This window comes from Taurulus bubalis, assembly GCF_910589615.1.
Source record: "Taurulus bubalis genome assembly, chromosome: 13".
NCBI lineage: Eukaryota > Metazoa > Chordata > Actinopteri > Perciformes > Cottidae > Taurulus > Taurulus bubalis.
This window is the reverse complement of record NC_136601.1, coordinates 17,892,133-17,953,617: the sequence shown is the minus strand read 5'-3', so window position 1 is coordinate 17,953,617 and position 61,485 is coordinate 17,892,133. Positions and strand designations below refer to the sequence as shown.

The following is a 61,485-nucleotide window of genomic DNA, read 5'->3' as shown; positions in this document are numbered from 1 at the left end:
TTGCAAAGAAGGAGCAGAGCCAGGGATACAAAGTGTTACTTTACTAATTGCATTGCGTATCCGAATGAGCGGAGAGCTACCTCTTAAATACATAAACACAATCACAGAAGCTCTCATGACGTCTTGCACTGATCATGAACCTTCTCCCGTCATTAACATATGTTGTTAAGCCTTAAGAACAACAATTATGTGTTTTGCCTTCAGTCCGGAGCATACAGATATAGCAGATAGCTTGACTCCGAAACTGAGCTTTGTGTAAGGGAGAGTTCACACCGGAGTCATAGTTGAGATAAAGGAAATATGTTTTTTTCCCAACAATTAAGCGCCAGGCATGCTCAGGTGCGCGCACACACACACACACACACACACACACACACACACACACACACACACACACACACACACACTAACTTTACAGATTGTCTTAATTGTGGAAAGTGAGTTTTAAATAGCTCCTCACCACGTGAATGCTGTGATAGCAGAAGTAAGCTTATTACAGTCTGTCTAAAGGTCCAACTGTTGATAAGCAATACGTTATATATATTATCTGCCTGTATATATAATATTTCAGATACTGTGGATTATTACTGTTTTTTTATTGCTTAATTGCTTACTTCAGTGGTGGGCCGTCAGGGCCTGCTAAGCCTTCTCTGCTGGTCTAAACAGAATCACAAAGTTCAAATTTAAAGAAAAGATATATATATATATATATATATATATATATATATATATATATATATATATATATATATATGTATATATATATATATACGTATATATATATATATATATATATATATGTATATGTATATATGTTTTTTATAATTAAAAGTTATAGCTATTTTATAGTTTAATTGTTTTTCACAAATACACTACATGTATTATAATAATTTTTCCCTATTAGCTTATTTTCTCATTGCACAGCTCCTGTGTTCCTCTGTTGCCTTCAGCCTGCTGCATGGAGCGGCGCGGCCGCCGCTTAATGATCTGGTTAACAGCGCTCATCCAATCACATTTCACTTCTGTTTCTCTATGGACTCGAGAGCTGATTAAATTATATGAGAAGTCCTTCTAGCATCTGTTTTGCCACAGGGCCCGTGTGACCATTAACGTGCGCTGTGATTGGTCAGTGTGTCAGTATGCTGGGATTACATGGCCACCTGTTGCTGGAACTGAAGCGCACCACTAAACTGTACAACCGCGTCGCTGAACTTTTTTTTAAGGAGAGCAGCTGGACTTTGTCTTTAATGAACAGCATCTGGTAAGTTTTCTGCTTTTTGTGTTTTTTCATCTGCGGTGGCGTTGAAGTGTCTATGGTGCTGTTTTTACAGGGTTGGGCTGGTCAGTTGGGTCAGTCAGGACGCACAACATCACCTAGGCGAGGTTGGAGGCGTCCGACCGAGCGGCGCTGCGTAACTGTGCGTTGCTCGGCGGGGTGTCCGCTGGTGGTTGAAGCTTCGTGGGTCGGTCCACGCGCCCCATGTGAGCTCTCCCCGAGCCCAGAATGGCGCTACGTAAAAGCGCATTGCTGAACGGAGCGTCGGCTGTCTCTTTTTTCTCTCTCAAAGTGGTGAAGTGGCTCCGCGGGTCGGTCCCCAGGCCCCGTGTGCACCCTTTTCCCCCAGACCGCCCCTGATGTGGACGATATGACACTGAAGGCCTAGCTCGAAAACGCACGACCCGCCACTGGCTTACTTATATAACTTGTTTTGATCTTGTTTCTTTTACTACGCCTCTTGTTTTCACTTGACCCTCTGCTGCTGTAATCCTGTCAATTCGCCCACTGCGGCACTAATAACTGATTATCTTATCTTATCTCATATTAGGCCTTCATTATTTCAAAGGCCGATCGCCGTGTGTTACGTCGTTACGTCAGCAGAGGGCGTCATCTCAGACAGCTATGCGGCCCTCCGCCCCCGGCCAGAGGAGTCAAATACCCCTGAGGGAGAAGCGGCCAGACACACACAGCGAGTCGTCACGGTGTCGGGGAAGGACGACATGATGCGGTCCTTCGTATCACTGCTGCTGCTCGGTCTGCTGCGGCCCGGCGCTGCCGAAACCCCACTCACACAGGTAGGCCACCTGTTGATGCACACACACACACACACACACACACACACACACACACACACACACACACACACACACACACACACACACACACACACACACACACACACACACACACACACATCCATATCCATAATGTGCATCCAGATAGATAGATAAACAGACAGACGTGACACCGACAGCCTAATACCAGAGGACATCACTGTATATGTTCACACCTGTGCTGTGGCAATCTTAATTAAACTGTATAGCGAGATAACTGATTTGTAGATGTATGATGTAAACTAAAAGGTGAGTAGATGTGCCCTGTATGTACGTTGTCACAAGTGGAATTTTGTGAAAACAGGCGGTGCGCAATAATGTAACAACACTAAATATAAAGGCATTATTCCGCAGTGGGTAAGAATAAATTGAGATCTATGAGTGTTTATTAAACCAATTACCCAAATGCCTCTGTTTCTATGAGAGCAATGTCCTGCTGCTCTGTTGACACTGGGTTTGTGTTTTCAGTTGGCCAGTTGGCAGTAGTCTCGTCAACAAAACAGCTGTAATCTACGAGGTGTGAGAAAGGTGGGAGTGCTACAGTTGTTTCATATGCCTTATTTTGTTAAGGCGTTGGGAACTGTTGGCTAAACAAGCGCCTGTTTTTTTGCATTGGAAACAGCTGGTTGGGTCAGACAGAGGTAGACATGGTTGGTTAATGTTCAAGGCTTTTTCCACACTTCTCAGTGCATTCAAAATAGGATATATATATTTGGGACTCATGAAGGGCTGCAACTAACATGTTGTTGTTCTAAATGTGTTCAGAGAAAATGACTCATTAAACTAATCGATAAAGTATAGTGGGTGACTAACATGTTACAAAACACACCACCCATAATCAAATATTTGTTGAACGTGAGAGGTCAAATCCATGTCGAGGTCTACCACTGGCTAGAAAATGGGTGAAAAGGAAATAACGGCCATACTACATCCTGCATAAGTCCATATAGACATATGCTTTGTAATGTATATATTATATCCAACCAAAATCATCTATTATTAGCAAAAAATGCTATGTCAAAGAAATGCTGATTGTGTGTGGCATTTGGCCAGTTACATCAAACATAACCTGCTTTGACCTGTCGTTCTAATCCCCAGCGGTGTGAATCCACAGATGGCACTATTTACAAATACCAGTCAAAGACTCTCAACGGGAGTCACATTGTAAACCTCAGTGACTACAAGGGCAAGAGTGTCCTCTTCATCAACGTGGCCACTTACTGAGGGTTCGCCTTCCAGTATGTGGGTAAGAAATGGCTCAACAGGCAGCAGTATTTGGTGTTGCAGTATTTATTAAAAAAATAAAATAAAATGAGTAAAAGCTTCTCTATCTGAATGCATTTTGCTTTTCCTTTCTCAGAACTGAATGCACTACACGATCAGATGAAACCACTCGGCCTAACCATTCTGGGCTATCCCTGCAACCAATTTGGGAAACAGGAACCAGGGCAAGGACATGAAATTCTGCCAGGCATAAAGTGAGCAATGCTTCTCGTTAAATGCAAATCAATATCAGGTCAGCCTGAAAACGCTATGAACCCAACCGATTAAACAAGGAGGTTTAATTTCAGTTTAATATAAGTATGATCTTCAGCTTATAGAAGATGTGGAAACATGAAAATCACCTCATTTGGATTAGCAAGCTTCTCACAAGACTGTATACATTGTAATGTTCTGTAACATAAGAGCCTTCAAAGCTGATGTAGAGAGGAATTTGCAATATTCTTAAATCCTCTGTCAATCAGCAAAGCTTCATTAATGAAGGAAAACATCCTCTGGCAATAAGATCCGTTTCTGTCCAAGGCCTCTCGAACACGCATAGAATGTATGTCTGCATATCGGCTTGTGTTTTTGTCCTCGGCTCGTCGTGAATCTAGGGCAGCTGCAAGGTCACAAAGTGCTCAGAGGGGCTTCCACTGATAAGATGTCCTCTTTTTGATTCCAGGTATGTTAGACCAGGCAATGGATATGTCCCAAACTTCATGATGTTTGAGAAAGGTGATGTGAATGGAAAAGGCGAGCAAGAGGTTTTCACTTTCCTTAAGGTACGTTGTGATCTGTGTATGAGATTTAAAAGTGTACATTTATACTGTACGTATTTATACTTACTGTAAAGGTCACCTGTTTATAGTCTATATGCCAACGTGTATCACTACTGCTGTACTTCAGACTGTGCACAAACTCTTTAAATTACTCATTATCTGTATACGGCAATGCAAAGCTCTTTCATCTTGATTTATGATCCACTGGAAAACATTCTCAAGGTTTCCTATAATGGATGAAGTCCGAGGAATGTATGTATTCAATCTCATTGATTACAGTTATCAGTTGGTTAATTATTTTAATAAGTCAAAACAAGTACATATTTGTGAATGCATAACTTAATGTTCTTGTACTTTGTATCATGACAAAGGAATTATATTCTTCTTGTGAACATGCAGCTGTCAGGTGGAGGTTGCTCAGACTTTGCTCTCTCATTATGACACTGTGCTTTCTGCCACGCAGAACTCCTGCCCTCCAGTCGGAGACCTCCTCGGTGACCCTGCCAGAATGTTCTGGACGCCCATGAAACTGAACGACATCAAGTGGAACTTTGAAAAGTTTCTGGTGGGTCCGGACGGGAAGCCGGTGATGAGGTGGCACCCAAGTGTCAGAGTGTCCACGGTCCTGGCTGACATTCAAAGACACCTGCTCCAGCTGTACTCACAGCAGAGATTAAGCTAGGTGATTCATCCCTGTGTTCTCTATCACAGGATAGGTAGAGCAATGTAAAACAGTTAGACTAATGGTAACAGATTCTGATACATGGAGATAGCATGTTGAATGAAGAGGAGGCTTGAAAACAGGAACTCTGTGGGGCCTCTTCGGAGTCTGGGGTTCGGGACAGCTCTTCAGTGCATTCGAGCTGACCTGCAATCCCTCAGTGTCATGTCATCTTCTCATCCCAGGACTTGTTAACATTGCATACTGAATGTGTATTACTTGTAATAAATCATGGAGAACACAAATGTGAGGACCATTTCCTTGTTTTTTTTACGCGAAACAACCAATATGAGGGTGTCATGGAAAAGGCAACATGATTTCGTAAATTTGTGGCCCCCGACATTTTTATCGTGCAATAAAATTGGACATGAATAAGCAAAGTAAGATGCTAAAAGACATTTAGAATAGATTTATTAAGCCAGTCAAATACAAAAAGTCTCACATGTGCTTTTGCCTACAGCAAAAAAGAAAAGGCTACAAACCAAGAAAATACAACTGCCAGTAATTACAGCATACCTTTCAAAGTGCAATTCGGCAAATTTTTCATTTTAGCTCCCACCCATCAGGACTTTGTTCCCTGTAAATTAACTTGTTTGATAAGATGGAGCTTCTTCCAATTAATTTGCACACATCGTAAAGCCCTTCTATGTTAATTTTGAGTATTCAGTGAAAACAGTGGCTTGATTTGAGGTTGGATCTTCCTGTTTAAAAAGGTGTCACACATTCTGTTGAGGTGTTGCTGCTGTGTCTGTTATCAGGGCTCTTTGCGTCACAACAGTTCACAGGACAGTCAGCACGCTGTTGAAGTGGACCGAGAGCAAAGCCAGACCTCCTGGCAGGTTTTCCTCCTCCGAGCAGCAGTATTACTGTACAATAGGATCTGGGGCCCCTACTGATGAAACTCTTTCTCTTTCTGTTTGAGCAACATTTCAATGTTTCAGTACTAGCTGCACTGATTACAACTCCGTAAGTTTAAAAGGAATGACGTCGCTATCGCTGCTGCCTAAAGGTTTTGGTGGTGTAACGTCTAGATACTGTATGTCGGGGCTGAACTGTGGGCAATAGTACAGGATGCAGTAAGATGAGTATGAGAATCGGAATGAGTGGTCAAATCAATTGTGGTCAAGTAGAAGTGTTGTGTTTAATGAGATTAGGTCCATCATCATGGGAAAAAAAGGTTGTGTATGTACTGTGCATTGTGTATTGTGTCTGATACAAACATACAATGTCAATAGCTACAATATATTGGGATTACACTAACAACATAGAAAGAACAGCATTACTAAAGACAATGATTTACACTTAGTCAATGCAACTATCAAAACAGCAGGTTATAAATAAATTATCAATAATCACAATCATGTTTTTGGTATGATACCATGAAAATTCATTTCCCAAAATTTTTGTATTTCAACAACCACTTTTGAACAGTTACACGTATGGGACATTTCTATAACATCGATGGGACTGAAGAAATCTTCATAAATCAATCAACATTCACATTGTAAATTCTATGATTCAATGTACATATATAATCATTCATTGTTGGAATGAGTATATGTTGCCTTATTAATATTGGGGAATGGCATCCTGTAACCCTACAAGTAACAAGCCAAGTGTCAGGCTGTTACAGATTTGCAGAGATACAAGCACATAGGTATATTTTCTGGAAAAAAAGTACAATGTTAATTATTCCAACCTATTTAATAAATGACTTCAGTTCCTGATAAAAAAACAAAACAAACTAAATAATATTTAATGTATATATTCAGAAGAGCGAAGTGTTTCACAAATAGCCTTATAAAACGCAAGTATAAACAACATTACAATAGGATATCTACACTTCAGTAGGAAAATTAAAGATCAAATCACACCTTGTCAACTCAAAAACAAACTGATTTCATGCTACTACCCAGACTCCATTTGGTGGGTACGGTGATGCTTTAGTGCTTTCCAGGGTCAATGTTCTGTCGCTCCCTTTTTCCAAATCCAGCTGCTGCGGCTGCTGCTGCAGCTGCTGCGGCTGCTGCTGTTGTTGCTGCTGTTGCTGCTGCGGACTGATCTACACACACAGAAAAGAAACAAGAATGTTATTTCACAGTCACACACTTTTCATTTGAAATTAACACAGTGGTGTGATCTAATGAGTCGATTTGCATCAGCGGTAAAGGATGGAAATATTCTGTATTTCTTGAGTCAACAAATCATGTAATGACCAAAACAAAAATGTGTTGATCATACTAACGAGTATAATCTGGTTAACCACAGAATGTATTGGGAGACGGACTACTGCATCAAACACAATGGTGGTTTTGGTAATTTCATGACATTTTTTTTGGCAATAAGGAAATATACAGAGTAACACCAGCTGTATCCTTTTAGCAACATGCGTGTACTTGGCTGGCTGAACCTTACCTGCATTTTCTGGTGGTGGTCTTGAGCTCTCTCCTACTGCTCTGGCCCCTCTCGGCTGCGGGAATGATGACTGCCAAGGAAAACCCTGACCAAAGAGAAAGCAACCCCTTAGCTGAAACCACTAAATAGACCCATTCATCAGAACCAGCAGCCCTCAAGTCTTTGCCGTACCCAACAATGGTTATTGAATGCAAGCGTGGCTAGGTTGAGCTACAGTTAAGACCTAATTACAACTGCTTGTTTCCCCCAAAAGATAGGGGGATCAGAGGTGAGAAAGAAAAAGGGCCTCGATTCCTCAGTGAACCAGAGTCACTCCAGAGACAGAGGGGCCTTAGAGGACCCTTACCGGGGTGACAGGCTGGAAGTCTCGTACAGGGGGCGGTGCTGCGGCGACTGCGGCGGCGCCTGCTGCATTGGGCATCCGGGGTGGGAAGTGTATGGGCCAGCCCTCGGGGCCCTGCGGTCCCACCTGCACAAAGGGACCACAGTAGGGAGGGCTCAGCGGGCCGTTCACTGAGCCTGACGTGGGGTCTGAGGTACGCCTTTCCTGCTGCTGCCCCTACGAGGGATCACAAGTACACACGTGATCCCCAATCAGTGCCCGGCTGCTACTCTCAGCGAGCGCAGTGGCCCTGACATGGCATGGGCCACCGCTGACCTTCCACCCTACTGCAGCTGAGTCCCACTGAGGAGTGTGAATGCTCCACCTGCTGATCCCAAATGCACTGACTAACAATCTAGCTGGAGTGAGGCTCTTGTCCTGGAGTATTAATCTGGCCAGTATGAACTCCGTATAGTCAAAATCTATGTGACAGCATTCTGTCACAAGGGGGCGCTAGTCAGCCAGGTCTACCACAAGACATATCCTACTGCCTGATGTGTCCCAAAGGCTTGTAGAGCCACTTTCAGTGAAGCCCTCGGCCTTAAGTAAATGCACTTGAGAGCATGGCCAAATAAAACATATCACCTCTCCAGGCTGACGGCACCATTTCATTTTAAAATGTCATCTCGTCTGCAACACTACCAGGCTCAGTCCTGAGCTGCAGCCAGTACCTGTTTGTGATGCTGCATCTGCAGTCTCTCCAGTTTACATCTCTCCGTACGTTCTCGCTGACACTCGTTCTGTGCCTGATGAAGCTGAACCACAAAAACAAAAGGATTTTTTTTAAATAAAAAAACAAAAATCCCACATTTGAGAGCTGTTCAGTTATAATTGTGATTAAATGCAAGAAACATTACAAACAAAAGCTGAAAACATTCCTCATCATGCCACATATACACAGGAGAGAACACACAGTTTACCTGATTGGTCAAATTAGTAATCTGACCCTGAAGTCTCTCAACCTGCCGCCTCAAGTCCTCCTTTTCCTCATTCATTCGCTCCCGGTCACTCCTTTCTTTTCTGAAGTCTTCTTCAAAGATCTTCACCTGAAGTACAAAACAACAATTAAAAGCAGCTGAGGAAATGCATGTGAAATTGCAATAGAACTGTGTGAATATTGGAGATGAAAATGTTTCCCCTTCTGATATCGACACTTGAACTTGCTTATCCGATACCAGTGCGTCATAATTCCTTTTCACGAATATATATTGTAGTGAAAAATGTCCTTCAAACTATTTTATTTATTCCAGTTTCTTACCAAAAACTAACCTTCGTTACCAGCGGTTAGCTCCGTTATTTAGCCTAGCATGACTTGTTCACCATGCAGCATTATCAGGGTACATGTAGGTGCATGAGAGTGTTTAACCTCAGGTGCGTCGTACTAGTTTGCACATTTACAAAGTAAAGGTCCGGTAGCACGGGACACGCGTTGTTATGGTTGGTCTTGTGTGGCGTAAATCAGCTGATAAACGAGTGCAACGATTTTTAGGTTGTATCAGAGCTATTTCCCATACTGGTATTGTTATTCGATCACCTCTAGAATGTGTGTCTGTATGTTTTGCTGCATGTCTGACCTGTTCCTTTAGTACAGCAATTTGAGTGAGCAGTTCCTGTTTCTTCAGGTTATTGGCTGCATCGGCAAAGTTAGCCTGACCAGGTGGTTGTTGTGAGGATGAAGGGGTGTGCAGGTTTAAGGCCTCCTCTAGAGCCTGAAGGAAGACAAAACAAGTATTACACACAAGGAAAAGTCTCCGTGGAAGAGCTGCAGAACGAGAGGAGAGACCAAGTACACTCACCCTGTTGAGGCGTTGGATCTCCTTCTCCTGGTACTCCCTCTGTTTGCTGAGGGGCAGCAGCTGATCCTGCAGGTAGCGAACCTTCTGCTTCAGCTCGGTGGTTTCCGAGTTGAGGCACTCCTTCTCCCCCTGAAATACACACACCCACAACACCTTGTGTAATGCATCCCCTGGTTTTGAAATGTTAAAACCATTTTCACCTGGGCTTCGTGTCCTTGTGTTCTCACCTGTACATTTTCAATTTTGGACTTAGCCAGCAGCAGCTTCTTGTCGTAGTCGCGCTGCCTCTGCTCTCTCTCGGCCTCCAGCTCAAGCACAGTTTTCTGGGACTCAGCCAGCCGTTGTCTGAGGTCTGTGATCTGAGGGACAACGTACACCATTTAGTTGAGGACAGCATTCATCGAGTCCACAAACTAAAGCTATGAGATACAATTCTCAAACCCACAAAAAATAGTCGGGGATTACATCTCCTTGGTAAAGAGAAACATCCCTTGTTGCACCTGTTAGGATACGTCCGTAGAAATGTAGGACATGAAATTATAAACTAAACCACAGCGACAAGGACACATTTGCAAACACATGCAGTTCTGTTTTTGAATCAAATATGAACAAACCTAATGACGCAAATGGATATATCTAGGGTTCTGCGGTCTAAACCAAAGGCTCATGGTGTTGCAGTCTGAACAAAGTGCGCATGTAGGTTTGTTCATGATTGTGGGCGAGCACACTCGTAGGTGTGTGAGTACGAGTGCGAGAGTGTGTACATGTGTGTCTCTGCTGCCCTCTAACTGCACCACGAGAGGAAGTCAGCGGGTACCAGAGAGGTGAGGGGAATTCTGACTGAGGTGTGACAGACCGTGTGGTAAGTATGCTCAGATAGCGAGCTATTGCAAGATTGCACCTTTCCACTGGACAAGCATATAGAAAACACACACAGCTGCTTCACTGCCAACTGATGCACACAAACGTCAGAGTCTCCTGTTCCTTTAAGATATTTCCGAATTACAAAATCCCTGTCATCTTGTCATTTCAAAATCATGTCAACGTTAATGTTCATGGAAAGGTTGTTATTATCTATTATTCCACTGGCGTAAAGCAAAATGTGTTGAGTAGAGTTCTCTTTTAAATAATATTTAAAAAAATAAAAATGCGTTTTACTTTTTTATTGTGAGATTTGAAATGACAAAAATGTTTGTCATGAGAATTCGGAGAGAATTAGGTATTAATTCTCCTTCCTCAGCTCTTTATCAGACGAGGACACAGCGATGTCTTCCCACACCAATCACAACAGCTGTAAAGTCATTACTGTACCTTCTGTTCAAACTGTGACTTCATGGAGTTCCACTGAATGTCCCACTGCTTGTTCACCTCCAGTACCTGTAAGCAGCACCAGAAAGTGAAACAAATGACACCGAACATATAGGAAACATATTACAGAAACTTTCCCCTATGGCAAAAGAGGATGAGAAGTAAGAGCGCAAAAAAAAAAAAAAAAAAAGACTTACATCCTTTCTCTGCTTCTCCAAAAGCTTGATCTTCTTTTCATACACCTCTACATCACAAGGTTTACTCTGGGTTTTCTCTGCAGCTTTTCCACTCTGGGGCACACAAAAACATTTCTTAATCCACAACATTTCTCCTTAATTCGGACCCTACATCGTAAGAGTTTATATAAAAGTGCAGACGTTTGAAGCCACTTGTTGATTCAGAAAACCTTTAATTTAAAATAAAAAATATTTGGCATGTAGACATGTATTAATATTCAAAAATAAATTAAAAAAAGAGAAACAAATTCTCTATTATTTAATTTAAGATACCTTCTGTGGTGTGGTGGCCTCCATCTTGGCTCTCACAGCAGCCGATTCCTCCTTCACGGGCTCCTCTTTGGCCTCTGGAGCTTCGGTGTCAGATATCGCTGCTGCTGCTGCTGCTGCTGCTGCTGCTGTTGTTGTTGCTGCTGCTGCTGCTGCTGCTCCCGTGACCAGATCCTTGAGTTTTAGATTCTCCTGCCTGAATCGGCAAGAAAATGAAAATGAAAATCTGTGAGCAAGGTCCCTTCCCAGAGTTTGTCGCAAAGATTCAGGATGTCCTTTGGGAAGAACCTACGATACTCTCCGAGTGCAATGACGGCAACAGAAAGCGGTGGAATAATTCCCCCATCAAAAGTGAAAGTATGGGTCAAAAATCAACATCCACGACGAAGTAAAAACTGTGCAGGGTTTTATCTGTCAGACAATATCGGGGAGCTTATTCCCACTACATTCAAAAGTTCATGAGAAACTAAATTGTCCCACAGTAAAAAGTAAGAAAGATCAAAAGGAATGAGATGTGAAAGTGTTTTAATTATTTTTCGGGAATATACTGTAGATCTCACAATGTGTTCTCTTTGACCTTACTAACAATAAAGTTTCTGCTCCAGCAGAAGCAACACAAAGACCAGTGAAATGTAAACAAGTAAGAAAAACATTACTTCAGCTGTTCCAAGTCATGATTCCTGATGTGATGATCCTCTTCCATTTTCTTTCGAAGCTCATTGTTCTCCTGTCTGAGCTGCTCACAGAGAGTCTATAAAACCAAAAATCACAATAGCAAGCATCCGTCTATATAATGTTATCAACATTTGTTTTTAACGTCTGAATGGCTACACAGAGCCAGAAGCAGCTACCTTTAATAGGTACATTAATAAAAGGTACTTTAAATACTGTAAATGTGTCCTACCTATATAGCACAAAGTTACTCTTCAGGGACATGGTGCTATATTTAAAATGTTCAGTCCACAAACTGACAACAATTTTTGAAGTTTAGAAACAAAATTATAATAAAGAAAATGTCAACAAATAGAGACCAAGTCACTGCAAATACTGCTTACATTTTTTACTTTTGTAAATTAAAATTAAGCAGTAATGTGTTTCACAAGTTTAAAGTAGTGCTGCTCTCCCACTGGAGAATCTGGCATGAATCTGGCATGTCATTAAAGTGAACTACACGGTCATTGAATCAGGCAGTCGTCCTGTCGTATACCTGTAGGAGGGAAGTCCTCTGTTCATTTTTTTGGACCTTCGAGGAAAGATGGTGAAACTCCACAGCCATGCGACCAAGGTGAGCCAACAGCTGGTTTGGGTTGGACTCCTCTGCGAATATGCTGAAGGAGCTCTCTAGTCTCTTCAGCTGGCTCGTTAGCTCGATGGTCTCCTGAGGCAGGACAGGGATTACTGCTGCCGCTGACCCGGCCTGGAGACATCCAGATGGTCAGTTAATAGTCAGTCAGTTCTCCCTCTCAGGCTAACTCAGTGTGCAATGTATTTCAACCAACATAATAATGAAAGATCAAACAACTGTAAAAGTCATTGTGCTACCAGTTTTATGAAAAGCAGCAGGAAATCTAGCTGAAAAGGCAAACCAGTTTTTCCCTGTTGGATCTAAATTTAATCCTCAAACAATATAGTTGCATGTGGTAATAATTTTCCCAAACATAGTTTTCAGGCGTTAAACTGTGACAAAGCAAGCTATAGAGTTGTATTATACTGTATAACAGGTTAGCCAAAAACATCAGTTTTGTTAAAATGCATGCCAGAAATATTCTGGCATAGTGTCCTATTAACACATCCTCGAGGATGTAATGTGTGAATGAATCAGCGGTGTAATTCTAGTCAGTAATAATCCTGGACTTTCCCCTGGCTGACTCAGGCTGGAGCTACCAGTATTGAGTTTGTTGGTTAGTCACCGCACTAAAGATATGTTCCTAATATTGAGGCAATGGCTACAAAAGAGGAAAGGTTGGCCTATTTATATTACACAAAATAATAATTTTTGGGAATGAGAATCTGGAGAATTGTGATATTCTAAACCCATTAGATAGCTTGATCAAATTTAAGTTTTTTTTCTTTCATTCTTTTGAGCTCCTGTGGCAGTTAATAATTCATCATAACTTGTGTCACAAAAAGTCTGGTACGTACAGTCAAGGCGTCTGAAGTCTTCCCATCTACATTTACGACCTCAAACTCTGAGGCCTCCTGTAAAAAAACAAAAAGAAAGTAGCACATTAGTACACGCAGTGACTGTAATTGCATTACACTTTTCAGAATAAAATAAACATCTTCCAGTTGAGAGCTGCCAGATGTCCAAGTCTTTGTCCTTAAAATATCTGCATCTAATGTAATTTACATTTTTACAATCGTCACAAAGTTGTTTCTGTCTGCACCAAAAGCTCTCACTCACAGTACAAATTACTTACATTGGGCTTCTCAGGCTGAAGGGTCTTCCCTAAACAGCTTGTTTGCTCCTCCTTCTGCTCTGCAGTGGGGTGTAAACAGTGTTTACCTGAAGCAATACCAAAACCAAAGTTAGGTTTCAGTTAAATAGAACAGTGTGCCCTCTGATTAAAACACTGTTCAGAGTGATGTGACAAATGTGAAACTATATCTAGTTAATAAGTTAAATTAACAATTACCATCAAATCCATGAAGCCTACTTTGTGTCTCAGCATGAATGGGCCCTCCCATACACAGACTGGCGGCAAAGCTGGAGGACTTGAGGGCCTCGTTGTCTCTCACAAGTTCCTCCACTCGCTGACGAAGCTTTGATGCCTCCGATTGAGACTCTTCCAGCAAATCACCTGCAAGTTTCAGAAAGATCTTGTCTCTGTCCAGCAGCAGTGTACGTGATCTGACTTCTTTTCAAACACTGCTAAGACTAGATCCATCAGCATGAACAGTCATCAGATATGATAGAAGTTCAGTGACAAACTATGTGTGAGTAGCACTCCTTTGGTGAGTCACAAAAGCAGCAAGCAAGCCATTCATATTGCATGCAAGCTTTTCAACAAACTACCAATGAAGATCGTCCAGCTTTACTACATTCCACTTCAATTGCAGCACAATAGTCTCCTTTTGGCATTCATATATTTTGACTTCAGTTTGATATTCAGTCATGTATGAAAGACATCATATGATGACTTTGTGGCTGCATTAAGTTAGAATTAAATAATAGATAGATAGAGAGATAGATAGATAGATAGATAGATAGATATCCTCAAATGTTCAGACAGATGTGTTATTCCATTAAACAGCTGACATTAGACCTCGGTCCTCAGCTTTGAGGTAACCATGCTGTCTTTGGGAACCTACCTAAGCTCTTAAGTCCCTTCATCCGCGCCCTCAGTATGCCATTCTCCTCCAGTAGCTGTCTATAGCTGCTTCCCCCTCCGGCCTCCTCCCTGGCCTTGACCTCACTCCCACCTGGATCATAGATGCGGTACGGGCCTTTCCCTTCCATCGCCGTCGCTCACTTCCTAGACATGCTTCTCTGAACTGTAAAAAGAAGAGACAAACTGTTATTTAAAGTATAATTCAAAACATAAAGTACCAGATACAACTCAGTAGAAGATAAAACCACACCTATTTAAAACACATGTTGTGGTAGCTGAGCTTTACAGCAAACAAAAACTGCTGGACTGAGTACTTGTCTTCCCTTCACCCATTGCAATGAGAGAAGCAACTTTAACAATGACAAACAGACACATCTGAATCCCAGGGTAAAAGGTGTACTGCTCATAGGCAATTGGAAAATATGGTAGCTATAGCATGAGAGCAACCAACCAAAAATGTCGACACCCAACTGTTTAAGCAGAGGAAGTAAATAGTTGAACATAAATATTGGCAAAAACGAGTATGAGGGAAAATAACTGACTTACTTCTTGGTTTTCATTGTCCTACACTACCAATATTATTGAACCACAACTTATACTGTCGCAATACTACAAACACTAAGAAATAAAACAAATGTGTATTTCTGTTACTTCTTGATGGCAGATTAAATAGAGACCACCCACTCAGATAAGACATTGTCTGTACTTTGAGCTAGCTTAACCAGCTAGAAACTCATTTTTCTCACTTTACAATTTACAGCAGAACAAGTGATAACTATCCGCGAAGCAGAGCAAAGAAAATACTGATTATCCGACAGTTTTGAGAGGAAAAAAGCAGCAACATTATCTCCATAGTGCTACATAGTGAAACATATGGCAAGAGTGTGCTAACGTTTGTGATGGTTGACTACTACATCGCTCATATCCAAGAGGGAAAAAAAGACAAAAGCACAGAGAAAAAATGGTAAATGTTCGGTGAATCCTGCAAACAAACATCTACCTAATAGTCGAGAGTCAAATCCAGCACAATCCAGCAAATGATAGCTACCTTGATTGGCTGAAGAAGGCTAATATTAGTTTCGCTGTTGTCATGCAAATTGCTAGCAACATCCTCGTTAGCTGTCGGCTAGCTAACACTAGATGACAGTGCGGGACAGGAAGCCGCTAGCTCGTCTTTTTTACACACTATAAATACTTTTATTGACGCAGTAAGTCTGTTGGAAAGCGCAGTTAAGCGACAAACAAAAGAACAAAGAGGTGTCTTTTGTCTGGATACCTTTCAGTTCGCAGTGGCCTCTCGTCTCCCTAGCCCAGACATCTATTGCGGAAGTGGTCTACTGGTCTATGCTGTAACCCGGGAATTTCCACCTCGTTTGATGTAAACAACGATTGATTGACAGCCCGGCGGACCAATCAGGACACGGCGCTCTGTCAGCGGGACACCAGCAGGAGCCACTGGCCGTAATGTAAACAGTGGAGCAAAATGTGAGTTTGGTAGAAGTTTTACCAGAATGACACAAGGTGGACTTTTAAATATGTTCATGAATAATAATATATTATAATAATGGCTCATATGACGCAATGGCACGGGTGTACGGAATAAAACAGATCACCAAAAACAGCCAGATGTTTCTCTTTAATCGTGATGACATTTTCTTATTATTTTTTTCTTATTTTTTTTTACCTCTTGTAACTTACGCTTTATAGTCCAGGGACAAACCCAACCATTTTCATAGAAACACTTTTTTCTTCATTGATAAATTTAGAGAAGGGGCTGTTGGGGGTTTCTGTTATTGCATCACACATTTCCTCTGAACTAGCAGGGCAATAAGGCTATCAGGTTACACTGAACTTTTTACGTCTACACTATAGGTTCACAAGAACTATCATGTATGAAAGCTGCTGTGAAATATATATTATCAATATTGTGATTAGGACAGCACACAATTATTTTCATTATTGATTAATCTGATGAATATTTGTCTTTATTAATTAGTTATTCAGTTGTAAAGAAAGAAAAAAAGAAAGCAAAAAAAGAAAAGAAATGCCCATATAGCTCAATTTGACTATTTAAACTAGTTGCTTTGTACAACAAACAAAGTATAAAATACCTAAACACACAACACAAAGCAATACACTAAGTATTCACTTTTGAGGAATAGAAAAATAGTTAAACAGTAAGTCCATTATCAAAATAGTTGTTGTTGACTAGTTGTCTGTCAATTGACTAATTGATTAATGAAGGATTCCTTTTTACTGTGATATGTTACAGAAAGTCTCGACATTTTCTGTCGCAAACTAAAAACACATCTTTTTCGACTACACCTTGAATAAGGAAGGTAGCGCTGTAGTAGTACTTTAGTAGCACTTAAATGGCATTTACTGATTGCACTTTGTGGTTTAACTTTATTGAAGGAATTGTACTTTCTTGATTCTTGTTGTTCTGAGTTTGTACTCATGGTTGAATTGCACTTATTGTAAGTCGCTTTGGATAAAAGCGTCAGCTAAATGAAATGTAATGTAATGTAATGTTAAATGTGGTTGCTTTTAAATAATACCACGATATAGTTTAAATGTAATGTTTTTCTGGTCTTTAAGTCAAATGCAATATATATTTTAAACGTTGTGTCAGTCAGGGTTTGTTGATGATCACTGTGCCACAGTTCTTTGAACTTAAGTTATTCACCAAATATTAATTATTTAGAGCAATAGTGACATCTTGTGGGAATAAACAAACAGGTAAACTGTGATCATATTTATTCCTGAGCGAGGTACAAAGATCATTCTTCAGTTAACTGAAAGCACAAACTACTTCTGATGCATTTCATCTTGTGACCATTTACACTGACTTATAAAGGGGTGCTTGGTAATCCAAACTAAGTATTGCTTGTTTCTACTCCTCTGTATTGGGTCAAAATTATTAATTTAACTCCCAAAAAGTCTATGAATCACAAGTAAAACATGCCGCTGCTTGACCACACAGACAATTAAGACAAAGACCCTCCATATGATTTTAATTTTAGATTTCAGAGCATTAGCCTTGGAGTTCTTATCGGGAAGCGTGTTGTGTTAACATGGGAAACACCTAGTTTCCAAATTGTGTTGCACTATAGATGACATGATTCATGATGACTTAATCTAAGCAAATCAGAATGTTTCTATTTTTGTGGCAACTATTATTGCTTCCTGTAAGAAGAAAAAATATGCACCAGTAACACTGAGGAAAAGCTAATGTTAGAACTGGTTTTTGATAATAGCATACGTGAAATAGTACCTTGTAATGCAGTTTAAACTGTTTTAGATTCAATTGCAGAGTCACTTGCTTCAATCAAAACCTCATGCATTAACAAAATTACAGACAATATGATTTTAAACTATATGGTACGTGGACCAGCAGCGTCCCATTGGCCAGAAAACACTGTTATTATGCAACACTGTGTTCCCAAGAGCTGTCAGCTGGCTACAAGGAAAAACAACATACAGTTTACACAGCGTGCCACCAAACACCTCGTCCTTGGTAATAGGTTCCTACTCTGTCTGATGAAATAATAAACAGGCTGGTGCACAAAAACAAAACCACAGTGTAATAAGTACAGAGCCGGCCCCCCACCCTGCCCTCTAGTTTCCCATCTCCAACAGCAGAAAGCAGCAGCTGATAGTCATTATCTCTGTGCTGCTTAATACAAAATGTCCGTTTGTTAGCCGACTAGTGACTGCGGCTGTCCTCTCAAGGCCTTAGACCAGGGCCATCTTAGCTGAAGAGTCTCTATCGCTATGCAAAAAATGTGGACGACGTGCACTGGTACCAGAGAGGCTTCAATGGTAACTCCAACAGGCTCTTCATATCAAGTTATTTTTAAAATCGAAACTACGACCAAGAAACCAGAGTGAGAGGTTGATTAGTAAATTCCTCTCAAGCTTATGTATAAATAATAATAATGTTAAAGAATATCTTTTTATTTTGAGTAAAACAAATTGTGTGGTTTAGTTCATAAAATGGATTTGACATCAATTGCATAATCATATCTACCAGCAAAGTAATTTCTTAAGCAAGCAAGTATCTCCTATGACATACAATTATAGAGCTCACAGCATTCTTGTCTGGTAAATAGTGCAGATATTCTCTTCATTCTGTTATGTTTGCCTCTCATGTAATGTAGCACAGAACAACAACGCCTTGTTTCACGGACAACGTGAAAGTTATTCAACTTGCCCTGAATAAAATAACAAAACAAGACAAGATGATGCCACAACATACTGATAATAAATATAATATGATCTGTTACTGTACACCTCAACTGTTAAAACAAATAAATAAAAACTCACCCACACATTCAGCTTGTGTCGGAGAGAGGCACTTTTTAAGGAAACTGGTGAACAAGGGGGGTGAGGGGGAGCAATCAATGTGAGAGTTGGGGAATTCCCATAAAATGGCCTGATACTGTACGCTGAGCCTGAACACAACTTGGTGTTTGTCCAACTGTGCGGCCTGCCTTAACCGAGTAACACTACACATGAAAAAGACTGAATGCATTTAGTTAATCTTACAGTAGCTTGCAGCATGAACACCACGCTGTGCACATTAATGCATTTCAGCACAACTCAATGAATAGAGGCAACCACAAAAATATGACCCAACGACATGAAGAGAGCGGCATTCAAGAAAAATGTACAGATAAAACACCCTAACGTGTATATACAGTACAATATATGCAGCTCAGTAAGTTGCTTGTTTGTATGGTCACATCATGGTGCCCATATATTCATGGAGACTGGAGATAAAACAGTCAAAGGCTGAAGCCTCACCCATAACTCTCTCTGAGGAGACAACCGCTTTGAAATATGTAAACGTCAATCTATTTCATGCAAGCTGCTCTGAACAGCACCACAGCGCAAACTTCCCCCAGCTGTCAAAAGGGTATTTCAAAAGTGTATATTTTGACATAAGCTCCATTTTAACAATGTGCTCCTGAAGTTATCTCTTAATCTCTCACAATTATCATCAAATGGAGCAATTTTAGGTTGGGTGTGCAATTAAAACCAGAGTGTGACTGACTGCTACAGACTCTATTTGTTGCCTTGGATTTTGGCGTACTGCAGGGGATTTCCTCGCCACGTACGTCTTTTTTTCTCCTTTCCTCTTTTAACTCAAAGATGGCCTGACAACAGCTGCGCTCACACATATGCATGAACTGAGACATTGACAAGAACAGAGACAGCTGTCTTGTACTTTTCTTCTGCATGAACAAATATACAAAACAAAATGAAGAATTAAGTGACAGTTGAGCGTAAACATATTCTCTCCTTGCTCATTTGAACGTGTCGGGGTATAGATAACTGTTCAGTAGCCAAGGAAGTCATGCCATATCTCTATAGTGTGTTTCAATGTAAATATTCAGGGGGGTTGAACGGCCTAACAATAACCTAATTATTTAGATTTAGGCCTACAATATAGCTGCCATCAAATAATCAAAATATCAGTTTGATGCAATTGTTAGTATTCTGTAAATACCACCCTTTATTTACACATTGTTAACCTTTATAAACAATAGCTTGTGGGTATGTTTGCTTTTATTAAGCAGAAGAGACATTGCATTGGAGCGGTGGTTTCCTGATAACTAATATTCTATACTCTCTCTGCTGAGCAGAACAAAGGTAATCATTGAACTGCCCTGCCAAACACAAACAAGGACACCACAACCCAAAAAAAGAATATGCACAGGGAGGGGAAATGTGAGCTAGCATGATTTACATTTCACATTAACTTAATTTATTATAATGTTTTCCAAGAAGAAAAAGAAGTGAGTACATTTTTTGTATTTTTAATCCTTTTTATTCTATACGATACCTCAAAATCACAGTAATCTTTGGACGGCCGGCAATCTGAAGGCACTATTCCACTTGCTAATTTCCAATATGATGTACATATGAAGCACCTTTCTACAGCGACGTGAACATCTTCATGTTACATATAATCTGTAAAAAGAAAAAAAAAAAGATATAATCCCGACAGACAGGACGAACAGACACGAGAGCAAGAAACTGGCTTGGAGGTCTGGAAGGTCATAGGTCACTTGGTTTGGCTTCGGGGGGGCGTGCAGCAGTTTTGGGACACTGGCAACAGATACTGACGTTAACCACCACAATTTCACTTGGTGACCAGGCTTGTCTCGTGGGTTTTCATTGAAGTCTGTGGACGGAGCTGCAGAGACTTGACGAGTTTAATCTTCCCCTCCACAGAGCATTAGCAGGGTTTTACGGTAGTCTCCTGAGGTATCACCCTGAATAACGATAGAGAACACACACAGAGGGAGCTGGATCTAATGGGAAATACTGTCTTTGTCTGCTGACATTTGGTCATGCAGAGCTGAAACTGGGAAGCAGGGTTTATTCTTTTCACTCACATAATAGCAAAACACTGTTAATCTCTCACTAAAGTTAAAATAAATGTGAGTCATGGGGACAAGCAGAACTCACAAGTCACAAGTCCCAAAATCAGCTAAAATCAAGTGGAATTACCCACTTGTCATTATTATCAGCTGACACTCATAGATACAGATTTCCATCTTTATAATCATCAACCCAATTGTCAAGTCTAAATCTTTTTTTAAGGAATAGTTCCTCAGTCAGCCATTTGATTTCTTTCCAAGAGTTAGATGAGGAGATTGACATCACTCTTACGTCTGTACGGTAAATGTGAAGATACATGCAGCAGCCGGTTAGCTTAGCTTAGCACAAAGACTGGAAACAAGGGGAAACAGTTAGCCTGACTCTGTACAAAAGAAACAATATCCAACTACCAGAACTTCTAAAGCTGAAGCTGGCAACTTTAGATTGTAATTTCTTCTCTACTTACACACTTCAGAATAAACAATATATATTTGATTTGATAATATTTCTGGCAAAGTTGAAGGCCTTCATACTTGTTTATTTGTATTGGTGTCGTGGTGATTTCATCTGTAAGTTATTATAGAACCGGTTCTGGGTACTTCCTGCCTCTGCGGCTGTCAGCCAATCACACAGCGGATATAGAGAGGAAGTTAATAAGCATGCAAGGGAAATTCCTTAACCACCCCCACCCCTAAACACCCCCCCCCCCCCCCCCCCCCCACAGCAGCAGAAGAAGAACATGCAACACACACTGACACAGCGCGGGACAGAGGCCAGGAGACAAAACCTCCATAGAGACACACACAGATGAGATGAGAACACGACAAACCAAGCAAGAGTATTAGTTGACAAAGACTCCGACTTACGATCATAGTTTCTACCTGGATGAATTCATGGAGGGACACATCGTGTGTTTCCTTGAACTCTTTACGAATGTTGAAAAGGTCGACCTCGCTTCGGGACACCATGATGCGGATCAGCGCTCTATCATCCGTACCCAGGCCCTGCAGCCGAGATCAATAGATACTTTGTTTGTTCTCATTAGGTTACAGTGACTGCTCCTGTCTGAGAGCACCAAGACCCAATCTAAATACATTGCATGCATCTACAAATATGACCTAATGACCGGATGACGTGCTGCAGACAGAATTATACAAACTGCACAAACTTTCCAAATTTAAAACAATATGAAAAAAATACCTTCATGGCTTTGTAAAGACGATCTGCAAAATAAGAGGGCTGGTTCTTTACACTGCGAACTGCAAAGCAAAGAGAGAGAAAGAAAATGCTGAGGAGGATTCACAGAAAATATATTGTGTCAGCAGCACACACTGTCACACGCTCAAAAACAAGGTCAAAGACAGTTATTACCTATTGCAAAAAATGCATTCTTCACATCTCCGGACATCTCCTTCTTGATAATCTGTTCAATGTCCTTGTTGGAGTATCTGACAAACTCCTGGAATACTGCGAATAGAATACACTATGATCAGTTATCATGAGCTGGATCGATTACATTAGTTAAGGACATTTCCTTTAAATTGGTCATTTCTAAGTGATCACTGAGATCTCGTGACCTTTTACCTTTCCTAAGATGGGGGAAGCTTCTGGTGCACAGAATACTCATGAACTTCATCTCCCGGTCATCAGAGTCGGCATTGCATGCATCAGCAAGTTCCTGATAGGTTGAGGAGGAACAAATATGTAAACCCATTCTTCAATTACATACACAGTCAAATGTTCCAGTAAAGCATCATACACTGAGTCACCTGAGCATCTGCAATAGCTCTTTCCTCATCTGCAGGGCCCTCTTCTCTTGCACCCTGAACAGAGTAAACAGGTTACATGCTACTTAACTATCAATGGTTCACCAAGAACATTTTGTTTTCCCTTGAATATTTAACAATGGCGTTGTAAACGAAAACTGTGCATGTGATTAAATTGACCTTTTTTGCTCTCTGCTAGTCAGCAGACAAACTGCAACCAGTGAGTGGGTGTGGAAACAAAACAGAGTTTAAGTTCTCAAGATGACGAGGGTGATTACCTGCACGAGAGAAACAAGGATGCGGCAGAAGTGGCCTGATGTGTCTGAATGAATGGCTTCCTCCAACGACTTCTTATAGCCTGTGATGTAAAAGGTTTGCATGTAAAAGTTTTCCAGAACAAGTGAGTGCTTTTAACACCTTTTTTTGGCATCAAACTCACCATCTTTATAAGCAGCGTTCATGGCAAGTATTTCCTCATTGCTCCTGGTGGCCAGGATCTCAATCAGAGCGTGTTCATCTGTCCCAGCCCCCTGTTAAAAAATAAATTAGAGTTTAAAGCACAAAAAGGCAGGGGGGGTTTCACAAATGCAACAACAAGAAAACAAAACAAACCACATGAACCACACCACACAGCTAGGAAGAGAACTGTGTGAACCGTGCCTCCTCATATCTACTGCAAAATCCAGGTTTTGTAATCCCTGTTAGTTTTTTCCTATTTTCACATCACAGACCCTCCTGGTAATGATCTGTTTAATCTCATGCCTATGAGTAAGACAGGAAGTGTCTCGTGAAATATCAGAGCTAAAATAGGTTGAACTCTTTTAAGCCTAAATAGCACATTGGATAAGTGCTTGTGATGCAGAAAACTGTCTATTGTGACCATATGGCTTAAAATAAGCTAAATATGAAATGACACTGCATCAAAATGTACATAATAGGAACATATATTTTAAAACACTTTTCTGCAGGATGAGTCAGGTTTCTACACAAGGTAATTCAATGTTTAATTCTAAATATCTAAAATCCAAAGATATTTGACTTTCAAATACATTCTGTGTAATTGTCATGACATTCAAGCACTAGCGATAGACTTGGAAAATAGTGCATTTATGAAGGAGTCATTTCCACCAATGAGCTTCTGTCTTTACTACACATGTGCTGTACAATCAAAGAAACTGATCATGAGGTGATTTAGATCTGCTGTACCTCTATTGCCTTCCTCATCATTTTGGCATCAAACTCTGCAGGGTTCAACATGAGCCCAATGACCAGCCTCTCTAAGTTCTTAGACAGCTCAGACTTCAGGTCCTTCATCAGATCCTGAGGACAGATCAAACACACTGAGTTACAGGAAACAGCTTGAAGTGAATGCTATGTTGAGTTGTTGTACATGTGCATCAAAACACGAAGAGGTAAGTATGTTACTTGAGACACAACTTGTGTTGGTTAAAGTTTTGATTCGCAACAATTGATTTCACTCACCCGTCCCAGGAGGGATTTGAAGGCCTGTCTGATCTCTTGCCTCTGAGCATTGCTTCTCTGTGCAACAATGTTAATGATTGCATCTTCGTCGGTTCCTTTAGGCAGCAACAGGCAGTTACATTAGTAACTTGTTTTGTAAAATTGTAGCGGTGTAAATGTGCTTTTCCGGGTTGCATACCAAATCCCTTCATAGCCTTCCTCAGCGCTTGTGCATCAGCAGCAGGGTCAATGCTGGGTGCAGGGCGGATTGTTGGCCTCAGCTAAGGTCATGGGATGACACGATTACAAGTGTAAGATTCAATAACTACACACACACACACACACACACATAATGTGGACTGACAAAGTGAGACAGTTTCACTTTATAAATATATAATACATTAAATTAAATGCACCAAATGTGTAAGATTAAAGCACTAAACATGCAGAACTATACAACAGAAAAGAGTTTGTTGAGGGGGAGTGTGCCTTCTTGAGGTTAGAAGCCATGACACCACCAACAATGGGAAAGGTGGGTAGGCTGAAGAACAATTGAGTTTTATAGAGCGTTAGTCAGACGAGCTTTTGTTGACCAAAACGCTGAGATATTTTTGGCATTCACTCCAAGTACAAAGCAAGGCAAACAGCGGTTTTGAGAGCGCATTATAACAAAAACGATTTGTTTATGAGTGCTCAGCATTCTGATCCTATCCGCAGTCACACAAAGCTCTCGCTGTGTAGACATGGCAGCGTTATCGGCACCAAATTCGTGTCGCTGCAAGAAGCAGGGTCATTGCAGGGCCAGCAGGTAATTAGGATGCATGCCACTGCCAAGCCAAACATGCAATGACACATCTAATGGGGGAGCAGATGGGGCCCAAACCTGGACTTTGGTCATGGCACTTATTTCCCACATCTTGTAGGCTATCTGAGCAGCTTCAGGGAAGAACTCTCCAGCTAAGCTGTAATGATCAGTTTGACACAAGACAGCACAGTCAGCAAAGCCAAAACTTCAGGTGGTACAAAGTGAGTACTTCAATGGAGACAGGGATCTGTTATTTAATACACTGCTGCTTTTCTTTCAGACAATCTTTGGATATCAATCTTCACCAAGTAGTTATCTTCACTGTTGCATTGATCATTTGTCTCCCATAATTCAATAGACCATGGTTGAACTCCCCTCAGAAAGCAATAACTCCTGAAAAGTGGTGCTCTATCACCCCCCTCTGGTCGCTGCTGTTGCTTTCAGCCACACTGTAACTTACTCATCGTCTCCTCCACACAGATTGAGCAGTGTCCTCTTGTAATCCCCTGACGTGTCATCCTGGCAGGTTTGAACATACAAAGAATCAGGTTATAGGCGTACAATCTTTTGATGCTTCTTAATTCTAAGTACATTTAATAAATCATAACCAACCTTAATCATGTTATAAAGTGACTTCTCATACAATAGGCGGAAACACTCTCGAATGTCCAACATGTCTATTTCGGAGCGTGAAATCATGATCCTGATCAGGGTGTTGTCGGCTGTACCGAGACCCTGGAAAATGAATCAGTACTCCTAATCAGTTTCTAATATCATATTGAAATGTTAGACTGCAATGAATGTGTTGTCTAGTATGTTTACCTTCATTGACTTGTAAAGGCGCTTGGCAAAGAACATGGGAATACTCCTTATGCACTGGACTGTGAGGAAAAGCCAAGAAGAGTGTCTTGTGTTAGACTGACAACTTGACATTCCCATGTTGCTTTAAATGGCTCAGTTTGTTTCTTACCAACAGCCAGCATCAGCCTCTCAAAGTCCCCAGACAACTCGTGCTTAATGCTGTCCTCTATGCACATCTCAGCAATCTTCTCGAATGCATCGAAAACTGAAAAAACAGAAGACAGCATAATTAAATGTAATCTATCTTGTGCTAATTAAGGTATTTTAATGATGTTGAGCCACATTAAAATGGTGAACCTTGTAAATATAACTTTCTAAACATCATCATGTTAGCATTATTACTGTGAGCATCTTAGCATGATGATGTTACCTGGAAGCACCACTGTGCCTCCAGGCCAGTGTAGAGTACTGTAACGCAAGGCCTCTTTGCTTTGAACTGACGTTACACGATGCACGTGTTTAAAATGAAGTTCTGACCAGCAGGCCGAAGACAGTTTTCTTGGCATTAGACGGAGAAGGCACAGTGGTATAGGAGTGTTAACTCTGACAACAACTTTCCAGGTGCCATTAACACCTGAGGATCGAGGTCACAGTGGGAATGTCTGGATGCCTCACTGCTGTGTTAATTATCCTGAGAGCCGTGCTCACCCATGCAGAGGTGGGTCACACTGCGGTTTCCTAGGATCATGATGAATTTGGCCTCGTCGGTCCCCCACTGCTCTTCTCCGGCTGCATATAGATCCTACGCAGAGGTACGGACACACAGGATGAGATGATGTACGCAACAAAACTAAAACGTCTATCAATGCGTGGAGAGTTTATCCACCTTAATAAGTAACCTCATCAAACATTGACAATTAATATCACATGTGGGTTATGTACATTTGGAAGATCCATTGATTTTGGCATGGGATAGTGTCAGTTGGTCGGACCAAATATCTCACCCACTGTTGGATGGAATATTATGAAAAAAATGTGCAGACATTCGTGGTCTACCCAATTCTACTGTGTTACGTGCAGCCTTACTGAGCATGTCTGTAAGGCCCCACAGAAAAAGACTGTCGACTCTTGGTATTGTTGATATGCAGTATGCTTCAACAATGCCTTTAATAAGCGGCAGAATCATTTTGTTCAAAGTGATAACATGTTATAATGAGGCAATTAAAATAATTTGTACTTTGTTACTTTTAAATGTTTTTTTAAGTAATACTCAAGTAAAGAAAAATTAATTATACACACAACATAAGAAATGTAATTACTTGTTGACCATATAGAGACAATAAGCCCAAGCATGCTGCATTTCTCTGTTTCTCACTTGTGCATCCTGCTGCACCAGGTCTGCGTCCACCACTCCTGACTCATCTCGGGTCCCCTGGAACCATCAAACCAAAACAACCAGTCAGCGGTTAAAAGTAATGTCACTTTACGGTTGACTGGATACTTCTCTGGTGATTTCATCCACTCCTCAGGGAACTGACCTGAAGTAAAACAATCAGCATCTTCTTAAAGTGTCCTGACGTATCCGTGATTATGTCCTCCTCTATGTCTCGGCCATAGGCTGGAGACACAGACATCAATGTCAAATGTGTACAGATGCTAAACGAATATTACGTTGATACCAAATCTTATTGATCATGCCTTACCGTCCTTGTATGCCGCCACCATCTCAATCATCTGTCTGTTGTTTCTGGAGGCCATGATTTCAATGAGGCATCTCTCATTTGTTCCAACTCCCTTGAAAAAGAGCATTAAGTTAAATATGAAGTTGCTTCTGCTTCATTCAATGTAACTGGAGTATGATGAAAAATCTCACTGTGAGGTAAATGTCTTACTTTGACTGCATCGTGGACTTCTTTGGCGTCATGGTAGGCTGAAGTTCTCATCAGACTGACGATGAGGCGCTCAAATTTGCCCGTCAGCTCATACTTCAGATCCTCAATCAGGTCCTATTGTAACGACAAATAATAATGGAGTCCGAATCACTGACTGAACGTGTTGAAAAATGTGTTTATTTCAGCAAACAAAGATCTGAGATGAGATGATGATATGTATTCTTGTACCTGTCCAAAGCTGCATTTGTACGCTGCAATGACTTCCTGCCTCTGTGCATTGCTCCTTGAGGTGACCAGGTCCAAGATGGCCTCTTTATCACTACCTGTGGAACACAAAGTAACATCTTCAACACACTCCATCCCACACACAGAAACTGATCTGACTGCCATCCTTACTGTGTGTAATTCTTTGTGAGATCATTCAGCCTACAACTGGAGAAGATGAAAGATGACTTTTTCTCCTCCGCGGTCAAAAATCACGGAGGAGTGAAGAACTCACCGATGCCTTTCATGGCATTGTAAAGGGTCTCGGCATCAGCGGTGGGATCGAAATCCGGAGCAACCGTGACTGTGCCTCTGAACACCTAAGAGAAAAAGAGTTCAACTCAATTTTAAATTGTTGTCATCTTGTGCCATCGAAGTGTGAAACTGTGACACAATACGGAGAAGAATAAAGTCGAGAAAGAGGTTGGATGTGAACCTTCCCGACTAAAGGTCAGGACTCACAATACACTTTGCTTTTCCAGGGTCAATTGTTTGCACTCGATGTAACAGTTTTAACAGTGCACTGGTTTGACCCACACTTCCTTGCAGGGTGTGAGTAGTAGACTGTATTGAAGTGGCAGTGACGGGACACTGTCTGCCAATACTGCTTGCACCTGTCTGTGTCTGTGTGTGTGTGTGTGTGTGTGTGTGTGTGTGTGTGTGTGTACGTGTGTGTGTGTGTGTGTGTGTGTGTGTGTGTGTGTGTCCGCGCGTGTGTGTGTTGCCAATGCATGTAGGATTGGGACAGTGGGTGTATACGAGCAGCCGGGAGTCAGGTTGCACACAAAGTAGCTTCCTTTGCAGGGGCTCACACAACGGCTCAAAATGCTTAAAATGCTTAAAATGTTCCGGCTCTGTGAAGTTGTGAGGCTTTATGATCGTTCACTGTGGGAAATAAGAAAATTTGGCCTCCATATTGAAAGCTTTAAACTTGCAGCTGCTGCCGTATAGAGATTACTGCTGCATCGAGGCAGCCGGCCAAAGTATGCTCTCCACCCTGGTGAGGGGCCACTGCACATGCTCCGTTCGTCTGCTTCACTCTGACCATCACTCTTCACGACAGCTGGAGAGCTTCACCCACATAGCAACCGGGCCACAAATACAAGCCCTCAGCAACAGCATTAAGGCCTTAAACTACATTCATCACATGTATGACTCTTATGTGGAAAAAGTCCTAATGTGGATTTTATGTTAGGAGCTAAATAGCGACCCCCTTCCTTTCTCCCTGGGTGCTGCTTGTTTCCTCTGTTGCCAAGGCCATAGCTGTGCAGAGCATAAGTAAGAGCAAGTTTGTGTTTCACCTCAAGTAAGACCAGAGCGAAAGGACACTGGCGATAAAGTTGGACGACAAAGCTATCGGTCGGATGCTGTCAGGGTCAGATGTGCAGGCGCCGCAGGTTACAATGACACCCTACACTGCTGCCTTTATGATGGGGAAGAATCACGTGGTGGCAGATGGCAGAAAAATGACCTCACTCTGTCTACACCTCATTCAGTGGCACGCAAAACCATCCATGCTCCACAGATACAAGGTGTGCTCAGATACAATACGAATATTGTTTACATAATGTCAGATAAGAAAGGTCCTGTCCACTTACCATTTCTATATTTGGTCTTCTGTGTCAACACTGAGCTGGAATCAATAGTTTCAGGCCTAGAGAGAGAGAGAGAGAGAAAGAGAGAGAATGCTGATGTAGGGCAGGGAACAGCATTGCAAAACATCTTTGTCCTAACGCAGGTGTCATTTTCCTCCAAAGACTTAATATGCATGTTGATGATCCCTCCTTTTCCCTGAGTAATTCTAATGAGGCGGTCTGTTCAGTGTGCTGGTTAAAACGGATCACCATCTACAGCACAAGAAACAAAACAGGGAGAGAAGTTTCTATCAGATCTGACCTGCACATTCACTTAAAATGACACGCTGGACGATGGAATTTGCATTAAGCCAATTGGCAGGAAAACTATTCCGTCACATTTTCCATACTCTTACATATAATGCAGCCATTCAGTAAAGCACATGGAGGCAGCTGCTACAGAGAAAGTATTTCTGCTAACATTCCCTGACTGACCACATTTCTCAATTTAGGACCACAGTGCAAACAATACTTTTCTACAGATTAAACTGAATAAATGATAAATACAGACTTATTACCATTCAGCTTTGCTAAAGAGAATAACAGAGAAAACTCGATCCAGGTTGGAAATGCTGCGCTTTTGGTCTGAAAGTGAAGCTATTCCAAAAATAGCATGCTCAGTTTAATGTCAGAATGAAGGTCTGGGGAGTGGGCCATGTATACAGAACCACACCCTTCTCTGTACCCCACATAGCATTACATTAACTAAAGGATATATGTTTGCTCTAACTTTTCTCTATAACATTTTAAGACGTTATAGTTGTAAATTATATCACTTTTATATCAAATAATCGCATAATAAAGTAGGTATTCGTCTTCCTGGGGTATCTTGCGGTCTACTGCAGTTCATTGGCACGTACAAAAAAAAATTACGCATCAGCAAACTTCTCCAGGAGCAGTTTGGCTTCGTAGTAAAAAGGTTTACAAGTACTAGTACACATGTCTTACCTTCTGTGTGCAGAATAATTCAGTGAGAGTCGTTGTCTGCTGTCCCCGGTCTGTCTGTCTCCTCCGGTCAGACTCAGCAGTCCCGTTACTTGTCCTCCTTGACGCAACGACTGCGGCGCTCCCTCGCGCAGCTTCTTGTGGAACGTGTGTGTGAGCGTGCGCACGCGCGCGTGTGTGCGGGCCTGGGTATAGCAGGGCAATGTCTCACGGTAAAGATAATACTATTTCAAATGTGACAGGCCACATCCAGTCCTAACTGAAACACAAATGCACGGAGGCTGCGCAGTTGTTGCGCATATATTTCACCTGCATTCTAGCATTTGTTTTGCTGCCTGCCAATCTTTAAAAATTACATTGAAAAGCAATTATAATGGGCCACGTAAAGTAGCACGCACAGCTTCATGTTGAGACACTTTTCACTCCGGAATCCTTGCACTTTGTCAAATGACCGGGAGTTCAGGTGTGATTTTAACAGAGGGGAGCTGGTGTTACGTCGATATCTGTTCCCGTCGTGTTTCCTTCCAGTTAAAATGATAGCGGCACTGATGTGAGAGCTTCCCTGCTCTATTTCTGTCCTGTCATGCGTCTGTTCCAGTAAGAGGGGGAGAGAGAGAGGAATGTCAGCATTGTGGACTACAGAAGAAACAAATAAAGTGTGATATGAGGCAAACTCATTGATACAAACTTGTTTCAAGAATCATGGCATCAGAAATGATTTCCAATTAGATTGTATTCCCAACCCCCGCATTTCTGTAATATACGAGTTATGTAACATGTGCCTTCTTGGTGATATTGTATGAAGTTTGGGACCAGAAGAAAGACGATGAGAGAGGAGAGGTGACTCCAAGAGAGTCCAGGACCAACACACATAACAAAATTATGACAGCTTACTGTATAAACACAGAGGACCTTTTTTTTGTTCATGCTTCTATTTGAACAGGACATGTTGTACTGTGCATGTTATCCTGGAGCTCCTTCCATTTTCTTTCTGCCAGTGTTCAGAGAGAGGGGACCATATGAGGTCAACGCAGATGAAGGTGGGAGGCACCAGTGATTAAATGGAATTGTTATATACTGACCTCTTCTGCTTATTAAATGCATTGCATGAGAACCTGACTATCTCAGACCGTGCCAGCAAAACTGTGATCTACTACAGACAAACAACAATTGGACTCAGTAACATCCCCAGGGGCACCAAATAAATGTGTGTATTATGTATTTAAAATCATATGTTTGTGTCCCTAAACTCACCAGGGACTTGACATTTTCCCAATAACAGAGACATATCTGAAAAAGCTATTTATCTATCACCACAAATGCATGGATTTAAACAAAAAATTAAATGAAAAACAAGCGAAAACCAAACAACAAATGAAGTGAGCACAAAAGCATTTTTGACATTCTGAATGGGATTTGCTGTTCACAATTCTCACCCCGTGCCTTCCATGCAATAATGAGCACATTATGAACCAAACGGGTCGGGAGTGAGAAAGGCTACTTTGTAAGTAATTCCATCGAGTGGGAGGGTCACACAGGGCAGTCTTGTATATATCACAGTAAAAATCATGTTTCCTTCATCCAAGCCAACAGCACGGATATCTTTGCTTCATTTCACGGTTTCCACCACACAGTCACCAGTCACTCCTCGTGGGACTGAAGACAAGGTAAACAACTTGTGTATCTACTGAATAAAATGACCAGACGCCAGTCAGAGCTAAATACCTGGACCTCTGCTTTAACTTCTGTCATTCTGAATGCTGGACTGCAATATTTCTCTGGACCACTGATGTTTCTTTAACTGCATAGTAGACGGTGTGTCTACATAGTAGACGGGCATAAATAACACGTTAATGATCATTAACTGAGCTTCACCGGGATGCAGATCAACCCTCTGATCATAAAGCTGCACATCACCTGTGAATGTTGTTTAGATAAGCATTATTCCATCGTCCCTTTGGAAATGTTATCTCATCCAGTGAGATCTGCAGATAGGAACCCTGAGCTTTAAGTCTGGTTCAAAGGCCGTCTGCTGCAGTAGATGCCAGGAGGGATTAGGTGAGCTGAAATCCCCCGATGGGAGATGAGAAGGCGAAAGCTACCTTTCAGAGAGCAAGTGTGCAGCCTGCTGCATGCATACGCCATGAAAGCCTCTTTGTCCCCCTCTGTTTCATGCCCTCTCAGGACCGTTAGTCTGGCATGCTCATGCCTCCAGGTAGATATATGGGGACGCAGGAAAACTCCAACATGACCTCAGTGATAAGGTCACATACTTGTTTCTAAGCAACACACGCATGTAAACACACTTTGAGAACATAGTGTAGTTTTGTTTGGTATGACGTATACTGAAAAGCAATAACTCTGCATACTTCTAAAGTACAAGCACCTTGTAAACACTGTGTGGATATCAGCTATAAAGATAAAGTGTATTATGGTTATTACATGTTATAATAAAGAGCCATGTTTTATTGATGGTTTTTTCTCAGTTTTGACTGTTGCCACATTCAGACGTTTCGGTTTTATTGGATCCTGTTTGTAAAGGCCAAAATCCAAAGTCATAGATGAACGTGTACAGTGTGAAGGCATAATCACGAGAAGACACAGTCCCTGTTTGATTTACTTAGAGGTTTGTTAATTTCCTTCTCTTCATTTCGTTTTTCCCTGCCATGTCAGGTATGATAAATGTGGGTTAAAAAGCCAAATTACTTCTGGTTCAGAAGTTAAAAAACAATAAAAACAAACTTTACAAATTCCAGACTGTGCCGCAGGTGTAGTCCTTCAATTAGGAAAAGAAAAGCAAACAAAGCCTTTCATGAAAAGCAATTATGTCATCACAGGTAATGTGTAACTGCATCAGCGTGAGAGGAGGGATCATTTCCGATATGCTACTGCTCGCGTGATGTGAAGGCACACTTTTCGAATTTTAAAAATCATTTATTTTTATTGCCATGCAGGGAAAACTAATTATAAATAGATATTCTGTATTATCAGGAATGCTCACGGAAGTAATTGTGTAAGTAATTGAAGGTTGAGTAAAGTGCAGTTCACGAGCAGGGCGTTGCTTTTGAGCTGGGGGCGGCAACGAAAACTCCAAGCATCAGCACTATTATATCATGAGGGTGATAAAGAAGGGCATGTATAAAAGAATAATGTGATATAAGGGAATGACGGATCCTATTAATTGTGTCTTCTAAGCGCCTCTGTGGAGCAAGAGATTATACAGAAGAGGTGAGTGAATTTGATTTTGTCCTTCATGTAAATCCAGCGACATATTGGAGAAATTGAATTACATGTGATCATCTAATCATGATTAAGCGTTATCAAAATGGAATTTGGTTGATTGATCTTGACCATGACGCCTTACTAAATAGCTAATTCTTTCACTGTTACATAAACAACAGATTTCTAGAAGTGTTCTTTGAAGAGTAAATGTTCTACAGTGGAGCTGACCTGACAATTATTCACTGACAGGTTCACTGTTCTGCCTTTTCTTCCCCATTCTTCTCCTCTTCCCTCACTCTTTCTCCACAACATTAAACTACACTCCCACCCTGATCCAAACGCATAGAAGCATGCCGTGCGGCTTTGTGAAGTCCTTGCTGGTGAGCGTTTCTCAAAGGAAGCCTGTGGAGCCAGAGGGGGAGCAGTCCACGTTTAACCGATGCCTGACCACTCTGGACCTGGTGGCCCTCGGTGTGGGGAGCACCCTGGGGGCCGGGGTCTACGTCCTGTCTGGAGAGGTGGCCAGAGACACTGCTGGGCCCAGCATCATCGTCTCCTTCTTCATCGCCGCTATGGCCTCCATATTCGCCGGGCTGTGCTATGCAGAGTTTGGGTCCCGGGTTCCCAAAACAGGCTCCGCATACCTTTACAGCTATGTGACAGTCGGCGAGCTGCTGGCTTTTATCACTGGGTGGAATCTGTTACTCTCCTACATCATAGGTAAGTGTGCTACACAGGATTTGTTTTATACATTATCAATTACAATCTATTATCTTCTACTTTTCAGCGAGGTAGGTTTTGTCCCCTTTAAAAAGTTGCCTTCAGCTAAAAATGTAAAGGAAAAAAAAATTAATTTCGATATAATCTTAATATTAATTTCTGGCAATTTTTTTTTATTTCCGTCGTATGAAAAACATACTTCCCTCTCATGTAGCATGTTTGGCTCAGTGAGAACACTAAAACCTATAAATGATCAACCATCAACATGAGACTCTTAATCACTGGAACCTTTCGCCTGCTCTCCAAGCAGATTCTTAATGGCTCTTTTCACCGTAAAACCTTTTATATGAAGTGTTTCCCGCAAAAACAGCCACTTGTTAAAGTCATTGCTTGCATGTCATTAACTCTCAAGGTTTGAAATAACAGCGCCATAAAGTGTGACAGACGCAGGAAGAAGGACCAATCACCAGGAGTATTTTCTGTTTATGACTCAGGCTGATTCATTTATTGCATCTTTTTCTCAGGGACATCCAGTGTTGCACTGGCATGGAGTGGGACGTTTGATGACCTCATAGGGGGCGCCATATCGGAATACTTTGAAAATAATGCGGCCATGAACCTTAGTGGCCTTGCACCTTACCCAGACGTCTTTGCTGCGGTTCTCGTCCTGCTACTGTCAGGTGAAATTATGAAACCGGTGTTGTTATGGTGGCAGCAGCAATAAATAGCCTACAAAAAATAAATAAACATCCACCATGTTTCCTGTTAAGGTGTGCTGGCATTTGGAGTGAAAGAGTCAACAACAATCAACAAGATCTTCACAGCAGTCAACATCCTGGTGCTGGTGTTTGTGGCCATTGCTGGATTTATCAAAGGGGACCTTTCCAACTGGGAAATCAGTGAGGAGGCCCTGATAAACGCCACCGCAGAATTCAAGTAATGTCAAAGAGCAATAGAAGCATTTCTCTGTGCGTTTGTGTGCAAGATAATTTCTTACATAAATACCATAGTATTGCTCCCTCACTAAATAACACTAAATAAACACTAAATAATGCTCCCTGTCCGCTGCAGAAATTTGAGCTCGACTGCCAATGTGACAAGTATATACGGATCGGGTGGATTTTTCCCCTATGGCATTAGTGGAACGGTGGCTGGCGCCGCGACATGCTTCTACGCTTTTGTTGGATTTGACTGCATCGCTACAACAGGTCAGATGACAACATCTTTATCAGTGTGATTAAATATGGTTGTTTTTTTACCAGTAGATGAGATCCTTTGCTAAATAAACAAGATCAAATACACACAATACTGTATGTACGACGACAAAGCAGATATTTGTGCCAGCAGATTTCCATGTTTGATGTGTTAATACTGAAATTTGAAGGATTTTTTCTGGTATAATTCCTGAAAAAGTTAAACTGAAAGCATTCCAGAGCTTTCTATTTGATCTGCTTCTTGTGACCTTCATCAGTGGAAGGTATTTTCTAACTTGTCTCAAAGATGATTCATTTGTTACAACTGAACTGTTTCTATGACAACTGAGAAAACTCCCTCTGCTAAAAGCTCTTAGAATTATGTTGATCAAACTGCCAAGTAAATGATAGTCCCTTGGGTATGAAATTATAACAATTGTTATTTTGTCATATTTGTGGGATGTATTTCATTTCATGTCACCCCCAAACAGCTGAACATTGTCACTGACTTTGCTTTTCTTCATAGGTGAGGAGGTGAAGGACCCCCAGAAGTCTGTCCCTATAGGCATTGTGGCCTCACTACTCATCTGCTTCGTGGCCTACTTTGCTGTGTCTGCTGCTCTCACGCTGATGATGCCCTACTACTTGCTCAATGAAAAAAGCCCCCTACCAGTAGCTTTTGACTACATCAACTGGGGCCCTGCCAAATACGTTGTGGCTGTGGGATCGCTGTGTGCCCTATCCACCAGGTAAGAAACCACTGGAAGTGTAGTTGGGGTCATGTGATGTGACTGTCATTGGAGAAAACCATGTATGGGCTTAAAATGTTTCACTTTTCTGAGCCATGCTTGCACCAAGGTCATTGCATGGTCTGTACTTATCTGTATGTATAAGTTGATTTTAAAGATGTTTTAACACTAAACCAAGATGGTGAGCTTGGTAAACACTGCACCTGCTTATCATCAGCATGTTTAGGATTACCATTGTGCACAGATGTCCTTCTCCACAACACTTTCCAGCTCTTCCTGGGGGAACCCCAGAGTCATCATCATCACAAAGCTCAGTTTGGCCTCAAGGTCATTGTCTTTAGTCGAACAAGCTGGACCTTTTTTTAAATACAAAGTCAGTTAGTATGACTTTAATTAATAAGGAAAGGGCATTAGATAACACATCATGACAAACACTTTTCTATATTGATTTGAGACAGAATGCCGGCAAAGACACTTTGGGGTAGGAACACACACATATGTGATGTTATAAGGAATGGCCAGTAGACCAAAGTCATGCTGGCCTGTTACTAAAAGTATTTCAATGTTTATTGACTGACACTGTTTGCGTTTGTCTCTCCAGCCTGCTGGGCTCGATGTTCCCAATGCCCCGGGTGCTATTCGCCATGGCAAGAGACGGCCTGCTTTTCCAACCCCTTACCAAAGTCACTTCCAAGGGCAGTCCTGCCATAGCTACCATATCGTCTGGAATTGTGGCAGGTACAGATGTTCCAGCTGTTCATCAGCTCCTATGTACATGTGGTGAGGTTTACAGACTTAAGTAACACTGTATGCCTCTTTGTCATCTTCAGCCATCATGGCTCTGCTGTTTGACCTGGAAGCCTTGGTGGAAATGATGTCCATCGGCACTTTGTTTGCTTACACACTCGTAGCCATATGCATCTTAATACTGAGGTATATTTATTCCATCAGTTTCTTCTCCCACAGTGCCTTACTGAGAAAATGTATGATATGGTATTTATGACGCCAATTGTTATTTTACTTTTTAAATCTAGGTACCAACAGAGTCCTTCTGAAGCCACAGACCTACAGATCATAGAATCAAACACCAAATTTGCCCTCCTGTGTCCTCCGTCAACTCCCAATTCATCCACCTCAAGAAGAGTCACAATCTTGACTATAATCTCTGGTAAGCAAGGCAAACATTACAGAAGCACATGTGGCTTTTGATCTACCTTAAGTACCTTTTATTGACCACCTATGTCTTTGCTTTGGTCTCTCTGGTCCACGGACTGATGTCTCTTTTTCTTTTTCGGCAGTTGCATGTTTGGTTGCACTGTGTGTCATCCTGACCCAAGCCTTAGATGCTCTGGCCCGTATGGAAGCCTGGAGTCTGGTGATTGTCTGCATCCTCGCCTTCATCGTGCTGCTAAACACTTTCCTCATCTGGAGGCACCCACAGAATGCCACCAAGGCATCTTTCATGGTGAGAGTAGTTGTGTATCTGAGCAATCTGAGCAAGTTGTAATAGACATCAACTCGAAAATCCTTACACATCTTCTATTCTCTGTTCACAGGTGCCCTTACTCCCTGCTCTGCCGTTAGTGAGCACATTCATCAACGTCTACCTGATGGTCCAGTTAAGCAAAGACACATGGATACGATATGCTATTTGGATGTTAGTGGGTAAGAACATATTTCTGCTTGAAAGGTTGAGATCTTTTATTGAGTTAGCTGCTGAACTGTAACGGTGCCCCTCTTTTCTCGCCAGGGTTAGTCATCTATTTTGGCTATGGTGTCCGCAACAGTGTTCAGAGGAAGCGCCTCAGGTCCAAACAGACGAGGATCGAAACCGTCAGCGGCAAAACAGACAAGGACATCATTAAAGAAGAAAGGTTCTGAGCTCAACTGGAGATACATAGATTGAGATGTTACAGTGTGTAACCACTTTAAGTTTGTAACTATTGTTTGACATGCAGCTCTGCTGATCTGTTCCTGCAGCGTTTAATTTCGGAGTGCAACAGGTGTTCAGTGTTGAGATGCAGGTCAACGGACAGATGGGTCAACTTGTTAACTTTTATTCCACTTTATGATGGAGTCTGAATTTAACTAAATATTCTCTGTGCCAACATTGAACCGATGCCTGACGTATTTTTTGACCTGTATATGTGTCCTGTATGAATGTCAGAGTATCCTTGAGCCTGTAGAATAGATCTACTATCAAAGTAGTTTACACCTTTGTTTAAAAAGAAAAAAAGGGCTAGAACTATTTTCTGTTGATTACTATTTTGTTAACAAGTTTATACTTTTCATATGAATTGTAAAATATAGAAATTTATTGTAATTTTTACGAATCTAATTATGATTATGTATAACAAAAGAATAGTTTTTTACATCTCAAAATGTAGAATTAAACTGTACAAAAGTACAATGTAGATACTGAAAATCTTGTGGAATGTTTTTTTTTGCTCTCAGTGTGTTTAAAGATCCACTTAATTGTTTGTTGTTTCAAAGTGTAAATATGCAAACTGTACATGTTTTCTAATTATATGTTGTAAATGTATTCCTTTATTAAAAAGAGGACTACAAAGTGGAGGTTATTTTCTGCAGGGCATGTTGATGTTCAGTTCCACTCGTAATCTTGGATAGAGCCAGTGGCGGCTGGCTACCCAGAGTTCACTAAGAACAAAGAGACCTTTCACAGCAGCTTACCTGTTTGATGTTCAAGACTGTGACTTAGCTAGTCACTCAAAGGGAAAGGTTTACATTGTTCTCCCTGGGTACAGCGTGCTATGGATTTAATCAAATATGAAAAAAACTTGATTTCTTAGAATCATGTGATTTCACCAAGAATAGTTGGTAATATTGTCAAGTGTATTTATATGCTGTGGCCTAAAGTCTCTTCTCAGAAGACCTTACAAACTCTACAGCAGGTTATTGTGGCTTAAGTTGATTGATTTTCACATAAACAAATAGTTTCACACAAGACTTTTGGGATCATGCGATCAAAAAATGCACCAAAAAAACAGCTAAAATGTGATCATTATTTTCCATTAATTATTTTTGCATGATGTTGATGATGATGTACCTTGTATCTAAAGCCTTTGATTTGCTTTAATCATTTGAAGACAATCAGTAAATGTTGGACGAAGGGTTTATTGGGCACCAAATGTTTTTAATAACCTTGCTACGGTATTCCTCCTTTGGGCTGTTTTGATGGGCCAGACTCCTGCCGCTAGCACACTTCCAGTCCAGCAGCTAAGCAAACAGGCTGTGCGATTCCACACGGAGGGGCCTCCGTCTCTGGACCCTCATTGGTCCGGACAGGCTTGAAAGCCTCCATTGAGCCAGTCAGGAGGAATTTGGGGTACTAATGCCACTCTCAGGAGGAGGACTTTCCGTGATTTTGGTAAACAGCTGACAGCTCACTTTGCGAGTTCTGCCCTCCTCCACTTCTCTCTGGTTTCTGCAGCCCGTTCTCTGTGTTGTACTGCACTAACTAACACTTTGATAGTATTCCACTGATCAATCATGCCTTTGGTGAACTCGTTTGGATCAAAGGGGAGGCGGGTGCTGAGTGCTCTCCTTATTTGTGCTGTAATCTTCGAGTTAGGTAAGTGACTTTATTCACTTGCTGAGCAATTCTGTGAACATGTGTTCCTAGAAACACTAAGGAGGGCCTAACGCATAGCATGAGTCAGCTTGTGATATAAATATATATATATGGACCACCATGATGCCATTATGCTAGCAATCAATTCAAATCATTCAACATTTACCTGCATCTATGTTTATGAACTATTGGTGCATCATGTGCTCTGCATACGTTGTAGCGTATTGTCAAAAAGACACCCAAGAGCAGAGGACCACTCCAGGAAGGAGGCCCAAGACCAGCAAACCCAAACTTGGGAAATCAACAAATAAAGGGCCCAGAACTGTAATAGCGAAACCCAAGATCAAAGCTACACAGGCTGTCCCTGTCCTCACACAGGTATTTTACTGGATATACGACACAGTGGCTTTTGATTTGTTCGTGGGACATTCATTAAACACAGAAAAATGATTTGTGTGATATTATATCTGACACATGCAGGTGCTAAACAGAGGGAAGTTTAAGAAGGTGGGGGACTCTATAAGTGTGCAGACAGGAGACACCTTGGTGCTGAGGTGTCGGGGCAAACCTGTGCAGTGGAGCGTCCCAAAGTACCTGGAGGAGGATGATGATGGAAGGCTCAAGTAAGCTGAGCAGTCAGTAAATATGTATTGTGCACGATGTACCGTTTAGTCTTCTAATGCCAGAACAATGTCAATATGTTTTCTGACCTTCCTGTTTTGGCTCTGCAGGATTGTCCAACACGAGCGATATGGCGTTCTGACATTTGTCAACACTACTGGTGCAGACACAGGGGAGTACACCTGTTATCCAATGTACTGTGAAGACACAGACTGCAGGAAGGAGTATGACAAAGCTGTCAGAGTCTTTGTATTCTTTCCCGGTACAGTGAATAAACTTTGTTGATGCTTGCATGTGCACTTCTCAGAACTGCAGACCTCCGCTTAATTTTACCGGCCAGGTTATAAGGGAATCTTTTTTTACTTTCACATGTCATCTCATCGTCAATCTGCCACATCTTGTCACTGTAACAATCAGATCCACAGGAATTATTCGTTCCGACGTCTGACTACTACGAGGCGATTCAGCTGAGAACCAACTGGCCAACGCTCCTCCCCTGCCAGGTCACATCACCTGAGGCTAAAGTGACTCTGCACCGCGAGTTTCCACCAGTGGAGGTGGCAGTGGACGGGACGGAGATCTCATTTAACGTCAAGAGGGGCTTCACCATTCATCGACCCCGGCCTCATCATGCTGGAGCCTTGTTCTGCGTCGCCAGTCTAGGCAACCTGAGGCAGAGCTCCACCAAATACATGCTCATCTATGTTAACTGTGAGTGCTGCCACGGAGTCATCCATTCCCTTTATTTGGAATTTATTTGTCGCCTCGTGCTGATAAATGACAAAGCCTCTCCCAGCATGCATCAGACAGGAACATACTATGTACAAGTAGACAAACCAAGACAGTGGTTCTTATCTTGTTGTATATTTTTACTTTGTTTCTGATCAACAGTCAAAAACACAAACAACTGAAATGTCAACTCCTTTCCATGTTTACAAGTCGACACTTCCACATTTTGAACAATCACAAAATATGTCTTTAAGTTGTTACACTTCAGCCAACATTTCCACTAAAAATCATCGTTCAGTTGAAACTGTTGAACTCTCATTAATGTCTCTCAGGACCTTCACTTCCACTTCAACTCATTTCTCAATCAACTCTTTTCTGCATTTTCATTTCAACTGATAGTTGAATGTCACTTACTTTTAAATTTACTTTTCAACTACATTCAGCACTTTTAAATTTTAACTGCTAATTCAACTTCTTTCAGTGTTTGTATTTTTTATTCTTAAGCTACAACTTCAATATCAATATTTTAACAGCAAATTTTCTTCAGAGATACTTATTGACCGCAGAACGAGAAGTAGCTATGTGTATTGGCAGTCTTGTTACAGTCATTGCTGTCTATTCTACGCATTTGTATATAAATCACTACTTCCTGAAGAGGGCATTTTAGTACTCCATATATGTTGTTTTTTTTAAGATTACAGGACAAGAAAGGAAGAACATGCAAACTCATACAAAGAAAACTGCTGCCTATAAAGACACAGTTTCATTGAGCTGACTAATGCAAGTCGTCGTTAAATTATTGTTTGTCACACTTCCATTAGACCCCATGGCTCCTCCTGCTCCAGTGATCCAGGCCTCGTCAAGCTCGGTGACTGTGGGGGAGAATCTGCGTGTCAGCTGCTCCGTGGTGGGGGAACAGGACGTGGTCGTGGAGTTCACCTGGGAATACCCAGGACAGCAGGTCAGACACTCAGGGAGAGAGGGATAATGTAACTTTTTGCATTGAAACTTTACAATAATTTCAGGTTGGTTGTGAAACAAAGTAGCGGAAGGCTCTGTTATTGATGTACATCCTGTCTCATATAGCTTACCATGTCTTTTTAGCTAGTTTGCAATTAGTTAAGAGGCATCCAACCTATGGACTGCAGAGCATCCAGGCCTATAACCATCTATTAATGATTTAATAAAATGTACGCTGCAGACTTAATAGCATATTATGAAGAGGGTCTCATTTCTCCCATGCTGTACAGTATGTGTTTGTATCCAGACTAATTGGTGCACCTGTTCTGGTTACAGATTGGGAGGCCTCTGTACACACAGGAGAGCATCAGTCCGATCGGTGGAGGAGCGGCTCGACAGCAGTCTCAGTCCGTCCTCCTGGTGGACGAGGTGAGGGACGTGGACCAGGGAGCATATGCCTGCACCGCCCACAACCTGCAAGGAGCCAAATCAGTGTCTGCCACGGTTAAAGTGGTCCCCAAAGTCAAAGCCAAGAAACCGTAAACCATCTGAGAAGGTGGGGATCAGGTGAAGCATTTTGCTCTGTCACAGTATTAAACAGTATTGTAATTAGTCACATATGTATATATGTACAACAAAATGTAATCTTCTCCTTTTGTTGTGACTCGTGACTGAAGCATCACAATTATAACAGAGATGTGGTTGTTTAGATTTGTTCTCTACACATATCACTGTCTTTTTTTCCTACTTTTCTTATAGTGCATGACCACGCCAAACATGAGGGCGTAGAAAAGAACAGTTGTGATGATAGTATTGTCATAAGGCAGATGGTTTGTTTTTCTTTGAGTGAGATATTGTTTCCATAAAAAGTGAAGTTTGACATTTCATTTCTCAATTTTGTGATATTTAGTGACATGTTGTTACATATTGACATTGAGTTTAAATGATCATCATCATTTTTTCACAAATACCGTAACCAGATCATTTTGACAATACATCATTTTGATGATTACATTAATAGAAAAATGTACAGAAAAATTAAGATTAAGAATGAAGATTTTTGTAATTTGAATATACACTGTGGGATAAAATACATTTGATGATTCTTGGAGCTCTTGGAATTGTGGTTCACATATTTCACTAATTTGAGACTGAACAGCTAATTAAGAAAATGTACAGATTTATAATGAAAATGAATATTTAAAAAAAATGACAATGATATTGAGAGACTGAGAAAGACACTGTAAATGACTGTATTAGTCCCTCAACAATTTAGTGTTGGGCCCCTATTGACCTTCAACCTTCGGTTTATCATGTCCCAAAATTATTATCAACTACAGGGTGCAGATCACACTACACAGGACAGGTCCATTATTTACTAGCAAATAGATAATTCACCTGGCCCAGAGTTTTTTTTGTGTGTGTCTCAGTTTGTTTGTGATACAACGTTATTCAAGAATATCTATAATATGAACCAAAATAATAACGGAGACAGGGTCTCTCTAGACTTTTACCATAAACCTGAAGGCTAACGCCTTGAACACCTGAAAGCTACTTGAAGAACCAGCAGGCATTAGCAAAGTGTAAGGTTTCAGTCTATCATAATGAACAACCTGCTCCGGTCCGTGGAGGTCCAGAGGACTGCCAATATGATAGATGAGTCCCTGCTCGCCCTGAGAGTCTAACACAGCCAGGAAGGACCCTGTAGGGTCCCTGTAGGGTTATACAGCCATACAAGATTCCCTTCTCGATACTGCTGATGATGTGCCGTTCAATCATAGTGCAGTTTTTGTTTCTGGCACCACAAAAAGCAGTCTCCAGCCTTTCAGCCGGGGAGGTCACAAAGTCAGCATGAGAAAGAAGTAAGTCCGAGCGCACCATATGAGACACATCCACGGGAACACAAGCTTCAAAAGAGTTAAAAAAAAACAAGGAGTGTAGTGCGTGGAAGCATGAGCAGAACTTGTAGGCAAAAGCCACCTGTTTCAGATGATCATTCCATTCACCTCCGCAGGCAAGCAATGTTTTGGACAGTTGATCGAAGAGAGTCCGATTAAATCTTTTGACCATGCAGTCTGATTTGGGATTATTCGGCGTGGTGCTTGTTTTCTTAATCCCTAAAAATTGACAGTCTTTGAACAATCCCACCTTCAAACTGAGCATAAAGGTTTACAAACTTGGAAAAGTAGTCTTCTACCACTAACACGTATCTGTTGCCCTTAGAAGTCACTGGTAATTCAAGAATGTCCATTGTCACTCTCTGGAATGGCCGAGTCGCTTGGGACCCACTCATTGGTGCCCAGTGCTTAGGCACAGGAGCTCTGCGGGGCTGACATAGGAGGCACTGGAGCTGAGCCACTACTCCTTTGTGTCAAAAGGAGTCAGCTGAGGTGGTTTGGGCATCTAATTTGGATGCCTCCAGACATGTCCAACTGGTAGGAGACCAAAACCCCCCTAAGCGGATGAAAATGGATGCATGGATTTAATTTAAATTGAGCCTGAAACTTTGAGCCTACAAAATAATTCCAGTGTTGAAGAGAAACCATAATCATATTGTGGGTTATTTTATAATGATAGCACAATCAGAATTTCAAAACATACAAACGCAAATAATTAATAAATAAAACAATAATCCACCGTTGTCCTGGGGGCAAAATGACCCGTGTATATCACCAAGCCTCTGCCGTTGTCCTCTGGGTCTATACGTATGCGAGGGGTGTGCACTTGCATAATGCCCGACGTGTGCACGCACTCAAAGAAGGTTCCAGATAAAAGTCCACGGGACAGTTTGACTCGCGGGACACAGGGTTTATATGGGATGAGTGAGGACATCACGAGCAGTGGTGTAGTGGTCCCCGTAGAAGTAGGTATACTCTTAATTTTGCAATTTTTTTAAGCAGCCCATACAGCAAAGGATAAACGCCCTGTTTTATAAATAGTGACATACTCTATTTAGTTTACCCAAAAATGATTAACCTAGTATTATTTACACATTGCCACATGATTCCTGCTGCTTGACCTCAGGGAATAAGGATTATGAAATTACTGACCCAATACTGACCCACAGACTGTTAAGAGACAACTACATAATTATGCAATTTGAGTGAACTATTCCTTATCCTTACTCCCTCCACACAACATTGGACAACTATTCTCTCGCCTTGCAAGTTGTCCATATAGACCAGTAGTTTCTTTTGTAAACTGTCTCTTGGAACAGCTAATTTACAAAACATAGTGTAGGCCAGAGTGTGGTCCTATTATAAAACTAACATTACTTCACCTGGAGCAGATATTCCTCGTCCTACACAGTTGGTGTTATGCATGAGTATAACATATATTCATGAGGCAAACATAGTTTTAACATTTATTTAAATAAATGACTTTAAAACTGAATTAGACCATGCATCCTTGTTCATGTTTCACTTTAAATTAAAAACACAAATCATCCTCTTCCACACATCAAAACCAATTAGATAAACTCAAAAGTGCAAAAGGTTTTCAACAGCTGAACACTATTTTAGCATACCTCTTGAGATATATACAAATATCACCACAAATATTGAATATCATCATTCAAATAATTCAACAATATATTAAAAACGATGTGTTACAAAACAACAATATCTAGTTAACAATGAACACAAATATATACATTTTACAACATATCCATGAAAACCACAGTGACTCTCAACCCAGTGCTGGATTTCTAAATAAGTGCTCATATTACAGTATATTCCAGACAGACTTGCTTTCTGCAGGGGTTTTCACACCGCATTGCCTTGAGCGCATAGACGAGGCAGCACGGTGTCTCTTCAACCAGGTCCTCGTATACTTTTGAGGATCAAACATGGAAGTAGGGGGGCCATTGATATTAATCATCATCAAGTTTGATATGTTTGAGATCAGTAGGACAGCCCTCTTGTCTGAGCTTATATTGTTCATAAGGCTAAAGTTCCTCTCACACTCTGCTGTGCTGACAGGGAATGTTTTCATACAGTTCATGAGTGGTTTTAGGTCCTTGGGCTCACTATTGGGCTCTTCCAGTAGGTCTCGCATCCCATTCAGTGCTTGGTCTGTGCACAAGTTAAATCGCTTGCACAGTCGCTTAACTTGTTCTTCACCATGGCGAATGCTGGGGTTTGATGGCCATTTACTCTGATCAAAGATGCTGAAGTCCTTCATGACCTCATCTTCAAAAGACAAGCGTTGCCCAAGATTGTTCACAAGGCTTTGTAAGAACTGGCCTGGATTGATTGACTTCATCTTTGCATTTCCTACCAGGGTTATAGAGCGATACTCCCCAGTCTCTTTTGCTTCTAAAGCTTCACAGTATTTTTCACCTGGACTCTCTTTGAATGACTGTATCACTCTGATTGAGTGTTCAGCAGAGTTATAGAATGAGCTTGAAGCTCCTGTGACAGTAGACTTAGTTCATGGAGAGTGTTATACATGAGCCCAAGGTCACAGATAAATTCAGGACTTTGAACACGATATAATAAACCTCTGTACATTTGTTTCTCTTTGGTGGACCTCATCTCATCAGAACACGCATTCTTAAAGTGCTGCACAAGACCTCCCAGTGATGTCCAAACAGCATGAACAGTACGAAAGCTACTGGCCACCCAGCGTACATCCAAGACTCTGCCAATGCAAAGAAGTTGTGAGCTTACTTCAGCTGCTGCATCTTTGAGTTCACGTTCATTTTTGTTTGACATACTATACAGAGAATATAGCTTCAGCATAAATATTTTAAAGTGATTGACACCCTGTACCTCATCAACTGCATTTGACACAGCTAGTTCAAGTCTGTGGTTCATACAGTGCCATACAAACAGCTTTGGGAATCTCGAGGTCAACCTGGTTGTACTCCTGACTTCTTTCCTAACATGACACTGACTCCATCAGATACAAATGTTGCCCAGTTTTCACAAGGCCACTCTTCTGTAAAGCCAGCATTCGATAAACAGGTGAGTAAAGCCTGCTCTATGCCATCTGCTCTCTGATTTTCTAGTTCAACAAGTTCAAGGAATATGAACTCAGGGCTTTCTTCTTGAATTGACGCTTTAACAGAAACTGTCATGACAGGTTTGTGACTTAAAGAAGAGGCCTCATTAATTAGGACAGCTAACTTAGTCGATGATGCTATTATGCTACTGACAATTTTGCTCTGCATCTCACTGGCAACATGTTGTATTATTTGTGTTGTACTGTAACATGAATGAAGTATTGAGCCTATCTTTACACCATTCAGTTCCTGCAGCTCAATGAGGCTTTCATGGTCAGAAAAGGGTCTGTTCTTTTTGGCCAAATGGTAGGCTGTTCGGAACACAGCTTCGGTGTCCTTCATGTAGGACTCAGTCATAACCTCCACTGCATTCTCAATGGCCGCTTCTTTCTGTTGTTCTGCCACCTTCACAGCTTGAGTGTGTGCCTTGGACAAAGCATGTTTCCTGACCTTATTTCTCAAGACTGACAGACTTGTTTCTCTACTTCCCTGAGAAGACACTTGAATTTCAAAGTTCATCCATTCTCTTGAGAGTGATACACCTTGCTCCTTGTTACAGCTACAGACCAGACATCCTGTGAAGCATAAACAAACAATGTAACTACTGTATCCACAGCTGTATGTGCGCATGGTCCATTTCTCCCATACACATACAAGTACACACACACACACACACACACACACACACACACACACACACACACACACACACACACACACACACTATTAATGTGTGTCCACTGTTTCAGAAGCTACCCAAACTAACAATATACCTAAACTTACCCAGTTTTTTGATCCCAACCAGGGGTTCTTGGATTTAAAATCCTCTTTTTGTTTGACAGTCCACGGGTCAGGCCAGTCATTATTGATGTCTAAAGGAAGAACAACAAAAGTAATTTAATTATAGGCTATAAAGGGTAACAATGACCACAGCCTATTCAAAAGTGTAAAGTTGTCACCCAAATAATCCGCATTTTTTGATTTTAGCCCCCAAATAGTCAATTACACATGATGTATCTGTAGCTTTATCTGTGGCTGTGTCAATACAAAGTGTGAAAACTCTTCTAAGAAAAGGCGTTATAACGTGACTCAATGTTCCACAAAAATTAGACCAAAACACAGACAAATCTCATGCCCTCTTCAACCAGGTGCTAAGTAAACAACAGAATAACATTTCCTTTCAGGAGGAAGAAGCACATGTAAACTTTTAGAAAATAAAAGTACCCGTTTTTATAATTTACCCAAATTCATGGATTCCACATGACGCCCCTATGCTTAAGTGCCGTCATATTTGTGCCAGAATCTGGCTGTGTGTCGCACAAGGTCAAAATGCCCTTGATACTGTATGTGCTGTTGGCTGTAAAAACAGTCGCCAAAGTAGCCCAGATATAAGATTTTATTCATCCTAAAATTGGTAGATCAGCGAAATAAATGGCTGGCTTCAATTCGAAGGGACCACTGGCAGCCAACATCTACCCTCAGATTGTGCAGTCTCCTATAAGTTAGCACTAGCTACATTTTACCTCAATTTATCTAGCTAGTGCTACCTAGCTAATTTTTTTTAATCTCCCTTTGACAGGAAAATGCTGACAATCCAAAACATTAGTTAACTTCAGTTGCCATAGCTAACGTTACAATTAAGCAGTTAGCTGTGTCACGTCACCAAACACACAATGATCTTATAAAGTTATGTTAGCTAACGTTAGCTAGTTGCTAATGTTCTTTAGATTGTATAGTACCTAGCTGTGCTCTTGAAAAGCCTTCAGGCTATCTCCGGTGTATGAGTATGGATTTTGTGTACAAGATAAATGTAAATGTCGGGAAAAGAAAGTTGGGGCAGACGCTTAGCATATTTTAAGGGACAAAATAAAGTGGAAAGTAATTAATATGGATCGCAGCCAATAATTGATGTATTTTCCAAATGTCTTTCTGTCTCATTAAAGTGTGCTGTGTTCATTGCCATGACTGTGTTTGCTATCATAGCTGGGCTGATGTTAACGGAGCTAACAGTTAGCCTCATTATCAGTAGCTGAGCTGCTGGCTGATGTAGTTTCGCGAGGACGTTTGCAATTGTAAAAAGAAATTGTTGTTTGAATGGCTCGCTTCATCTTACCTGTTCATTACGTTTTTGTAAAGGGTAATAATTCAAAGTAAATTAACAAATTTGTCTATAGGCAAAACATTTTTGCTTATTAAGACCCGCCCCTACTCTGCCTCTGATTGGCTTATCATCAGTTCTCTCCACTCGGCTAAAACCCTAACCAATCAATGACTTTCTTACTGCTCTTTTTCAGACATAATATAGACTGTTTTAATGACATTCAATATCACAATTTTGTATGACATACTATGACATTATGTGACATTTTATTACTTTTTTGTCACTTTATAGTATACTATCAATTACATTATTTATGAATATGTATGCCATTTGAATGAAATACAATACTGTGACATTTGTATACCTAAAATAACTACAACAACAACTATTAATATGAATGTTACTTAACAGCTCTAAACTACTACAACAACTGCAATGGCTGCAGCAATTCCAACTACTACTAAAACTACTATAATTAGTTGATTTGATAGTTACAAGTGTTTGTTCCATGCGCTCCAGTTCTGGTCTCCTGCAGGCCCTTCAAGTCCCTTTGTTCATTCAGCAGTCTGGACATCAAATAGAAACATTTACAGAACATATAAAGTCTCTCCTGCTTGTTCAATCACTTTTTACACCCTTTTCATGGAAGATATATAAAAACCTTGTACAAATTAATAAACCCAGATGATGTAATTCTGTATCTAACGGACCCGGTTAACTCTCTCACTAAATTACAGACGCTGCTAAACACCTATGGTGCTATTTCAGGATACAAGGTCAATTTGGAAAATAGTTAAATTATTCTACTCACACATTTTTATCACACCGAACACCAACAAACAACCCCACACTGTAACAAGATAACTGTAGAAGTTACAGTAACTTGCTGGCAGCAATTAGCAAGTAAGTAGCTGTAGTATATTTCACAGTATGCTTACTTTAATACGAATCACAGTACAAAAAATCAAAATACTGTACTTGTCATTACAGTAACCGTGTACAGTTTACAGCAAATCCCAGTTTACTGTAACATGTATTCATTTTAATACTGTAAAATAATTGCATACTGTAGAATGAAGACGCAGTTTTTTTCCACGAAAGTCATTTATTTTAATATTTTAACATTTGAAATACAGATTTTACATTTTCCAAGTGTTGTAAGCAACAACACTTTTTCATGGTATTCTTGAACATACAACATTTTAAATGTTCCTCTTTCTTCTAGTTACTATGACAATTTAAACATGTTTTAATTAAAGTAATTTGACAGTAAACAGTCAAATTCAAGCACTGGAAGCAATGAAATATTCAGGTCAAGGGGGAAAGGTTTAACAACTATTTGAACTGGAAAAAGTGCAATTTCAAACAATACAATGTCCATGACTGACTTTATTGTTACTGTATTGACCTGGAATCCTCTCCCTGGGCGATCGTCTTCTCCATGAACTGGAGTCCTCTTCCTGGGCTGGAGTCCTCTTCCCTGCAGTGGAAGGACAGGAGAGACATTGGTTACCGATTCCCATTAGAAATACCACAATATGTTTCTACTACTGACGATGTCAGCCTATGTTGTGTTTTGTCTGGTACTGGGATCTTACCAACATGATGAGCCTTGGAGAGCTCAGCAGGGACACCTGGGCCTCAACATCAGCCTGGGTGGAGGTTTCTTGCAACACAAAATAAACAGACAATAGTAGCGTATTTATTAGGAGAGACATGAAAGAAACCCTTACTTTGATGTTCCCGGTCAAATTAAGGTGCATTTAGGGGGTGAGAAGTGAGAAGATAAGCATTGTTTAGTCTGGAAGGTGTAGTTCACGTGGGCACATGAAGCAGGATAGAGATGGTTCCCATAACAAACACCTGCTTTTATGGTTTGAAGTTTGAAATGTGTACAACTTCATGTATGGGGCTGCGGAACAGGTACACAACAAGCTTTCAAAATATTATTTTAAACAAAGCTTCAAACCTTCAAATTCACTCTTCGTTATAAAGCATATGGTTATCTTCGCCAGGTGTAAATCTTGGGAGAGATTGTGTGTGTGTGTGTGTGTGTGTGTGTGTGTGTGTGTGTGTGTGTGTGTGTGTGTGTGTGTGTGTGTGTGTGTGTGTGCGTGTGTGTGTGTGTGTGTGCGTGCGTGTGTGCGTGTGTGTGTGTGTCCGAGCAAGGGGGGTTGGGAAATGTGATCAGCAATGTTATATGTTCAAATGCCTAGTATGGAGGATATGATAAGGTCTTGAGGTAATCTGATGTAAAACACAATATTTATGATTGATTAAAGTTGTAAATCGGTCAGATTAGACCCGAACACGACAGGAGGGTTAAGCTAGCAAAAATGTAAGCAACGTTATACCAGCTGTTGCAGTCTGCCCTGCCATGTAGCATTAGCTCAGAAAACACACGCCATGTTGTGCTGTGTAAACGTCTTACGTGTTGTGTAGTTGTGGTTCACCTGCAGTGGTGCTCGGTAATGTTACCCACGTCATGTCACGTGGTGCCGCACGGTAGCTAGCAAGAGAGAAACGAGTCAAAACATCTCCATGGAGCTACGAGCTATCCTTAGCTAACGAGACACACACATACACGGTGACGGCGTCACACATAAACGATTCAAATTCATTTACAAGTTACACTAAACGCATGTCAGATGTCAAGGTCAGATGTGAGGAGTCAGCGAGAGGGAGTGTAGCTCAGCTGTGAGTGATACAGGATGGTACGGTAGAAACCAAAGAACGGTCGAAGGCATACACAACACATTCAATCATACACAAATGTTTGATATTAAAACAATTAGAGAAGAGAGACACATACAACGTTGTACGCGATGTGCCTTGAAGTCAGAAGGGCGGAGACTACCTTCACCTTCTGATAGTTAGAGCCAATCAGATTTGTAAATAATAAATGACATCCAGACGTTTGAACTTTGAGATAAAAACGTGATGAGGGCTGGATCACTCCTGCTTTTGCGATCACAGAGCTTGCTTAATTTCTTGTGACCAGGGGAAATAAATGATCAGAACTAGAGATGGTGTTTGGCTTAATTCTCCCGAAGGCTCTACCAGGCATCCAATAAACAATACACGATTTCACTTGCTGTTGCTGAAGTTGAAGTGGACTCTGGTCAGAAATGTTGTAGCTCTTGCTCCAAAATTGTGTCGAGAGAAGCAAATGTCCATCGGCGCACAACGTTATAGTCTACTGTCATTGTTTGTGTAACGCAACGGAGGTAGAACAATGTCGTTTTCCCCTCTGTCTGTGTGATAGCTAAACCTAACATCTGTGTTGAAAATAATGCTAAAACGGATTATGGTGTATTGCTGAAAAAAGAGATACCGCTCAAAAATACTGTATTGTGATTCACAGCAACATTTATTTACAGTAAGATTCACCTGGGAATGAATTTTGACCATGATGCATTGCAGATCTACAGCAACATGCTGTATAGGAATTTTACAGTAAGAATATGGCCAGTATACAGTAATATTACTGTGAAAACTAGGCAAGGCAAGGCAAGTTTATTTGTATAGCACATTTCAACAACAAGGCGATTCAAAGTGCTTCACATAAAACCATTAAAAGCATCAAAACATAATGCAGATTTAAAAACAGTTAAGAAAACATTAAATCAGTCAAAAAGCAAAATAAAAAATAAAAGTTGAATAAAAGTTGCAGTGCAGTTTAAGAAATAAAATGCAGTAGTGAGATGCAGTAATTGAATCTGGTTCAGTTAAAGGCAGCAGCAAACAGAAAAGTCTTCAATGTGGACTTAGAGGAGCTGAGGGTCTCAGCAGACCTGCAGCTTTCAGGGACCTTGTTCCAGATATGTGGAGCAGAAAAGCTGAACGCTGCTTCTCCATGTTTAGTTCTGACTCTTGGAACAGAAAGTAGACCCGTCCGAGACGACCTGAGTGGTCTGGATGGTTCATAAGGTAGCAGCAGATCACAAACATACTTAGGCTCTAAACCATTCAGTGCTTTATAAACCAGCAGCAGGATTTTAAAGTAAATTCTTTGTTTGACAGGGAGCCAGTGCAAAGACCTCAGAACTGCAGTGATGTGATCCACTTTCCTGGTCTTAGTGAGGACTCGAGCTGCAGCGTTCTGAATCAGCTGCAGCTTTCTGATTGACTTTTTACAGAGGCCTGTGAACACACCGTTACAGTAGTCAGGTCTACTGAAGATAAATGCATGGACAAGTTTCTCCAAATCCTTTTGAGACATAAGTCCTCTAACCCTTGATATATTCTTCAGGTGATAGTAGGCTGATTTTGTAATTGTCTTGATATGGCTGCTCAGGTTGAGGTCTGAATCCATAACTACACCTTTCTAGCTTGGTTTGAGGTTTTTAACATTAGTGATTGAAGCTGAGCGCTGACTTTTAATCGTTCGTCCTTGGGACCAAAAACCATTACTTCTGTTTTATCTTGATTTAATTGAAGAAAATTCTGGAACATCCAGTTATTGATTTCTTCAATGCATTTAGCCAGCCCTTGCAAGGGACTATAGTCCCCTGGTGATATAGTTATGTAGAGTTGTGTGTCATCAGCATAATTATGGTAACACACATTGTTGTTTTTCATAATCTGAGCCAGTGGAAGCATGTAGATGTTGAACAGAAGAGGCCCCAGTATTGAACCTTGGGGAACACCACATGTCATCTTAGTCAGCTCTGATGTGTAATTAGCTACCGACACAAAGTATCGTCGGTCCTTCAAGTAGGATTCAAACCAGTTAAGTGCTGCGCCAGAGAGTCCTACCCAGACTTTCAGTCTGTCTAGTAGTATGTCATGATCAACCGTGTCGAATGCAGCACTGAGATCCAGTAATACTAAGACTGAAGTTCTGCCACTGTCTGTGTTTAAGTTTAAACCTTAACAAGAGCAGTTTCAGTACTGTGGTGCTGACGAAAGCCGGACTGGAAGACATCAAAACAGTTATTTTCGGCCAAGAAGTTGTTCAGCTGTTGAAAAACCACCTTTTCCATTATTTTACTTAAGAATGGGAGGTTTGATATTGGTCTATAGTTTTTCAATATTTCGGGGTCTAAACTAGCCTTCTTTAGAAGTGGTTTAATAACTGCAGTTTTTAGGGCTTGTGGGAAGACACCTGAGAGGGATGTGTTTACAATTTGTAAAAGATCAGCGGTCATGCAGTGTGAAATATTTTTGAAAAAGTGTGTTGGTAGAATATCCAAGCAGCAGGAGGATGTGTTCAGATGTTGTATAATGTCTTCTAGGCTTCTTTGGTTAATTGAGTGAAATTGTGTCATGATATTTGAATGGATGCTATTTAAAGATGGGGACAACACATATCCTGTGGTTGGTGTGGAGCCACCGACTGCTTGTCTAATTCTCTGAATTTTATCAGCAAAATAGGAGGCAAATTGATTGCATGCCCAGGTGGATTGGAGCGTAGCCGTTACCGACACCGGAGGGTTTGTTAGCCTGTCGACGGTAGCAAATAAGGCGCGTGTATTGTTTTTGTTTTTGGTTATGATGTCAGAGAAGAAGGCCTATCTTGCATTTCTAAGTTCCAAATTGTAATTGTGAAGTCTTTCTTTATAGATACCACAGTGAACCTGGAGATTAGTTTTTCGCCACCTGCGTTCAGCTTTCCGACACTCTCTTTTCTCTATTCTGACCAGCGTGGCATTTCTCCAAGAGGATCTTTTCTTACCCGAGACAACCTTCACCTTAATGGGTGCAATGGCGTCAATAACATTTTTAACTTTAGAATTGAAGCCATCCACAAGCTCATTGACTGAGATGCAAGAGAGGGCTGGTGTGGAGCAGAACTTCTGAATAAATAGTTCACTGGTGTTTTCAGTGATGTAACGCTTTGTCACAACCTTGGTTTGGACATTTGTGTGCTGGGAGATTGCACACATGAATGATCAGAGAGTACAACATCAGTCACAGCAACCTTGGAAATGTCCAGACCTTTCGTGATGATTAGGTCTAGAGTGTGCCCCTTGTTGTGGGTGGGACCTGTTACATACTGAGTCAGATCATAGTTATCAAGGACACCACATAGCTCTATAGACCCTCTACAGAAACTACAGAAACTTGTTACAGTGCATTTAAGTGGCTCCAGAATATTAAATATCTACGAATAATTATAGACAATGATCTTAAAGATGTGTACAAATGTAATTACCTCCCATTGCTGAGTAAAATCGAGTAAGACCTAAACAGATGGAGGAACCTACCCATTACTCGAATTGGTCGAAAAAACTGTGTGAAAATGAATATTCTCCCGAGGTTGCAGTATCTTTTCCAGTCCCAACCAGTTCCATTACCTGAAGCCTTTTTTAAAACACTCAACAAACACGTTAGACAGTTTTTATGGAACTGTAAAATCCCAAGGGTGTCAATGGAAAAACTAACATGGGATTATAGTCTAGGAGGTTTTCGACTGCCCAATTAAAAGATATATTCTTTAGCTGCCCAGATGCGATATATTTCGTCACTTTTTGACGTGATGCTGCCCCCTCTTGGATACAAATTGGACTTCATCCTCTGATAGAAGGAAATTCCAATGATTTTATTTATAAATGGAACTCAAAAACCATGTCCAACAGGACAGATAATCATATTTTGAATTTTTTTATTAAAATATGGTATGAAGTTCAAAAAAATCTTGGGCTGAATTTGAGACGGTCACCAAAAACACCTCTAAAACAAAATGAACTTGACTCTCGGCATGACAGGGGAATCCAGCATCTGGAAGATTGCTTTGATAACCGACGTCTCATGTCTTTTAAAGAACTGAAGAGGAAGTATGACTTGTCCAGTAGAACTTTCTTTTGTTACCTTCAGTTAAGATCTTTTTTGAGAACTAACCTGGACCCTGAAATGACTCTCCCTGTTTTAACTAATGTGGAAAAAATGCTTCATGAGGGAAATGTGTTTAAATGTATTTCTAAAATGTACTCCATGTTGCTGAATGAGGGCCCAACACCAGGATTACACAGATCAAGGATGAGATGGGAATCAGACTTGAATATAGCAATTGATGAACAACTCTGGTCAGATTTGTGCCAGAACAGTTTGTCAGCAACCGTTAATGACCGGTACAGACTTGTGCATTATAATTTTCTTCATCAACTGTACCTACACACCCCACAAAAGCTACATAAATCCAAACCTGAATTGTCAGAAATGTGTTTCAGACAGTGGCGGGCCGTGGATTTGGTACCTACGCATGCTGTTTAGTTTAACAGCTGATCGCTATGTGTGGCAAGGAAATGTAGCAATGACTTGGAAGTCTGATTCCCCCACTCTCATCGACAGATGGTCTTTGGAAATGAACAGTTGTATTCCTCTTGAAAAGATGACATATTCACAGAAAGAAGTTATTTTTGAAAATCTGGCAGCCTTATTTGGAGTACATGGGTACAACACGAACGATACTGTAACTATTTGGAGCTCTGAATTACATTATGCACTGTGTCATTGCGGTATCGCTCTGTGCTGTGTCATCCTATGCACCAACCTTTTTTTCTTCTTCTTTGGGTGGGGGAAATTATCTATTTACTTTTTCTTCTTTTCCCTAACTTGTTGTGCAATTTTTTGTAATGTTCAATGTAGTGTGCTCTGTATGCGCTGCATGTTCTCTTGCATTGTGAACATATTTGGAAAAGGAAAATATTCCCAAAAAGAAAAAACCTTGTACAACGCAAAGCACAGATATGTATATTGAGTCATAAATTGATAATCTGATCACGCAATCACAATGTGCTTTGTGTAATGATGACAAGGAATCAGAAATGACTTTAAGTTGCCATCACATCCCAAGTCTCTTAATTGCACCCCTGTTTTCCCTCACTCGCTCTCGTGGCTCCTCGATCATGGCTACTCCGAGATCCTTTCTTGCTCCTCAGAGCAGAAAAAGAGCTTTGGGACGGCCGTCAACATGGCGGCGCAGAACAACTTCCGGTTCAAGCGAGGAGCGAGGAAACGACAATTAAGAGACTTGGGCTGCGGTCGAATAGTCCATTTTGGTTAGGAACCTTCCTAACTGAGTGAAATGACCCAGAAGTAGCCTAAGTGGCCGCCATGATAAGTGCCGGTCGAATTGTCCAAACGCAAAGGAAAGGAGCTTCAATGCTTCCTAACTTAGCTCCTTTAGCATAGGAACCACTTGACCTCCCTTTGCGAAAGGAAAGGAGATAATGCTGACCCACAATTCCTTACGCCGGCAACATTTAAAGTGTCGTATCATTCGGCCGTTCACGAGAACAGACGATCATGACCGATAAACGCAGATCATGTAAATAACCGTTAGCATAACTTGGAAACACTTTCAATAATCTGTTAAACCGGCTGGCAAAATACAAACGTTGCGTTGCTGAAAACTGCTGTAAAGTGATCAAACTGACGTATTTGATATTCTCTCTGGTGTTGAACTGCAGTTTCAGCCCTCACTCTTTTATTTTATTCAACTTCAGTTACAGAAGCTTTAATGAAAGAGTTACTGGACGAGCTCTTCAGTCTGAGTCATGTTTCTGATTAGCAAACCTTTTACAATAAAACATATCAAGTCAACACGAGTTGTGTGGTGTTTCATAAACTGTTGTCTGCATATTTTTATGATCCGATTATAATCTGCATATAGATAAACCATAACAACAAAAAGGGATATGAGACACACACATATGACACACATCATTAGTGGGATGACGTATTTAATTCAGCATGTTTGAAACTGAACAAAGAGACAGTTTAGTAGCTTTGTCCTCTCAGTGAAAAATACGTTGGTTTCACTTTCATATTCCTTCGTTCATTTCTATTCCAACCTCGTTAATAAAGTAAAACCATGAACCAGGTTGTTTATGTTAATAAAGTAATACTATGAAACGGGTTGTTTATGTCATCTGCATGACACAACACTGTAAGAAGACGGACAAAGTATTTAAGATGCGCTTTATTGTGGTCCGAGATGGACTACAACATTGTAGTTTGCATAATGCTTGCATTGCTCTGATTTCATGTGTTTTATGTTCCATCTTTAATCCATAATGGTGTTGTGTAAATGTTATTTATCGGGCTGGACACCCACGTGCCTCTTTGTTTACCTTTTTTGTTTTACGCCTCCTGTTATATGGAAAGAAAGGACGTATAATAAAAGTGCCTACAAATGTTACAGCGGTGACAAACAATGAGAAAAACAAAAGGCACGCGCTCAGACCAGTTTGTGAGGGATTGAGCAATCTGAGGTGAAGCCCAGCTCACCGTTGCCTCCCACATTTTAGATAAGATGAAATAAGATAAGATAATCCTTTATTAGTCCCGCAGTGGGGAAATTGCAGGATTACAGCAGCAGTGCACACAAGAGACACATAATAAATAAAAAGCAAGTCATATAAATAAACAGTAAAAACAGTAATAAAACAGTACAGAAGAATAATAACAGTTTGACCAGGAAATGTATGGAGCCAAATCCAGGGAAATAGTTTTGATCAATAAAAAAAAAAGTTTTGAACCTGAGAGTTCAAGTTTTGGTCTTGAACTTAAAAAAATGAAACAATGTAGTCGAAATAAAAATAAGTGTATGAAACGTTTTTTGGGGGTTAAATATAAGTTTGATTCTGCTCTGTTTTAGTTTTTTAAAATAAAATATCTTTTCCTTTTTCAGTAACAGATTTTATATTTTCAACTATTGTCATACTTGACACCTGACTTTCCACTGCCAGTCATCGCACTCGCTTTCTCTCCAGCAGCGCATCTCCCTGCATGGCCGTTAGGTGGCGCTGCTCCCCCTCACAGCTCGAAGTGTGTCGGCCCAGTCCCCGGGGGACGGGCACATGTTCCCCTGCCTCTCGTGTTTCCTCGCAGTCGGTTCAAACCTCCGAGAGGGAAAAGAGACAGCCCGACTCCGCGCTCTCTGCTGGAGTATTCTGGAGAATATCCCGCGGAGCCACGTACACGCTGCTGGTTTCATTATAGAGAGAGACGAAACCACACAGAGCACCAGCGCTGCTCCCATCGAGAGATGTCCTGCGTGCACAATATGGTGAGCGCAAATTCTGTTTTTTTCCTTCTAATCTTTTCGCGATCCGCTCTCCATGCACATCGTGCAACTCTGCAGAATCTGTGTGAGTGTGAGGGCATGCTTGCTGTGAATCATCATGATGATGGCATGTTCAAAACTATCTGTAGACTAGACCTGAGAAGAAGAAAAAAGGAGAAAAAGAGATGCTTGAATGTGTAGTTTAAAGTATGTAAAGTAATGCCTCAACTGGATTAAAGAGTTGTAGTCTCTAGATCAGGCTTAATCCTAACAGTTTGTTTCCACTGTTGACTTGGCAACTGGCAGTGTGTGTGTGTGTGTGTGTGTGTGTGTGTGTGTGTGTGTGTGTGTGTGTGTGTGTGTGTGTGTGTGTGTGTGTGTGTGCGAGAGAGAGAGAGAGAGAGACAGAGAAGAAGATGGATACTGATGGATGAACAATGTATTTTGTGGCCTTTTATTTCTTTGTCACTGTGCAGCTATGGTGGTCTGTTTATTGAATAGTGTTTGGCCTTCGTGGCTGTAAATGTTTCGGTGGAAGCTCACACTTCAGGGTCTCTTTCAATGCTCAGGAGTTTGGGGACAAAAGCTGTTTCTGTGTGTGTGTGTGTGTGTGTGTGTGTGTGTGTGTGTGTGTGTGTGTGTGTGTGAGTGTGAGAGAGAGAGAGAGAGAGGGCCTCGGTGTGGGTGCATGTGTGTGGGTGGAGGGGAAGACACCAGCTCGGTCTTGGGGACTACCAGGCTGTTGTCGTGGAGACCAGAGGCCACAGGTGACCTCTGACCTGAGGACTCATGGAGCGCTGCAGGAAGAGCTCTTTAGAGTGCGGTGGTGGTGGGTGCGTGCTGACACAAGTGAAGGAGCCGGTCTGACAGTAGAGAGACAATAGATGTGCGAGCTGCTGTTGGATACTGCGTGGTAACCATTCCTGTAATTTAGGAATGAATTATCGGAGAAGGCAAAGATGTGATGGCGGCGTGATATAACGCTGTCTCCATGGTGTGAAGTGTGTGACGGGTCATTGACAGCTTAAGTACTGTTTAGGGTTCCAGTCCCGGCACAAAAAAATGCATTTCTGCATCTCATCATGCCCACGTCTTTATGACACATGCTGACTGAGTGATGGGATTCTGCAATCAGCTCTCCTTTATCGTCAACTGCAAAAACAAACCCATCAAATAGTGCAGTGTTCTCTAGAACTGTGTGAGATAAGGATTGACTGCAAGATGATGGTGTTGAAAGGATCAGTTCACACGAATCACACAAACGCACCGAAATTTAGTTTTTACCTCAGTGATAGCTATCCATGCAGATAGTTTAGGGTTTTTTTGTGCAGAGGTTTTGAGGTACTAGTGTCCGGGACAAACTCAATGCAATAAAGATGAGTCGAATGTAATGTGTGCTGCCAAAGAAATTGACATTTGACTTAACAGCACAAACTTCCCAGATGGCTAGATACTGGTATTATGTAAACACATTTTTTGTATTTTTGTCACTTCAAAATAAATATTTTTGTAGTTTTGGGCTGAGTTAAGCTTGTTATCATCATGACTTGTTATTATCATTTTGAACATTTTAAAGAACTTTAAGAGACACAAGATAATCATTTTTTTTTATTTCAAAGAGGTGACACTGATTATTGCCATGAAAATATTTGATCAAAAGTATCATGATGCTGGATTTTGTCAATATCGCAAAACCCATCTGTTATCTAAAAGCTCATTGGGAGATTTCTTACGACAATCTATTAGTGCAGTCGCTCTCCTGGCCGCTCCTCTCTGCAGAATCAGCTGCACAGCTGATGGGATGACTTCCTTCAGCTGTGTGTGTGTGTGTGTGTGTGTGTGTGTGTGTGTGTGTGTGTGTGTGTGTGTGTGTGTGTGTCTCCTTAAAACACTGGCAGCTGATGAAACACTAATTCTGCTGATCGGTCAGATGTCTGCTGACCAATTGCTCCTTGTTGCCTGACTTAAATAAAGAAGGATACAAACTCCTCTCCATCAGTAAATGTCTC

At 41.1% G+C, this 61,485-nt stretch overlaps 5 protein-coding genes across 9 annotated transcripts; 3 read left to right on the top strand and 2 right to left on the bottom strand.

Annotated features, from left to right (window-relative positions):
* Positions 1–1,979: 1,979 nt before the first annotated feature.
* Positions 1,980–5,030, top strand: gpx3 (glutathione peroxidase 3). The gene is made up of 5 exons (XM_079229186.1): positions 1,980–2,073; positions 3,211–3,358; positions 3,473–3,590; positions 4,058–4,157; positions 4,618–5,030. The coding sequence occupies exons 1-5, from the start codon at positions 1,999–2,001 to the stop codon at positions 4,834–4,836; spliced, it is 660 nt and encodes a 219-aa protein (XP_079085312.1). The 5' UTR covers positions 1,980–1,998; the 3' UTR covers positions 4,837–5,030.
* Positions 5,031–5,269: 239 nt separating this feature from the next.
* Positions 5,270–15,946, bottom strand: tnip1 (TNFAIP3 interacting protein 1). 4 transcript variants are annotated; one of them, XM_079228296.1, is made up of 18 exons: positions 15,891–15,946; positions 14,595–14,777; positions 13,919–14,083; positions 13,703–13,788; positions 13,425–13,481; positions 12,490–12,699; positions 11,939–12,033; positions 11,286–11,478; positions 10,974–11,066; positions 10,780–10,845; positions 9,696–9,827; positions 9,469–9,597; positions 9,247–9,381; positions 8,593–8,718; positions 8,344–8,427; positions 7,637–7,849; positions 7,291–7,375; positions 5,270–6,937 (listed from the first exon to the last, which is right to left on the bottom strand). In XM_079228296.1, the coding sequence occupies exons 2-18, from the start codon at positions 14,740–14,742 to the stop codon at positions 6,819–6,821; spliced, it is 2,136 nt and encodes a 711-aa protein (XP_079084422.1). In that variant the 5' UTR covers positions 14,743–14,777; positions 15,891–15,946; the 3' UTR covers positions 5,270–6,818. The 4 variants fall into 4 exon arrangements, with proteins under 4 accessions (XP_079084422.1, XP_079084424.1, XP_079084423.1 ...); XM_079228298.1 differs by having other exon boundaries at positions 7,637–7,759; XM_079228297.1 differs by having other exon boundaries at positions 13,703–13,761.
* A 4,183-nt stretch (positions 15,947–20,129) lies between these two features.
* On the bottom strand, positions 20,130–30,700 carry anxa6 (annexin A6). 2 transcript variants are annotated; one of them, XM_079228347.1, is made up of 25 exons: positions 30,576–30,700; positions 29,592–29,647; positions 28,229–28,313; positions 27,958–28,052; positions 27,730–27,843; positions 27,541–27,631; positions 27,376–27,455; positions 27,213–27,269; positions 26,546–26,639; positions 26,007–26,102; positions 25,859–25,917; positions 25,649–25,771; positions 25,497–25,555; positions 25,115–25,193; positions 24,431–24,512; positions 24,253–24,347; positions 23,977–24,090; positions 23,210–23,300; positions 23,049–23,128; positions 22,774–22,827; positions 22,589–22,682; positions 22,376–22,471; positions 22,205–22,263; positions 21,871–22,008; positions 20,130–20,895 (listed from the first exon to the last, which is right to left on the bottom strand). In XM_079228347.1, the coding sequence occupies exons 2-25, from the start codon at positions 29,592–29,594 to the stop codon at positions 20,836–20,838; spliced, it is 1,998 nt and encodes a 665-aa protein (XP_079084473.1). In that variant the 5' UTR covers positions 29,595–29,647; positions 30,576–30,700; the 3' UTR covers positions 20,130–20,835. The 2 variants fall into 2 exon arrangements, with proteins under 2 accessions (XP_079084473.1, XP_079084474.1); XM_079228348.1 differs by having other exon boundaries at positions 21,886–22,008.
* A 3,444-nt stretch (positions 30,701–34,144) lies between these two features.
* Positions 34,145–38,601, top strand: LOC306746248 (cationic amino acid transporter 2; the record flags this gene model as incomplete). The annotated part of the gene is made up of 11 exons (XM_079229127.1): positions 34,145–34,514; positions 35,039–35,194; positions 35,285–35,450; positions 35,586–35,722; positions 36,234–36,456; positions 37,058–37,194; positions 37,287–37,389; positions 37,491–37,624; positions 37,755–37,921; positions 38,013–38,121; positions 38,207–38,601. The coding sequence occupies 11 exons, from the start codon at positions 34,145–34,147 to the stop codon at positions 38,335–38,337; spliced, it is 1,833 nt and encodes a 610-aa protein (XP_079085253.1). The 3' UTR covers positions 38,338–38,601.
* A 1,365-nt stretch (positions 38,602–39,966) lies between these two features.
* Positions 39,967–42,901, top strand: LOC306745836 (platelet-derived growth factor receptor-like protein; the record flags this gene model as incomplete). The annotated part of the gene is made up of 7 exons (XM_079228686.1): positions 39,967–40,048; positions 40,269–40,426; positions 40,529–40,671; positions 40,780–40,931; positions 41,087–41,380; positions 42,220–42,359; positions 42,695–42,901. 7 exons carry the CDS (start codon positions 39,967–39,969, stop codon positions 42,899–42,901), a joined length of 1,176 nt encoding a protein of 391 aa, XP_079084812.1.
* Between the last annotated feature and the right edge of the window lie 18,584 nt (positions 42,902–61,485).

What these genes read in the sequence shown, in the direction of transcription:
- tnip1 (XM_079228296.1), bottom strand. Translation starts at nt 14,742, where the DNA reads ATGGAAGGGAAAGGCCCGTACCGCATCTATGATCCAGGTGGGAGTGAG. An exon ending in GAAGGGACTTAAGAGCTTAG is followed by an intron (nt 14,084 to 14,594) that starts GTAGGTTCCCAA and finishes TGAAACTTGCAG; the next exon opens with GTGATTTGCTGGAAGAGTCT. An exon ending in TTACTAATTTGACCAATCAG is followed by an intron (nt 8,428 to 8,592) that starts GTAAACTGTGTG and finishes TTTGTGGTTCAG; the next exon opens with CTTCATCAGGCACAGAACGA.
- anxa6 (XM_079228347.1), bottom strand. An exon ending in GAATGCATTTTTTGCAATAG is followed by an intron (nt 22,264 to 22,375) that starts GTAATAACTGTC and finishes TTTGCTTTGCAG; the next exon opens with TTCGCAGTGTAAAGAACCAG. An exon ending in TCCAGGTAGAAACTATGATC is followed by an intron (nt 20,896 to 21,870) that starts GTAAGTCGGAGT and finishes ATCGTTATTCAG; the next exon opens with GGTGATACCTCAGGAGACTA.